We start from the raw sequence: 72,089 nt of genomic DNA on the forward strand, positions 1-72,089 counted from the left end.
ATAGATAGATAGATAGATAGATAGATAGATAGATAGATAGATAGATAGATAGATAGATAGATAGATAGATAGATAGATAGAACGCTATCCTAATGTATTGGTTTGAACTAAACTATTGGGGTTGCAAATTGTTCAGGGCATTGATAGATATGTCAAACATTTCTTTCTGTCATACTTAAATTACTGTAGATCTGGAATATTAGATGATAGATAGATAGATAGATAGATAGATAGATAGATAGATAGATAGATAGATAGATAGATAGATAGATAGATAGATAGATAGATAGATAGAAGGGGAAAGGAAAGATATATGGTAGATACGGTATGACTGGCACTTTGGTATAAATGAATAGTGCAGTATAGTAATACATGGTGCAATAGACTAATGAATATAATCAGCTTTCCTGATGTATTTGTGCTTGCATTTTCATATTCCAATAATATAGATTAAGAGTAAGATAGATAGTTCGATGCTTTACATCAGTGCACAGTTTAGCTCTTTTGATGGTAAGTGCAGCCCTGAAAGGAAACAAAGAGTTAAATCCTGTTGCTACAGAAGAAAAGCACTTGGGCTGGAGCACAATGCTGGAGCTCCACTTGGGAGAAGCCTTTCTCGCCATTATTAGGTCTCATTAAAAGAGACTGCTGTGACTTGCAACTATTCTCTCTCCAACTTGTTCAGATCAGTTGCATGCACCGTAGTCTCTTGACCAAAATGTCAAGGGTAAGAGGTCAATGGAGTCATTTCTATAGGTGCTGAGTAAAGTGGCTTCTTTATCCTGCGGAGTAACTTGATTCATTCTACCAGGCTTCTCCCAGGCACCGCCAATTCCTCCCGGACTGATGCAAAGATCATTTCATTAAAGGGAAAATCCTCCCTACAATATTTATGTGTTTTAAAGAAAACCCAATCGTAATAAACCATATGTAATTGAGCAAACGAATCTAATCACTCAGTTTATTGCTTCCAATCAAAGCCACAATACCTTATCCGTGCGGGACCAACCGAGAAGACGATTATCGTGCAGGAGTCTCGGGAAAAGTTCCTTAAATCCATTCACTGTTTAAGGGCGCCAGATCTCATTATTACTTTGTGCCATTTTAAAAAAAATATATCGAAAATGTATCAAAATATCTACTGGATTCCAATAATAACAGTCAAAATTCCCGATGAGACATTTGCACGAATAAACTATTGGAAGCGAGAATAGAATGCGACGCCCCTGTATCATCTGTAAAAACTAGTCATTTTACGAGTCTTTGAAGTAATTCAACGAAATACATGTTTGCAAGCTGTATTGCTACATCCAGAGTTATTTGGAAAGGTGTTTGCCGTCTATGTGTAGCATTATGCAGAAGTAGGACCGGACTTTATGCTGTTTATAAATAGTTTCCGTTTTGCTCGCCCTAGCAGCCGAGTATTAATACAAGTACATGCAAGTATTTTCAGATGTGTTATTAATAATATTATGGCTTAAATGTTAATACTGTTAGTACTAAGTGCTGAGCCAGACAACGGCCAAGGCAGTTATTATCATTAACCATCATCATCATCAGTTCCATTAGTTTTGAACAAAAGACATTTCGTTTACCTTTTCTGTCAATGTCTCCTATAATTATTGACCATTCAACTAGTTTTAACGAAATTTTGCATATAGGTCAAAATAATGCAAATATATGTGTATATATGCAAACATCTAGATGTGGAGATTACACCGAAACTACAATACTGAGAACTGAGATTCAAATTAGCAAATTACACCACATATTACAGAACTAACACAATACTACTATACTAATTTAAACTAATCATACCTATTATACTAATCTACTATTTGTAGTATTATCTCAACACGTTCCAGTCGCAAATACTATATATAGTATTTATATATTGTGACCCCATTCATGCACATATATTTCTTTATATATGTATGGCTATTAACTTTCCTTCCGTCCATATGTCTGTCTCTCTATCTATCTTTTCATCTTTCCATCATCAATAGTTTGCAAAGCCTACTTTCAACTTCCCCCAATCTAGAACTGTCATTTGCCAATTATGTCCCCGACACTGATCTGAATCCCCTTCTTCCTTGGTGCTTTCTCTTCGTAATTCTTCATTTACATTTGATTTTATTTTCATTTCCTGATAATACGACTCTCATTTTCCATTTTCCCACCGATGCCACTATATGACGGCGAAATCAAGCACAATAGCGACACCTACCCGTAAAAGAGAGTAGTGACCGACATTTAATTAACGCCGGTGCAATAAGCAAATAGACTCAAACTATAGGCAGTTTTTCAAGATGCAATAGTTTGCAATTATTCAATGATGAATTCGATGACAAGGAGGACTCCTATTGTGTGTGTATATATATATATATATATATATATATATATATATATATATATATATATATATATATATATATATATATATATACAGAGTTGTGCAAAAATTGCATTATGTGTTCCATTCAGTGTTTGGTACTGAAAACAAGAAAACAATAAGTAAGCTGCATAAAACCGCCATGAAATGTTGTAAATAATTGAATTTTTTTTACACTTAATTGGATATATGTACATGCCACGGAGGTTTTATGCTGCTTACTTGTTTTCTGTACCAAAATGCTGAATGGAGCATGTGATGTGATTTATTGTACACACACATAATATATATATATATATATATATATATATATATATATATATATATATATATATATATATATATATATAAAATGAAATTTCCAGCAGACTCTTGTATTAACGAGAAGATTCCTGCATAAAATCGAATTCATTAGTAAAGGTCACTGTTTGATTGCTTAGCACAGATCAGGGCACTGGTTGAAATTAATTAGGTTAACACATTCGCAGCCAATGACAAGCAGCAGATGATCACTGCATTGAACAGAATCTTCATTTATACCTTAATAGCAGAGGCAGCTTTAGCTTGATATTAAAAATATTCAACTATCCTTTGAAAAAGTTCGAAAAATAGTTTGAAAAAAATATGTGTATATACATATATATAAAATATTAGCATGATTTAATACTAATATATTTTCCCTCCTCAAGTGAGCAACTTTGTACAACCAATAACTACTATCATAGATGAACTTTATGTATCAACCCTTTAGTAATTTATTAGGTTTTACCTGAAGTCCCGTGTAAAATAATACATGGCTATCACCTGGCGATATCACAATGAACTGTCGCAAATGGCAATGAACTGGGTGTGCAGAGAAATAACAAGAGGCGTTTAAAAAATTAAATTAAATTTGTATTATTAACTATGAAACAGTTCAGGGTAAAACAATGCGCTTTATATATTTATATTACAAAACCAGCATCAATCACTATACAAGGGAGTCGATTCCATAATTTACTTGCAAAGATAGTGATGATCCATTTAAATACAAAAAATGCGACATTAAATATACAGGTTCAGATTGATACAAAGGATGAATTGATCTCCTTGCAGGGGGATGGAAGTTTCTCCTGCTCTGGCCTCCTAGATTTTGTATTCTTTGAATTATTAATATTCTCGATGGGAATCTGGTAAAATGACAAGGCATTAATAAATAAAAGGAAGTCCCGATGCTTTTGCAGAGAGGCCACAATTAAAGGCTAGACATACCTTTCTTCATTTCATAAGCAGAGTCTTTGCTAAGGTCTACTTGAGATTGATTTCTAAGTTTGCACTCTTTGGCCAAAGCCTCAGCTCTGTTTAAGACAGTCTGGGTTAATCCATTGAAATGAGGATTGCTGTTAGCTGATGGGGTCGTGCTGGGTCCATGGTGGCTGTGGAGATGCCCAAAGGAGCCATAGTTCGTATAACCAGGATAAAATGGGGTGCTGTAGTAAAGGGGTCTGGATAAAACTGCATTATTAGGGAAATGACAAGCAGCGGAGGGGGATCTGGATGGTGGTGAAGAAGTAGTAGCAGACATAGGCTGGGTCGGGGTTGACCCTGGCCCTATTGTAACTTCGCTGCTGTCTTTAGTCTTGTCTGAGGAGGTGGCAATTTCTGCCAAGGACCACAGTTTAGGCTTGGAGGTGGATGCTGGTGGGGAGTGAATGACAGAGGTGGCATTGCTGGTAGCTGGGCCATGATGGACTGGGGTATTCCTATGCACCAGGTCTATTGGGTGATGATGAAGATGTTGGGTTGCCTGCTGCTGGTGTTGATGGTGGTGGTGGTGATGATGATGAAGATGATTGGGTACAGTCTGCTCTTCTTGTGCCTGTTGGGCTTGTCCTGCTGCTTGACATATTGTTGGAGGTGAGCTTGGAGTAGAACTTTTGGAAATTAAGTCATTACTGTCTTCCACCTCAGAATCACTCCGGACCAGCTCCTTCCCCTGGATGTTCTCACGATCTAGAAGATCTGGCTCATCCACCAGTGGACTCCTCTTTACTGCATACATAAATTAAAACAAATATTTAGGATAATTCTAAAAAAACTAGACATACCAAAAATTACACATATTATTAGCTAAATGCAGAAACATTGCTAAAAACGTCACAAGTGTCGCAAAGGCATAATACGTCTACATACATAGCCAAAAAAATTAACCAACCTGTTTCATCTGTATCCCCTTTCTCTTCTAGTTTCTGAGGCTCATCTTCATCATTTTTCTCTAGATCAATATTCTCCTCATCCTCCTCATCTTCACTTCTGTTCCTGGGCGTCCAGGTCATCTTATTCTCCTTTTTAAGCCTCCTCCTTGCATTGGCAAACCAGGTGGACACTTGGGTGAGGGTCATCTTAGTGATAATGGCCAGCATAATCTTCTCCCCCTTGGTGGGGTAAGGGTTCTTCCTGTGCTCATTGAGCCAGGCCTTTAAAGTGGCGGTGGCGTCCCTGGTAGCATTTTTCCTGTAAGCTGGATCACCATAAGGATAAGATCCCAGAGGGGCAGCATATGGATGGTAACCTAAAGAACCCGCCATGCCTGTACTGTGGTCATATGGAGAACCCTAGAGCAAGAAAACAATACAGATATATTTAAGCACAGGGATATATATATATATATATATATATATATATATATATATATATATATATATATATATATATATATATATATATATACGCAAGGTAATAATAATATAAAAGGGCAAGAAAACTACATGTATATATATATATATATATATATATATATATATACATAACTACTGTTATGTATATATCAGCACATATCAAATATATTTGCTGCATTAAAAGTCAACAGAGCTATAAAAAAAAACCCTCATATGATTATGTACAATTAAATGCGCTTATTATTGCATGCACATGACATTTCATACACACGATGACTGATTGATTGCTTTTTCAAATGATTGACAGTCCTTTATAGGTACATGTTCTTTCAGGTTAACTATCTTGTCAAACCTATATACAATACAATTCATATTAATTAATTTTGGCCGAACTTTTCCTACGACATTTCCTACCGAATAACCAACAGATACTACAGACAGGGCAGAGAACCGAGTACAGTACAGCTGGCATACGACAGGAGGAATCCGATGTACCCTTTCATTTGCCAGCTTAACCACATTAAAGAATGGTCAGTGAGAGGGAACCACAAAAGGTAGAAATTCGCATATTTACCGTCATTATTAGATCAGTATTCGCAAGAGGTTTATGGGGCTAATTAAATCAGCGCGAAGTTAATAAATTCTACATTGCCACGAGTAGCTATATAACATTCACTATTATATATTGGTATATACTGGATACGTGCAAGAGAATAGGCAAATTAAATAAGCACTATTGCTGCACATCAAAAATCATGTTAGCTGAAGTGTGAAATTACTCGCCAGGAGCTAACCGTATTGGATTTATTGATTGTATCGATCAGGTCAAAGAAGGTGTAGAATTGTTCTGGAATAACATTTACTTTTCGATACAGTTCAATGAAATGATAGGTGCTTTAATGGAGGAATATACCGTAACTAGGAATATAATAATAATCCAGGTTATACCTCAACCCTTCGTGGTTAGGAATTGACAGCACTTAACTGGTTAATTGAAAACTTTTAATGAATCTATCTATCTATCTATCTATCTATCTATCTAGAAAGACAATATACATTTATTGTATAAACTTGACGTTGGATTTAATAGATTATTCTCGGAGAACATTACATGTACGCAGCTTAGAATTTCCTATTACGATAGTGTTTACAGTCCTGTAGCTAATTCAGATCGGACATGAACTCTGCAACTTTGCAGTTACTGTAGGTGAAGACGATGGGAGTAGTTGTCTCCTCTCTCTATATCCCCCTTCTCCCTTCCTTTATGAGAAGCATAATTGCAGCTCTTACCACGTAAGAAGTGAAGGCAGCAGCTGGGTCTCCGCTGTACTGTAGGGGAGAGTTGAAGCCAGCAGAAGTAGCTGTAAAGGCTGTAGATCCAGCATAAGGTGAGAAGGCTGACCCAGAAGAAGACCTTCCCAACTCATCTGTCCTGGGTCCAGAGATGACACTGGTGCTGTATGCAGGGCAGGAGTACAGAGCCAATGAAGCAGATGGTTGATACAAGTAGCCCTGAGGATAGGACATGGCCAGACACATGCATACACTCTTATCTTGGGGGAGACACTCTCTGCAAGAAAAAAGGGGGCCCCCAGGTCTCTTCAAGGTAAACAAGCCCACCAGTTGCAGACCTGGAGATCAATGGGGATTGTTGCTGCCTCTTGCTGCTGGTATCTCTCTGTCTCTGTTCTTCTTACTGCCTTTCTCCCTGGTAAGATTTTTTTTGTGCTCTCCCTCTGTACAAGGAGGGAGGGGAGAGGTTGGGTGGGAGTGTGGGTTGGTGTAGACTTTAGCTTTGGAAGCAGGAAAAAAAAGGTCCTGCCAAGATGCTAAGTTGGAAATTGAGGAATCTGACGCCTGATGCTCCTCCTTGTGGGTGTTGTCAGTGCAGAGGGATGGAGGGATGGTGATGGGGCTGTCCAATTATCAGCATGCTTTCTCCCTTTCTCTTTTGACTCTCTCTTTCTTCCAAAGCAAAGTCTGCCCCTTGATGGCCATCACACACAATGCAAGCTAAGAGAGCAGCTAGAACTTCCCTGGTCACCTCTTGACCTGTAGGGTTAAATTAGGGAGGAACACTGGAAACCCCTTTATCAATGAGGCAGCAGCCCAAAATGTAGCTTTATATTGTATGCAGGACTACAGGCTACGTGCGTATGAGGGGAATAAACTCCTGGGTTACATCCATCGATTAATCGATTGACACATTACATCGATAAAACTTAATGCTGAGCCTAATGATGAACTGGGGCCATAATATTTACAATTATTATTACCATCTTGCAGTCCTGGCTTCTCCTTTCTAGGAATGTGTGATCAAACTTCGGAGCAGGAGATGAGCTTTAAAGCGAGAGATTTAGCCGAGGATCTAAAAGAATAAAGGTATTTTACTCTCCTATCTAAAACACAGAAAATGTTTGGAGAGAAAGCAGATTAAAACCATATGAAGTATAGTAAATCCCCAGAGATCAGAGGATGTAATCTCTTCTGATTCCACCGGATATATTTCCCTGTGGAATATATATATATATATATATATATATATATATATATATATATATATATATATATATATGTTTAGCTATCTATTGCTCTCTCCATTACTCATATCTATCTATCTCCTATCTATCTATCTATCTATCTATCTATCTATCTATCTATCTATCTATCTATCTATTCTTCCGTGCATACATCCTATTGGGATTGGGTTAATGAATGACATTATAGAAGTAGTCACTAATTAATTCAGCACTGTAATGAGTCTTGAAGGTGACACAAGACTTGTGTACAGTGTCTGACACCCGAGGAGCTCTGTACTGGAAGTGATACAGATGTGATCTACTTTATCTTGCCTGCAAACATTGGATCTGGATCACAGTCACATAAATACTGAGTTTACATAATTTCTTTGGAGCACATTTTTATTTCCTGGGGGAAAGACCTATAATTGGCGGTAGGAACATTATCTGGAGACTTCTATGCTTCCTGATTATTGATTCAATTCCCAGGCTTTTTACTAATTCATTGAGTGTATTTATAGCGCTCATCACTAATAATCCCTGCTGTGTGCAGTTTAGAATTTATTTACAGGATTAACCGCGGCTTTAGATACATTAGCTACATGGATGATGCAACTGATTGCAGGTACTGTATCTAAATTTCTTGTTTTTTGTCTGTCGGAATAAAAAAAAATGTGTGCATCCGCAGGCTGGGAAGGGTTAATCATTGCACACCTCCTGAATTCTCTTTAGCATAAATCCACACCTGCAATTGCTGATTGGCTGGGGTTGTGCAGACCTCTGCTTTTTCATTGGCTCAGGGGAGGTGCTAATCCCTGGGACTGAAAGGGTGTGCTTTTTAAAGTGACGTCATGGCTCATTGATGCCCTGCTATGTGCCAATAATGACCTGCTCAGCTCCCATACAGTTTATAAGCAGACAGTTAATAATTACAGGGATCCAGGGCAGAGGAGAGAGAAGCAGGCTCCTAGATGGTATGTGCTTCCAGGAGGAAGGTAAGAGGGATGTGAGGGGGGATTAGCTGGGGCTGCACAGTTCTGCACACTGAGTGCTCCTCTCTGTGCTGCTCATCATGACAACACAAAGTGGCCCTGAGAGTTTGTTGGCCAACTTTTGTTTCCATTGTGGGAGGCTCTGAGACTTCTCATTTTCCTTGTTCTATCAAGTGGAAAGGATCTGACTGTGCCTGTCTACACTGGGGATCAGGAGAGGGTCACAGTATCCAGCAGCAGCAGCTACAGCCACTAATATTTACAGGTCCCTAAGTAGGGACAGGCTGAGTTCTCATTGTACAAACTGCCACACACTTTTCATTACCTCTTATTCACCTATACCTCATTGGTATTTGCTCATACTTCCTTCTCCGATTGTTTTCTGTAGGAGAATATTTGCTTTGTTATTGTACACTTATTCATTGTGCTATTCATATAACATTTAATTTGCATCATTGTTGAGATTATTATAGTTTTTTTTTCTCTATGTAATAGCAACTTCAGATCTATCTATCTATCTATCTATCTATCTATCTATCTATCTATCTATCTATCTATCTATCTCTCTATCTATCTCATATCCATCTGATATATATATATATATACAAATATGTATATTTATATATATATATATATATATATATATATATATTACTATAATGTTTCTTTTTATCACAGTTAGGTTTTATTTACTGATTAAAAAAAGAAGAAAGATCCCCATATTTTCATTTTTAAAACTATGCATTGCTTAACCCATAAGTAACCATGTGGGAATATCAATATTAATTTATATTATCCCAATAAAATGACACCTGATGCATGCACATGATTTATTAATTAACCCTGCATTGTGCTGAAGTCCCTTTGGGCACTTAAAGTGCAAGTCTTTTGTTAAGGTTAATGGGCCCAAACCATCTTTCAACAATTAGTTAAAATAGTCTTTACTTCTGGTTTTGCTGTTTGACATGTAATTTAAAACCCAACATGAAATATAGAGAAGACCTTTTTATATCGATGATGGACTGCTTATACATTACTAATTTATAGCTATCTGATATTAAATGGAAATGTGGAAACACATCTGTTAACAGTAAAATGTAATTTATGTCCTTGTTTTTACAAGCATATCCCTCATATTTAAGCCTATTAGGATTTGCAGAATGACTTAATATAAACAATGATTCATTGCATTAACATTACATCTATCTATCTATCTATCTATCTATCTATCTATCTATCTATCTATCTATCTATCTATCTATCTCTCTCTATGTATCTATCTAATATCCGTCTATCTATTTATCCATCTACTATCTAGCTACTGTATCAATCATCTATCTTTTTGCCTATATATTCATAGCAAAGTCTACAGTTGCTGTGGAAGTTTGAGGCTGAGCCATGGGCTGTTGTACTTTGTAAAATCATGCAATGAAGTATAACTGAGCTGTATGGTATTATACACAGCATATAACAGGGTCAGTTCACAATAGTTTCTGTGTTTTATAGCATATTGTGTATTAAAATATAAAGAAACAAATCCTCTAATGGATCTCTACTGGATACAAACTGATGGCAAAAGGTACCAGTTTGGAATCCAATAAGTTAGTTTTTTTAATTCCCTTGCTATGCCTTTGGGTTGTATAATTATAACCAGATCCAGTAAATTGATTAAAAACTGATGCAAACTGATATCATTTTACGCTCAGTTGCTCAAAACAGTTTGATCCATTATACCAGAAGATTCCAAAAGAAAACACACAGCAAAATACCCTAGAATACCGTATGAGTAACTATAAACAGTAACTGTAGCAAGTAGAAGCGTTTGCCAAATTATAAGCAGACATCTAAAGGCAAGGCAACGTTCTGTAATGGGGGTTTGTAAAAGAAAATGGCGCGCGTTACTAAGTCAGATGGAACTGATAAAATACATTGGCTAGATATAAAAATCTGTAGGTGGAGCATTTTACCTGGAGTATGGGTTTAGTGAGAGCCTCAATGTGGAGCACGGTCAATATGGCTAATATCAAGAATATTACAATATGATTCCTATTCAGGCACAAGATATTTACAGCACACGGTTTGATGCACTAGGCCTGTTTCTATGGATGCCTTACATTTTAAGCGTATTCCAGTCACAGGTTATTATGTATATTACACATCATTGTATGTTTTTTATACTTTATTTATTTATCTAAGACCCTGCTTCTACAATATTTAAGAAAGGACTGATATATTAGCAAATGAATAATAATAACTACTGCAACATTGTATATTACATCATAATATTTTGCTATTAAGTAAGTGGCAGCAACTGAAATACATTATAATGAGAAATGTACAATATAAGTGTATCACATTTTAGGCAGATGTTTAATATTGTCCCAGTAGTATCTCATCTATCTATCTCCTATCTATCTATCTATCTATCTATCTATCTATCTATCTATCTATCTATCTATCTATCTATCTATCTATCTCCTATCTATCTATCTATCTATCTATCTATCTATCTATCTATCTATCTATCTATCTATCTATCTATCTATCTCATATCTATCTATCTATCTATCTAATTTGTAAGAAGAAGTAGTTTGGTCTGCAGTGGTGATATTAGATCTCTGCACAAGTCAGTTTTCTGTGTGCTAAGCAATAATTGAAACACAGTCTTCCAGCAGACTGTTTTCGAGGTGCCCAGGGGGCAGATTGCAGTGAATTATAAAGCAGTTTGGTAGGCACTGTTTATAAACATTATTTAAAGCTGGCATTAACAAGAGATCTTCCTAGCCTGACGTGAAAAGCCGCTGTTTCAAGGCATCTGTCTTTCCTAATACATTTGTTTGGCACACTGACTTCTAACTATCTAAATGCTGGAAAATAATTTTTTTCCTGTGATCTCCAGATAGTTGGTAGATCATCTTTAGTGTCTAGGGACTGCTTAGGAGCAAAGGCATCTGTGCCATGAGTGAAAAAAATCTCACAGAAAAAACATTGTGCTATTATGTTCATTCAATGAGCTGGAATTTAAGCCTAATTGTTCTTATGCTATTCCCCAAAAAGGGTCATTATGATAAATTGTTTCTAGTTCTGTCCAGACATTTATAAGACAAAGGAAAGTTCTTGTAGCGGTTAAGATTGTTTTAGGCGATAGCTTACCATTTCTGTAAGTGAACTCTGTCATCCGATCATGTGCAGCCTTTACAATATATTTATATGTATAGAATAATTATAATATTATAGTATCATTATAATTTGATAATATGGCATTATAATAACATTCATTTTTTTGATATGTGCAAAAATAGGAAAAAAGTTTTTCTGAGTGAATGCTTTCTTAAAAGTATTCAGATTAGATAGGTTAGGATTAGGTTTCAGTTCTAAATTTTCATAGACAGTCTTCAAATCCCTTCGGGTCAACACCAGGCAGTCATAGGAGTTGAAGTTGCGTGTGCGTAGGGGGGGCACTAACTGACTAAGTCAAGTCAGTGTTCATTTATAGGCTATGTCTTGCCTTGTATGCTAAGTTCTAAGTATCGGCTTGTGTTCTAATAAAAAAAGAGTTTTAATTGTAGTAACAAGCTCTGGATAGAATGCAGCTCCAAGTTCAGTATAGCATCCAAACCTGCAAAGAGTTTTACTTTATCATTTGCTGATTTGGTTGGTATCGAAAAGAAATTCCCAGAAAGCAGCCACCTATTAAAAATACTACAAACATAATTTTTATTAAATAGTAAGAAAAAGGGGAAACTGATACTGCCCCTATTAATGACCTAGGACAACCCTCACTTGAATAGGAACACCCGCCATGACAAGAGCAACCCCTTACTGGGACCTACCCCCCGAAAACCCTAATAAACCCTAAAATAAGGTTGGATAGAGGATAGGTAATCTAAAGTCAACCAAAACCATATAGGTAAATATTACGGAAGTAGAAAAGTAGTTGGTATCTAGTAGCCAAGTAGGCATCTAACCCTACAACGTGAAATCGTTAATGAATACCTAGAATAGATGCATAATTTCAGCTGATTGTCTGGGTTGTCTTGATTTTAAAACTCTTTGACAGCAGAGGTGGGAAAGGCCAACCGAGTGAAGATATTAAAAAATGTGAGATTTACATAACACTAATGAGATAACAAAAAATAGAATGTGCTGACATTTTGCAGAAAATAATGCGGCCTACTGTATTTTCTGGTAAAGTCTGCTGATTACACAATGGGAAATAAAGAAAATCCAGAACAAGAGGAACACTGGCGCATGTCAGAGATTCTTTGAAGTAGTTTGCTAAAGTAAAGACACACAGGGATCGCAATGAAATTATTGTTCCACAGAGACCCTTCCCGGCTTCCCTCATTTGCATTTTATTTATTTACTGCATAAATTGTCACAGGCGTAGTAATTTATGCACTAGCCAGCACAACATCTGCTGGGAGCAAAACAGGTAATGTGGCATTTAATAATTTTACTTAAGAAAGTAATTCAGCGTTTAATAATTAGATCAGCAAACATTACATTTTTTCTGAACGCACTGACTTTCTGTATGTGTTATGTCCTTTCACTGAATGGGTACAGTTACAAACAATTCTTTAGTTTTGATTTCTTTTTGCTTGAATCATTAACTGTTTACATGTATGCCTTTAAGAGTTTCTAATTTTCTTAAAGGGGATACCTAAAAATGGCAACGATATGATTACTTTATTGGCATGCAGTACTACTTTTCACCACTGGTGGTGACAAATAGTTCTAAAATAGGCCCGCCAGTTCTAACCTCTAATTTGGGTATAGCAAATCTTTTTGAAATGCAAATATCTTTGTGCTGAAAAGTCTCCCAGATACTATATTATTATTTTAAAGAATGAATTCATGTTTTTTGAAATTAAATGCACCGTATTCAGCATCATTTAGATATTTTTAGAATTTTTTTAGTTGAGCAGTGGCCTAAAAGGGAGTAAATGTAGAACTATTTCTCACTATTTTATTTTGTTCTCAAAAGTAAGTTCTTAGCATTAAGGGCAAATGAGAACGGGGGTAAATACATCGAAGGAGTAGCATTGCATACAAATATAATGCATGCAGAACAAATAGCTCCTGTACGTTGAATGAGGTGAAAATTTTTTTCAAAGGGTGCAATATGGCGAACATAGTCAAGAAAAAAAAGAGAACAGAAAACCGCTAATGATGAAATGAGTCACAGCGAGAGTTCCCCATGTCCACTAGATATGTAACTAGCAGAGTAGATACTCACTACAGAATACGGGTTAGGTGGTTTATTGAAGCATACAACGAATGATAGAAAGAATGATGTAAAAAAAGTTGGAATTTCCAAAATAAATTTTTGCATTGAGACTTTTGAAAATGGGATTCCATTACTATTATGAATACCATTATGTATTCAACACATAGACTAATTATGTATCAAATGTTGTAAGATACCAAAAATAGATTAAATCCATCAGAAAATATGGCGGACACCATATTCACTAACATATGACTCAGTTTTTGACAAACAGCCCAATACTTTCCAATGGGAATTTGGCTAATTGGGCACTAAGTATTGACATATTTATGTACATATACATGGAAGCGATAAAGAGAGACGTATGGCCCAAGGCAGCACTAATTGTCATATGGGGCTATGCTGCTGAGGATTTGTGCCAAATATGCGATCCCAGGGCACAAAGTTAAAGTGCATCTGTCAGGTCTGCCATCTTATGGCAATATATGATAGAAGGGGCCTCTGAGCTCATGGATATGTTGTTTTCAATGCAATGGTATTTCTATGCCAACTTAGCCAAAGGAAATCCCTGAGGATACATATATATATATATATATATTATTTTTTTAATAGTTTTTTTTTTATTTCGTGGTTGTACTATATAGTTATTTTATTCTATTTTCTTAACATGACCATGGGGGTTGGCCATCTTACCTGAGCTGCAGTTAACAATATATATATATATATATATATATATATATATATATATATATATATATATATGTTTTACATCAGCCACACGGGCCCTAGACCCAGTGGGCAGGAGGGGACATATTAATCTCTATGGTGGAGTGTTGTGGACAACCTCTGTGTCCTCCGTGTCCTTTGCAGAGGTCATTGTGTAAGGAGGCGGAGGAGGTGAGCTGTGACCATCACCTATTGTGAGTGGTGTATCCTGTGGTATCTATGTATAGATGTTACCTTTCATTGTAATCCTGCCTGTGATGATAATGATACAAGTGCTGAAAAGTTTTCTCTACAGAACAGGAAGTATGAGATTATTATTAGGCTTATTGGTCAGTGTAAACACTTTGTGATTTTCAGATTTTTTTGAAATATGAATTGTGTAATTAAAAATAAAAAATAAAATCACCAAAAAGGCTAAAAATATGTTTAATGTAAAAACTGGATTTATACAATAGGTCATTTACCGATGACACATTCTTTTTTAAGTGGTTTTCTTACATTTGGAGCCAATCTATTTAGTTGATTATCCACCAAATTTTTGTCTCTCAGAGCATTTACTCATTTTTCTTTGAAGACTTAAAGCACATAAATATTCATCGTTATAATGTAGATTAATTCCATGCAAGAATATGGGGAGGCTTAACTCGCAGCACCTTGACCTCAATTCCAATTCTGTAAAACAACCCATACATAATAATGTATATGTCATTCATAACACTTAGGTCTTCTTATGTATTAGAGGTGCTGTTGGCTTCCTTTAGGCAATGGAACCCAAGGGCCACTATTACCTCTGCACCTCCTATATCCATGCACTGTTGGCAACATTTATGTATAGCCCTCTTAAGTTTTTCCTTTGGCAATGTTGACTATTACCATGGGACAGTGAGGATATATTGGGAGAAAGGATCCCAAAGTAGACAAATACTTGATGAATTTACATACCAGGAAGTGCCCAAACATCGTGCTTGTAAGGTGGCTAAATAAAACTGCTAAACAGTTGCCTTGTAGTACTCCCAGTCGATAAGCTATGGAATGTAGCTGTGCCGCTGCCTTTCCATAGGCCCAGGCACCATGTTTAGCATCACCTCTCAATCAACGGGTGCCTTGTCCATGCGAACCAGTAGTGTTGAGGTTGCACATCGCTATCTCTCTTCTATATTAGGCCTATTTTTAGTTGATTTAATTGAAGTTTTTCTTTTGTTGTCCTTCCCTGACAAAAATGTGACAAATGTATCAAACATTGTGCACCAGTTTACTAAATTTCTTGCAAAGGAAAAAAGAGCATGGCAGAAAAGGACTTCCATTATGTTGATCATGATAAACCCTCCCACAAGAGATATGTCAACCCAGCAATGTAGTAGCCTTGTACAAAAAGTTGCGTCTTTTTAGAAAGTTGCACATGATAAATGTGTCTTAAGCAATAACTCCATCTAAGCCAACCATTCCTCAGCAAAAAAAAAGAAACAGCATAAAAGCACCAGAATAAGGCGTCCCCCAAAAAATGATGAATAAGTCAGACATAAAAAGAATAAAAATAAGCAATTAGTGCCAATAAAACGGCGTGCAGGCAATAATATAATACATTTCCTCCTTAGTCTTTCAATAAGTGACATTGCTAAAATGATTCTAAAATTTGCAACAAATGATCAGACGTGCAAATCTTTGACATGTGACTCTAGGCGAGAGAGGCATTTTCCTATGTACCGCAGAGTTCGTGTCTGTAAAGCTCACCTCATTGCACTGCCGTCATGTCTAAAATAGCTTACAAGTCAGAGTATTAGTTTACACTCCACTCAGTTGAATACATAATTATGAGACTTTTGCAAATATGGCCATGTCCTGGCTTTATAGCCTGCATGGTCATTTTAATACAATACCTGCCTATTACTATGTTATCAAAGCATGATGTTTATTACTATCGACAAGGCAAATGGTCTATGCAAAGTCATTGTGGCCGGTGTAAAGGATATCACATTCTGTAGCCATCTGTAAAACTTTGCATAGAGATTCAGTAGTAGGAAATTAAACAAAACGATTTATCCGCTCTGTACAGTATAGAGCCAATGCCTTGTGATCCAAGAGCACAGGAAATGATGCCATGACTCAGGAAGGCGAGCGAAGATATTTCCAGCGGAGGGAGTATTTATTTATACAGGGTTAGGCCTGGTTAAGACAACAAGATCCTAAATAAGGTGCTAGTAGATTCAGTTGGGGACCAGCGTACAGCCGGAGGAAAACATATCTCTCAAAAGTTTTTATTAATATGCTGTCTGCATAAAACACCAAACCAAACAGAACTTTCTAGATGTATCCAATCGGTGCATCCAATGTTTCTACTGTCAAACCTGGTCCGTGATACAACACCCCGTGCAGAACTATGTGCTTCGCAAAACAGTACACAATATGGTGCATAATATAGTTTCATATTGTGCAATGTATTATGGGCCGGTATATACCCAGCCATCCGAATGAGGCCTTAGGCTCCCTTCATGCATAGGTTTTTTTTTAACTTGTATTATTTTTTTCTACGCGTTATTTTTTTCTTGCGGGATTATTTTCTTCATCCTTTGATTCATTTGTACATTTTTTGTATATGTTTTTTTCTTGAGTTTTTCAATTCCTTTAGAGAAGCCTTTTAGGAAACATGAAAATCGACCCAGCTTGAGCATTCTATGTTTAAAAAACTATACAGCACTGACCCAAAAACACCAAAAGTGAGAAAAATGTCACCAAATCACAATGAAGTGCACTTTGTATTTCAATAATGGCTTTATGTTACCATCTGAAAAAAAGGCTGAATAAAACAATGCAAAAAATGCAGCCTAAAATGTTGTCAGATCTGAAAAAAAAAATCACTGATGACTAGAGGAAAGAAGGTTTCATCACCGACACAGAAGGGGGTTCTTTACTGTAAGAGCAGTGAGACCATGGAACTCTCTGCCTGAGTATGTAGGGATGGCGAACTCGATAAAAGAGTTTCAGAGGGGCCTGGACGCCTTCCTTGAGTGTTACAATATTATGTGTTACAGTCACTGATTACTACAGAAGGGTCGCTGATTCGGGGATTATTCCGATTGCCAGATTGGAGTTGGGAGGGAATTTTTTTCCTTAAAATGAGAAAAATCGGCTTCTACCTCATGTTTTTTTTGCCTTCCTCTGGATCAACATTGCAGGACTATAATAGGCTGAACTAGACAGGCATGTGTCTTTTTTTCAGCCTTACATATTATGTTACTATGCCTATGTCTCCATTGTAGAACACCGCAGACACCTTGTGAGCTGATGTATAGTGCCTCCATACAGTGCTGTATTACGGAGATTGTATTCACCAGGAGCATTGCGGTAGGTAGGAATACCCATGTAATATGATAATATTGATCTTTATTTATACAGCACAAGCACTTTACAAATCAGAGGGTACATGAACAGACACAATCAGACATTACACACAGTATTAAACTAATACACATTTTGAACAATAGCAGTAAGGGTCCTGTTTGCAAAATCTTACAATCTATGAGGAACTAGGGGTGACACAAGAGGAACAAGTATTTGTTCTTTACAATGGTCTTGCCATCTTTTATATAACTAGGGTACTATATATAAAGTTTCATGAGGCCATCACTGGCTAGAATCTGTGGCTGTACTGATATGAAGTGTCTGAATGTGCGTGAAGTGTGGCATTTATTGTGGAGAATGTGTGAGAGAGAATGAAGAAGCGGGGTGAATGGAGAAGAGTTAGATTAGGGAATGTGATAGACCTCCCTAAAGAGATAAGGGTATTGGGAATTAACTTCATTTGGGTAGTGCATTCCAAAGAACTGGTGCAGCTCAGGAAACAATCTTGGAGATGGTTTAGACTATGGAGAAACGTAGTCTAAGATCATTAGTAGAATGGAGAGGTAGAGTGGTAGACTGAGATGAGAGAGGAGATATAAGGAGGTGCAGCACTGTGGAGAGCTTTATGGATGAGAGTGATGAGTTTAAATTGTATTTTATAGTGGATGGGTAACCAGTGCAGTAACTGGCACAGGATAGAGAGATTGGTGTAACAGTTGGATCGAAACTGCAAAGACCAAATTGTAATGAGTTACAGTAGTCAAGAATGGATTAGGGCAAGCATAGCTGGTGGAGCTAATGCAAAAATCTCGGAGATGGGCGTGGGAGGTTCGGATTATGTAGGAATTTCAGGGTGGTATTAGAAAGAGTGACTGTTCGGCATTTAAGCACCCAATAGCTGTCCTAATAACAATGAATGGAGTCAGAGTGTGCTGGAGATCTCTTCTGCCCCCCTTCATTCATTGCAAACAGGCAGTCATTCAAATACGAACGACTGCCTGTTTATACTGAACAAGACATCACTCATTAGTCATTGTGTTTCAGTGAGCTGAGATGGAATGACTAGTGACTATTGAGTGACTTCTCAATTAGTACCTTGTCAAGTGTTGTGTTTACGTGGCCTGATGGTTGCCCATAATCACTCTTTGAATGATTATTTGGGTGACTATTGGCCTGTGTAAAAGTACCCTTAGACTAAGATTATTAGCAGAGGGGAGAGAACAAGTAGGGTGGTAGATAGAGCTGAGGGAGGAGACATAAGAAGTGTAGCACTGTGGAGGGAGTGAAAAGTGTAAATTGTCTTATGACATCCAATGGGACGTGGCATAATGGCCCTTATTTGTAAATGTGTTTTCGACAGATTTGTGTCTAAAAGTGTGCCAGAGTTAAGGAGCACAGAGATTTAGACAAATGTACAAATAGTTTGCACCAAAAAGAAGAAAAAGATCCAACAAGCTCATTTATGAAGAATCTATCAATAAAACTTAATAAAAGTTGGTGTAAATAAAGAGGCATTTTGTCCACACTCATTTGGGAGCATTTTATGGTGCAAATCCAACTACATGGAGAGGGTTTTCTTTCCTTGATTTTGCCCTATTTTTTGTTTTTTTTAATCATTATTTAGACTGTTGACTAATTATTTTATATTAGTAAATGATGCAGAATAAAATGGTTGTACTGAAACATATTTCTGAATGCAAACTGGCACAATTTGGCACACGTAGTAGGGTTATGCGGAAATTGGCATATTTTGTGGTGCAAAATAAACTACATGGTTCGGGCTCAGCGTTTTTTTCACGCATGTATAGGCGCGTTTTAAAAACGGCTCCATTAGAGCCAATGCTTTTCAATGAAAGCAGTCACATGATCCGATTTTTAGAATTAAAAATCGCACCTGCAAAATCTCTTAAAATTCGCACCTGCAAAATATAGGACATGTGAGTGCCAATGCACCCGGTCACAATATTTTTTGTGGTGCCAACCATATTTCAGAATACAAATTGGCGCCTACAGAATTGCTATATGAAACTTCGTGCATTTTTTGTGCATCGTTCCTATTCCTGGCACAGCGTAAATTGTGCCAAATTTATAAGTCATTGTGTCACTTTTGTAAATTTGACTCAATTCAAGGCAGTCGAGTTCTAAAAAGAATTGGCACAATATATGCCAATATACATAAAAAAGGGTCATATTGGTTTTCTATAAAATACATATAAAATCTGACCGAAGAAGTCTCCTTGTGTTGGAGCTGTAATACAGTAGTGGACATACGGTCTTACACAAAATGAATTTCTTATAGACAATACTTTCAGTAGTTTCATAGAAATTTGGCTCGTTTATTCATATTCTTTTTTCTGTGTTATAGACTGGCATGGAAGATATAATCATGTACTAATATAATTATACAATAGCGAGCAATATTCTACTGCAAGCAGGTAACAATGGGAAATTTCTTTCAAATTCTACAGTCATGTCAACGCACACAAAATGAAATTATACAAAGGTAGCAGTTGCCCCTGACCCGATGCTTGAGGGGCCCAGAGGCCCTTCCCAGCTTCATGCATGCCACACACAGTTGAGGCATATGTTGGCGCTATAAGAATTTTGTTTAGTCTAATATCGCTATTCTTTTAATTGAAAAGTGATATTTTTCTAACATGTTGATACATTTCTAATGAATGTTTTCAGTATTAATCATATAGTATAAAGCTTCTCTAAAGCTAATAATACCGCATATAATTAGACAAAGGAATGATTTACGGCGTCTTTAGAATCTGCAGAGCAATGAATGAAATTCTCATATAAGGTCCAGAATTTACACATATTTTGCAGGTTATTTAAAGATTAGGAAAAATGTATAAATAGATGTCCAATTTTGGATTTATAGTTAACCCCTTAGGCTTGTTCACATAATGCAGCTTGGGATTCATTTTTTAATCTTATATTTTAAGCACAAACCATAATTGGATTAAAATTAGGAATAATATTAAAGTCTTTCCTTTAGGCTAGAATCACATTTGTGGTTGTGGTATTTTGGTGTAGTTTTTACTGCTTTTATTTTTAAATGGTCATTGTAATTTAAGGCAATTTGTGTTAGTATAATGGCCGATGTGATAACTAGCAAAAAATGCAAATCCCTTTTCTTACAGAAAATTATGGGGGGTTTTTTGCTGAAGAATCAGTCTGAAGTACTGGCCACTTGGGGGTCTTCCTTCCTTCGAATTTCCTGTCCACTATATGTTGTAAAGTGAAGTCTGTCTCTAGTAACAGAGGCACCAATATAAAACATAGGAAGTGGGGGTAGGGGGATGACTCATGGTACCCATAGATTGTTTGGAGAGAGGAGGGGTGAAGAGAGATGAAAAGAGACTCCCACAGACATGGCTACTGCTAATAGCAAGCGATTTACTGTGTTGCAGTCACTAAAATCACATCTACACTGCTCAGTACTGCTGTATAGTATCCTGCATGATACTGTTATTTATGTGTGCATGCTACAGACAGTTAGGGAGCAGAATCTGCAGTATTCTCTATGGCAGTGTACAGAAGATAGCATAACAGTTGCCTACACCCAGAAAGTGCTGACACAAGTCATATAATGGTCGAAAACAGTGTTACTATTCATGTACACATGTGGTAGCTTATTCTTAAAAGTCACCTGAAAGTGCAAGTATGCTTTAAGGCAACAATGGGATTGATTTAAAAGAAGGAAAATTATAATTAACTCTTGCTTCCTTTACAAGACATTTTAGCTTTGGCTCCTTAATGCTAAAGGATGTACATGTACGTTTTCTGACAGTGAGGTTTGTATGGAGCAAGCCCAGGAGCTGATCCCACTCCATACACTGCAGGTGTTGGCTGTCACAGACAGAGATCAGGTCTCTGTGGAGGCCAAATCACCACTTCCAGGACTCCTTGTTCTTCTTTATGCTTAATATAGTTCTTAATGGCATTGGCTGAATGTTTGGGGTTGTTGTTCTGCTGTAGAATAAATTTTGAGCCAATCAGATGCCTCCCTGATGATATTACATGATGGATAAGTATCTGCCTGTGTTTCTCAGCATTGAGGACACTATTGATCTTAACCGAATCCCCATCTCCATTTGCTGAATTGCACCCCAAACTTGTAAGGAACGTCCACCAGGCTTCACTCTCGCCAGCAGACATTCCGTATTGTCCCCAGCCCATCTGCAAAAAAAATGCCTTCTGTTACAGCCAAATATTTCACATTTTGACTCATCAGTCGAGAGTCTTTTATGCAGTAAATATAATGACATTTTTGAATTATAGTCATATATATTATATATATAATATGTGGAACTTTGCTTCCAGTTGACCTTCTGCACGCTATTCATATAAAGGGCAAGCTCACACAAGCGTGTGGTAAAATGCTGCATATATGACGCAGCGTTTTACCGCAGTGCGGACCCCCATATCGCCCCGCATGACGGCGCTGTCATGCCCCGGCTCCTGGTTTCATTTCTTTTTTTAAATTTCCCGCTCTGCTGCTTAGGGACGCTGCTTATAAAAGCTGCACGACGTTTTACATTCACCCATAGAGAACAGTAGGGTTCTATCGTGTGTAATATGTGGTGAGATAGAACATGCTGTGTTCTTTTTTACTTGCATATTATATGTAATGGAAAAACGCTATTGGGAGTGTAACAGCGGAATTCAATGTATTTGAATTGCCACAATGCACCATGTATTGTACGCGTAGTACGCAATTCAAATACGCTCATGTGAGCCCGGCCAGAAAGTAACATTTTAAGCCTTGCAAAATAAAAAGAATATAACATTTTTAGCTGCTGTTTGTACTTTTGTTTCCACAATTTTTTTTGATAAAAGCTTTAATTTTTCACTTTAGCGCATATATTTTTTATGTCAATAGGGTTTCCGTAAAGATGTCTGAGCGGCAAAACTCCCTTGCTTTTTTTTTGCTAATCTTTCAATGTCTTTAAAAACTTGTAGAAAGCTCCATTCAAGCATTTTTAACGGTGTCTTTTGAAAAGCAGTTGTATATGTCAAAGATGCCTAATAGGGTATGTCGAAAGTACTTGTCTTATTAATTTTAGCACAGCGGTATTTTGCCTCAGCGCCATCAGTGTTGCTATGTGCAATAGTCATGCTTGCGTTCTTAATTTGATAATGCTGCTTTAGTAGGCTAGAGATACTTCTAATATAGTAGATGAATACATGAATAAGACATAAGAAACAACTGATATAACATGAGAAGATCTTACATCATATGCAATCCACTTTTGACTTGTTGCCAGACTATATAAAGCTTGTATATTAGTTTGGGACTTGCTGGTGTATCGGGTTGCGGGTCTATTAGATTGGCTATTACTGGTGTAGGATATAAAGTAGTATGAGCTATATATTACAGGAAACTGTAAATACACAATATGAAGCATGGTTACGATAATATACCATAGTAAATGTACCTTATTAGATGATCATTCATCTACCATTGGTTTATGGATATCTCATGGTAGAGCTTTGAAAGCGAAGGTTCTAGGCTTTAATATACGAGGGTGAGTCAAAAGTTATCCACACTCCAGTTATATTAAAACTTCTGTTGGCCGCACTGTCTTATCAACGCTCGTAATACCAAGATCTATAGTCTTGCTGCAGCTTATGGTCTAGTCCACACGAGAGGTTAACCCCTTTCCGATGTGCACCTTACATCTACAGCTGTCATCAGGTGTCTGTATGCATGGAGCAAGCTCGGGAGCCAATCCCACTTCATACACAGGGGATGATGGCCATCATTGACAGTCAACACCAGCCTGCAACAGCCATAATTGGAGATTACACAGAATGTAGCTGTTAACCATTTAAATGCCTTTGTCAATTCTGGAAGCATCATTTTTAATGCCCCGATCAGCTTTTGGGAGTCCCAAATGGCTTTCCCACAATCGGGAGCCGTCCAGGTGTCATGGCAGCCGGAGGCCTCTTGAAGACATCAGTGCTACCATAAATGATTGATAGAGTATCAGTCAGAATGCAGTATAATGCAATATTAAAATCTTGCTTTCTACTGTATATAGGATCAAACAATCGCAAGTCCCCTGTGAGGACTAAGAAAATATGTAAACAAAAGTAAAATACAATTTTTAAATATTACTATAAAAAATAAAATATATTAAAAGTGAAATAAAACTTTTCCTGGTTGTTGCATCAAAAGATTAAAAAATACATAAAAAAATAAAATTGCATCAATGCATCCTTAAAAGTCCAAATTATTAAAACATCACAATATTAATCAAGCATGAATAATAATAATAATATTTATTTGTCTATACAACTTATTCCGCAGCGCATGATGAGCATCATCTAAAAAAAAATACACAATGCCATAATTATGTTTTTTGGTCACCCCGTTTCCAAGAAAAAATTGAATTAAAAATGGTCATAAAGTTGTATGCTACTCCAATTGATATGAATAAAAACTACAGGTCGTCTCGCAAAAACAAGCTGTCACACAATCCAATCAACAGAAAAATAAAAAGTTATGCAGGGTCAAAAATGGGTCAGAAAGACATATTTTTTAAGCAGCAGTACATTAAAAAAAAACAAAATAAATTTGGTATCACTTTACTCATACTGACCCACAGAATAAAGACTGCCCTTAAATACCATTAAAATGGTGCAATTGTGCTTTTTTTCCATTTTGCCCCTCTTAGAAATCTGTTAATGTTTTTCAATACATTATATTGATGTACTTTAAATGGTACCATTGAAAATTACTATTTGTCCCACAAAAAACAAGCCCTCATGTAGCTATGTTAATGAAAAAATAAATGAGTTTTTGACAGTGGGGAGGAAAAAGTGGAGACAAGAAAGCAAAAAGAGCTACAGTGGGAAGGGGTTAAAGTCATGACATATTATATATATTACTGGCAGTAAAAGGGATAGAAGCTAAACACTTTCAGAACAGTTTTTTAAAAATGTTCCATTGTATCTAACTTGAAAAATTAAGTAACTTATAGTCTTTATTAAAAACATCTATCATTTTTTTAGTTGTGTCTACAGCTCCTATGCAGACCTATGTATTTTATCGGTAATATAACACAAATTCTATAGTCTAACCCTGCAGCCATATTAAAAGCATATCTAAAACAAAGGAAAGTGCTTCATAGCGCAACCCAGTTTATATAGGTAATGTTCAGTACTGATGGAGATTCCCCTCTGGGAGGGGGATCCCTAGTTGAAAGTACTGACCTTGGGGTGTCTTGTTTAGAACACAACACTTCTATGGGAACATTTGATATAGGCTCGCTGCTGTTCTCCTCTAGTCATCAAGGACCATAGGTAAGTATATCAAAGGATGGGATGTTAAAATGAAGGTTACAATGGGATGGCGCTGCTTCCTAAGAAGATCTCAAAAGTGGTTCAAGTGTTATTTAATTAGGACTTCATTGGTGACAACAACACATTTCAAGACCGGACTGGTCTTCCCTCAGTTTTGAGACTGGTGGGTAATCCTGAGGAAAAGACCACTTCAGTCTTGAAATACATTGTTGTCACCAATAAAGTCCTTATTGAACAATACTTAAACCACCTTCTAGACATCCTTGTTAAGCAGCACTGTCCCATTGCAGCCTTTATTTTTCCACGTCATCATTTTATTTACCTGCACCCATATTGTAATCCTTCTGTTTCCTTCTTCTTGGTACCATATGAAATAAATATTAGTAAGAAATAGAAGACAGATGGTATGAGAGAGTTCAATTGCAGGACTAGAGTACACAGAATAGTCTACTTTTATGTTTTGTTTTTTTTAGTAAAAGTCTATGTATAGCTTCACACTCTTTTTTAATCAATATGTTTTTGGAGATTAAAAATTTTTATACTTGATTTTCATTAAAAATTTCTGATTGTTTGATTTCTATGCTTGTATTGGTTTCCAAGGCACTGCAGACTGGGTGATTGCAATCTTAGCAAATTCTGTCAGTTACAGTAAACTGATGGGTTGTTTCTCAGCTCCTTCTCTAGCCTGCTGTCCTATTACATATGTTATCCTATTCCACTATGTATCACAGTGCAAGAGGGTGGTGGAGGAGATCAGGAGGACAGAAAGTAGAACAGAGAAAGCTACTATTACAGAGGGCTTTAGTTCACTATGGGTGGTATCAGCAGTGAGAGGGGATGGAGCAGCAGCTACTCAGGGAGAGGATGAGATAGATGGAGAGATAGCTGTGTAGTATTTAGGGGGTGTGGTTATGCTACATGATCTCTAAAGGAGGAGAGGGCAGAAGAGTAGAGATGAGCGAGCATACTCGCTAAGGACAATTACTCGATCGAGCATTGTCCTTAGCGAGTACCTGCCCGCTCGGAAGAAAATAATCGGCTGCCGGCAGTGGGCAGAGAGCAGTGAGGGAGAGCGGGGAGGAACAGGGGGGAGATCTCTCTCTCCCTCTCTTCCCCCCGCTCACCCCTGCTCACTGCCGCAACTCACCGCTCACCTGCGCCGGCAGCCGAACCTTTTCTTCCGAGCTGGCAGGTACTCACTAAGGACAATGCTCGATCGAGTAATTGTCCTTAGCGAGTATGCTCGCTCATCTTTAGAGAAGAGCTGATCTGGTGCACTTTCATGAGAGAGATCAGCTAATCAGTGCTGGGATTGTGCAAAGACAGAAACTTGAATGTAGGAGAGCTGGTAAACTAAGTATGAGGCTTTCTAAATGTATGAGAAGGAAACCGCAATGCAAAAAAAAACTTAAGTGCATCATTTTTTATGCAGGGATGTAGTAAGAATTGTGTTTATTGATTTTTTAAGCACAACGTTTTCCATAACCTTTAAGACTATTTCCAAAGTTGTTTCATTTTTCATTGCTGATACATAAAAATGCTAAAAAAATATTTATGAAGATGGACCTTCCATTTTATTACGATTTATATATGAAAAATGATAGGGTTACTTATGTTATTGTGAAAGTATATACAATAGACTGCAGTGGCAGACATAGAGCACATCTGGATACAATGTTTAGTCTATAAAGAACAAGACTTTAGTAATGAAAGGAGGAAAACTATAGTGTCATACTAAAACAATGCTAGAAGTCACCTCGAAAGTTTCACAGCCTGTATAGAAGCTCTTGGGTTGTGCACTGTGCTTTTATGGGGTCACAGAAAGCCTTCAGTGGTTTCTAATATTACTAGTTATCATTATGTCTGCATATTTACATTTCATGCTCCATTCATGCGCCATTCATAGAATGTATCAACATTCCTATCACTGCCTTAAAGTTATCAAAGCTGTATCTTACTGTATATATACTTGAATTCATTTTTTTTTCTTTTTTTTCAGGACCAGTGTGAAGCACTCACATTTGATTGTAGCAATTCTAGAACAATTCACCCCCTGCAGTTGTATTCGCGGATTACAGCATAGAGATTGCATAGATTAATTTATCATTGGAGAAGATGATTTTCACCTGAATGACAAGGCCTGTGGTTCTGTCACTGTGCTTGTCGTTGTAGTTTTGCATCAGCTTTAGAATATGTTTTGGGAAATCTTTATTTCTTGCACCTTATGACATGCCTCTCAGAATGCTTTCCCATTGTCAAAAGTGATATGAGCATGACAAATAGCGTAAGTCTACAAATGGTTAACGTAAGAATATTTACAAATTGATTTCACCCACTTAGTTGATAGTATTAGACACCAGGTTAAAATGATCGAATTGTTTCATATATGAAGTAGAATGTAGGAACTATGGGGCAGATTTATTAAGACTTGTGTTTCATATGCCAGTCCCAGAGAATGAAATCTATACCTGGTATGGGCTTTCAATTTGAACTTTTTCTATTCTTAGAACTGGTAAATTGGGTTGGATGTTTCTGGCCACGTTTCATTTTTCTTGCCAATTTTGAAAAGTGATGTGAAGGATAAAATCTTGCAAAGTTTAGTGCCAAATTTTGCAGAAAACGAGTGCAAAGCTTTTCATAAATTCCCCCAATAACTTTATTACTTTCAATTAATTTATTTATCTACTATTCTTTATATTGCATTAACATATTCTGCAGCACTTTACAAAAATCGTCAATCATCCCAATGGGGCTCACAATTCAATTTGCCTGTCTCTGATACACACTTTAGACAATTTCATAGAAAGCTATCAATATGTTTTTGAAGTGTGAAAGAAAATTTAGGGAGTCTTGAAGAACCCCAGACAAACACTAGGAGAAGATACAAACTCCATGATAAATGTTGTCCCTAGGGCTCAAATTTAGGATCGAAGTACCAACCACTTACCTACTGGGCTTCACAAGGGTTTCATGGATTTCTTATTGACTTTAGCAATGAATACTGCTGAAAGTGAGTCCAATATATAGTATTTTAGATTAAATTTGAAATGAAATAACCAGGATTTCGTTTTGGTGAATATTTCTATATACAGAAAAGCATTTTGAGACGACCACCGAAACATGCATTGGTCTTCTAGTGAGGTGGGATTCTCAAGGAAGTTGGCCAGTGTTCTTAATATATAGTGAAGCGAAAAATCTGCTACTGGAAATCTGGTCTGGATAAGAAGGTGGTCTTTTGGAGAGCTTCCACTATAATAGTTTTTGTAGGCGAACCAAGGAAAAATACCATTGGCATAAAGGCACACTAATGCACTAAACAATTAAATGATGATTATGTAAGACCAGGCTAAACCCTCCCAGCAATTCATCCATTAAGCTTCTTCTTTACTTTGATCCTATTTTGTGTCATACCGCAATCAAAACTGAGAACTATATAAAGAAATTTTCTATTTCTGACCCAAGAGATTGCCCATTTCCCCTTCCTCCTCATAATCGTATGTCTGGCTGTAAGCCCCAGGTTTTAGCCATCTGAAAATGGAAAAGATGGACGGATGTTTTCTTAGATTTCTACAAAACTGTTTATTTCATAAATAAGCAGAGAATCCTGCAGAGTGACCAGCCTTGTGGCCAAGTGTTTATATTATTTAATTTGATGATTTAATTTCTATGCTTAGTGCTTCCTTCAAGAGGACCTGTCATGTCCTCATGTTAGAGGGTCAACTGAATGGCTTTGCAACCATGGTCCCACTGCATTTATCACTGGTCTACAATACTACTTACTAACTCCATTCCCCCATATGTGTTACCCTTAAAGCGACCCACAAGTTTTGGGACAAAATTCCATGCAGGGACAGGAGGATAGAAAAAAGAAAATCATATATATGCAAGCTCTCAAAGGTATAGGAGGCATAAACATGAAACTGAAGTGAATGAGATGATTAAAATCCAAACTTACTTCATAGGGAGTTGGTGAAACTCATTCAACCCCCCAACATCCGGGATGGCTTATCAGCAATTGATATCCATTCATTCAAAGCAGAATCTGTAGGTACCAGTCAGGAAAACCCAAATTTATTCCATAAGGTAGGTACAGAAACAGGTGCAATGTGTTTTGGTACAAGCCTGCATCTTCTTCAAAATGTATGGACTATCATTAAAGCAACCCTCCAGTCTCGAAACAAAATTCCATCCAGGGATAGTAGGAGGCAGGGAGAATATTATCTGCAATTGTTCTTCTCTGCCATCCCTCCAATCCACCTTTTCTGGGTTATGTTTTTGGCTGTCCGAAGAGTCTGCCGCAATTGTCTACCTACTTAATACTCACTGTACACTGCTCTTTGTTTAACCAGTGCTGATCAGTCATGTGAGCAGCTCTGGCCAGTCAGAGAGCTGGTATAGTGCACTGGTAGTCTAGCACTACCAATACTCTTTAAGATTTCGTTGGCCATTTTGGATGGCTGAAAATGCAACTAGGAACTGATGCAGTGAAGGGATGACAGAGAAACACAAGTGCAAGTATACCACCATCCCTCTCCGATCCCAAGACAGAATTTTGTCCTGAAACTGGTGGGTCATTTTAAATGTAACTGAAAGTGCTTTGAATGTATCAAGAGAATAGTCCCCACTGCTCACTGTCAATGGGTGACATCAGATTTGATTGATAGTTGGCAGTTTCCACCACTCACTGTCAATCAAATCTGGCATCGCCCATTAACAGTGAGTCTTGAAGACCACACACTTGACATATTCAAAGTGCCTGAAGCCGAAGCTAAAGATAGGATGAACAAGGGTGAGTTGGAAGAAAAAAAAGAATGGTGATAGTGACATAATGATGTGACAGTTCCTCTTTAAAGGTTGGCTTCTGTCTGTAGTATAGCAATCTTTTAGCATTTAAATTATCACTGCAACACACCAACTTACAGAGGTCCTTCTGAATCATACATAGAGATCCATGCGGGTTTATGTTGTTGCAACCATAATATGAATACTTGATTGAGTCTATTGTGCTGTGTAAAGCTGACCCTAAGACCATTTAAGTAATGAAATCTAATATGTTATCCCAGCAATTATGAGATAACTTTGTCTAATAGTTGAAAACAGCCACAGACATGCTCTTTCAGCTCATCAAGCTCAAAAATGCTAGGCATTCTCTATTTTGCAATAGGTATTGCCCAATTGTCATCATAAGAATATGGATAGAGTCATAGTCCCAATCTATTATTAGACATAGAGAATAACCAAAAAATCCATAAAATATCAGGTTTATGACATAAGGTCACCTCATGAAAAAGGAAGACGTAAAGGCCATCCACAAGTTTATTCAAACAGAAGTATTCTCAGTATATCAGTATGAAGACCATGCCAACTCATGCCCCTATCCTTGTCTAATATATATAATGTTTCCAACGAGGACCACCACTGATTGCAGACAATCCGTTTCTTAGATGTCGTAACAGTACAAAGCTACTATGGTCAATAGTATGCTCTGAATACACCTCTCTCAACTGCTGATTAGGAAGGTAGTAAATTAGTACATAGAATGTGAAAAATACTACATGTCTCTTGGTTGACCACCTGATCACTGCACTTGCTCAGAGGGAGCTCAGGTTAGAGCAGAACTGGGTCAAAGGTTGAGTAGTTGGCCTCCTGGAATACCATTATCTGAAATGGTTACAATTATGGAGTAGAAAATAAAAATATAAAACTATGCCTTTAAATATCTATATTCAATCAAGAGAACATGTCCAAGTGCCTGATACTACTTTTAAGGTCTAATGAGTACTTCTATTTCGTGCAATTAAACAAATGATCATTTGTTCAGATTGTCCTCTGATAGCTATCATACGGAATCTTGGCCCTCATTCAAAAAGGGACAGCATCATTGTACCACCAACTATTCTTTATATACTGTTTTGAAGCTCAACCAGCAATCTGTATATGTGGGACATCATACCGATATCTGGGATTTTGGACACTGGAAACCATCTGCTGGTAAGAAGGCAACAACCCACAGTCATGAAAACCTTCTACGTAATGATTGCATTTGAAGTTTGTTGGTTCTTGGAAAGTACCAATTCTTTTTTTGAAAATCCATCTATAGGTTTAGGGCAATGTTCCCAGGAAAAAGTATGCAGTATAGCTGTCATCCAGAAGGAAGAAAACTGTTCCACTAGTGACACCTGTAGGTGACTACCCTGTAAGACAATGACTAACACTAATGTTTAGAAAATCTTGCACTACTCGTTCGTTAAAGATAATCTGTCATGCCATCTGATCAGCAGGGCTAGCTGCATAGCTTCACAGCTGCAGCCCCACTGACCCTATTGAATTTTACCCCCCCTTCCCCTAATTACTCTGCAATCACCTTTATTACAACAGAAAGAGATCCAACTGATATAGTTGCTACTCCTCAATTACTGATAAAGTGGAGACTTGTTTTTAATTAAAACTCATTTTTATTAACAAAAGCAAAAAACATAAAACTATGCAACCCCGGAATGGGGGTCTTCCTCAAGTCTCCTCCCTTTTCTCCCCCTTCCCTTTTCTTTTGTTCTATCACCTCCATTATTTATAGCTCCTGGTGCTTGTGATAATTTAAGTAGCCTATTGGACATAAATAGACTGAACCTTTTTGCCATTTCAGGCTGTTTTTATGTGTTCCTTACATTGTGTTTCCTATGTGTTTCTGTATTATATGGAGATGTAAACATATTGAATCCTGCACTGAGCAGGGAGTTGGACCAGATGACCCTGGAGGTCCCTTCCAACTCTACCATTCTATGATTCTATTGCAACCTGTTCAATTCTGTAGATTCACATATCATTTACTCATGTGGCGCAGAGTGCTAAGGCAGCAGAAATGCAGTCCTAAGCTCTCACTCACGACCTAAAGGTTACAAGTTCCATCCCTGCATGGTTCAGGTAGCTGGATCAAGGTTGACTCAGCTTTCAGAGGTCGATAAAATAAGTACCCAGTTTGGTGGGGGTAATAAATTACTCGAAATCACTGAGGAATAAGTTGGTGCTATACAAATAACAAGATTTATTTTATTGGGAGTCCATTCTGGCCTTCTCACAAGCCTCCCATAATTACACAGACACTGTATGAACCTCATCAGCTTCTCAAGAGCCTCTTTGATTGGGTAATGTCTGAGTGCCTGAACAGTCTACACCTACATCCTAGATTGTGGTCTATAAAGACAGAGCCCGAAAGCAAAGAAGATACTGAGCCTAGCATTACGCTAATGATTTTTCTCACCTAAGGCATAAAAAGACACCGTTGTTTTTTTCCCATTTACCTCTTTCCTTTGGGTCACCACCTTCTCTGGAGTACCTCTACAGAGATATTCTGTGTAGACTCTTACAAGTCAGTAGCAAGGGGGTTTGGACCAATTAACGCCGAGTCTCCTCTCTCCAAGCAGTTGTATAGTCAACCTCTATGATATGCATCTCTTTAATCCTGTGATAGAAGAGCACGGGGAAGGAAGAAGAGAAAAAGATGACTATTGTGTTCACATGTTAAACAGGTCATCTGCTTTGTGGGTGCCATATCATAGGCACCTTGGCATTGCGGCAATTTTCTCAGACACATTCCATATTCTTTACAGCCATATATCATATTCTTCCAATAGGAGAAGATTTAAGTTATGGGTATCACAGTGGAAGGACCCAGCACATAGTAGTCCATGGAAAATGGTATTAGCCATGAATAAAATGTGAGTGAGAAGTGACAGCAGAACCTGCTTCTACTGTATTGTTTGAGGTTGTAAATATCTCCAGATGAAGCAGCTTCATGAATAGACATACGGTCAATAAAAGTTTAAGGCTACAATAATATACTTTCATCTTTGAAGGTAAGAGCAGTGAAGATTTCTTTCCTTTTTTATATATTCAAACCTGAAATGTGACATACATCCAAATCTCCCGCTATAATAAAGCTGCCATCATATTATTTTTATTGTACCTCTTGTACTTTATTTTTTCTGACACTTCTTCTGAAATACCCACACTGCAGGAAATGTAATTATTCAATAACCCGTGAAATTCGACGGCTAAAAAAAATCCTTAATAGACCCCATTTGAATGGTAAGGCACATGGCGCCAAACAACACGTACGTAAACACATCCTTCTCCTTCCCGGTAACTAGACATTAAGTCTTTCCATGTCTATTGCAGGATCACCATGAGAAATTCAAAGCTTTACTTAAGTTTGCCGATGTCAACACAAGGAGTAAATTAAAAAGTATTTTTTACTCTGCAAATATTAGTTGTGCCTACACCAAGTAAATCTGACGGTCGGGACCGTGTGAATTGAATATATTAACATTAAAGTGTATTTGCAAATATACGCACACTCAAATCCATCTGGAGCCCTGGAGATCTCTCATATATTGTTAACTCCTACAGTGCTGAGCGAAGGATAATTGATCTTTATGTTCATCTGTTTATATATAAAATGTATGCCGGAATTTGGGGATATCAGGTTAGTGCCTAGAAAATAGGATTTTATGGAAATCAGTCAATTTAACTAAGTTTAAAAAAACGAAAAAAAAAAAATGCTTTTGCATGATTCGCTTTTGTCGGACTATATCTCTATTATGTCTGTACTGAAAAGAAAGCCTTGCAATGCATGTGAATCCAGTCAAAAAAATTGAGAAAAAGGCCCCTTTTAGAGATGAGCGAGTGTACTTGTTAAGGCAAATTACTCGAGCAAGTATTGCCATTTTCGAGTACATGCCTGCTTGCCCGAAAAGATTCGGGGCCGGCGGGGGAGAGCGGGGGGGGGGGGGGGGGGGGTGTGATCTCTCTCTTCCCCCTGCTCCCTCCTGCTCACTCCGGATGAGTAGGCATGTACACGCTCGAGTAATTTGCCTTTATGAGTACGCTCGCTCATCTCTAGTCTCTTTACAAAACCAGCAATACTCTTGCCCATGGACTGAGCTGCATGGAGATGAGCTGTAATACCAGACTTAGCCCATGGACAAGAGTGGTGATGTTTCTGCAAGAAAGACAAAAACTCTTTTTTTCCCCTAAACCTGTACAACTCCTATTGGCTGGATTTACGCATGATATTTTTGATCCAGCGGTATCAGGCTGTCAACATAATACATGGTTGCCTATTTGCATCAGCCCCATAGAAATAAATGGAGCAATGGCTGCACATGTGTGGCTTCTGCTTCATTTATTCTAACTTTATTGCCGGTTGGAGAAAAGGGGGACACAAGGTGCCCATTCTTGGGATCAGTAGGGTCCTCCATGGTGGGACCCTCACCTATCAGACTTTTATCATCTATCCTGTGGATAGGTGATAATAGTGTATCTTGGTACAATCCCTTCAATGTATTCCATAGTATAGCAAGCATGACAGAGAAGTCATGAAGAAGGCCACCAAAATGCATTAGCAACACTAAAAGGGTATTGCTTTACTTTAAAATTGATGACCTATCCTCAGAATAGGTTATCCATATCACATCAGTGGTTGTCCAACTCCCAGCATTTGTACCAATCAGCTGTTTACAGGTGCCATGGAGCACCAGTGCTAGAACAGCTCCATACATTGTGTAGTGGCCTGGTATGGTACTGCAAGCTCATTTCCTTTCTCTTGGGCTCCCTCTGTATCAACAGGATGGGCTAACATTTATTAAATGCATATGGCAAGTTTAAAGCTTCTGGCCGCTGGTTTCTACAGATCTACAGATTTTTCTCATGTCTGAGCATGCTCTAACAATTACTAACATTGTCACATCAAACCTATAAATATGTGATCTGAGACAATTCTGGTTTACTGACATAAAGCCCCTTTTTATACTTGCCGTAGCAATTAGTTAGTCATTGGGGGACATACTATCTTGTAAGTGGATATTCTTGTAAGTGGCCAACGTTTTATCAAGAAACAGTTTTTTTTTTTCAAATTTTTGTCTTAAGTCAAAAGTGCCTGCTGGTACCAGGCCTCTTCAAACCATTTAGACCATTTGCTGTAAGGTTATTCAGAGTGCTTATGAATTGCTCTTCCCAATCATAGAAAGAGCTGGGCAGCTGTTAAACAGTGGTTAAGCAGTATTTTTTGTTACTAGTTGAACTGATGTTGATGATTGGTGACAGAAAGAAAGGCAGGCTGGATAGCATGATCAGAGACAAAAAACATTACTGGCCACCTCCACTACCCTAGACCTTCAAGGAAACAGCCATTCACCCTTCCAATACCTTAGATCACCAGGGAAGCTGGCGTTCACCCCTCCCCTCCCCTTGACTACCAAGGATACTGAGTTTAAACCTTTCACTGTCATAAATCACTAGAGAAATGGGAATGAATCCCTTCACTAGTCTAGACCACTAGGAAAGCTGTCATTAACCTCTCCACTACCCCGAACCAGCAAGGAAGCTTACACTAAACTCAATTTTTCCCTAGATCACCAAGGAAGCAAGCATTAACTCTTTCACTGCCATAGACAATAAAAAAAAGTAATTAATCTGTACACTAATTTAGACAACAAACAAACTTGGCATTAACACCTTTACTACCTTGGACCACCAAGGAATCCCCTCCATTACGCAAGGCATCCAGGGAAGATGACATTAAACCTTCCATTGTTCTAGACCACTAAAAATCCAAAGTAAAAAAATATCCAAAATAGCGCTTCACGGGATGAAGAAAAAATAATGTATATATATATTCTTTCACCAAAAAGGTGAAATTTTATTGCAAGGCGTTTCTGCCCACTGTGGGGCCTTTTTCAAGCATAATTCCATTTAATACTGAAGGGGCGCTATTCTGATCCCGGCATTACTGTCATTTTCTAGACCACTAGTGAGGTGGGAATCAATCCTTCCATAAATGTGGACCCCCGGGGAAGTTGGAATTAAGCTCTAAACTATCCTGAACCTTCTAGGTAGTTCGCACTAACCCCAACTTTACCGTAAACCACCAAGGAAGCTAGTATTTAATGTTTCATTGTCCTAGGAAGCGGAAATGTACCCTTTAACTAAAGGTGCTTTTAGAAGGAAATATTATCATTCAAAAACTGTTTAAACGGGTGAAAGTGAACGATAATCATTTGGTCTAAATGCGAGCCAATGACCAAATGACGAACGAGAATCGTTCACTTTTCATTCGTTGTTCATTTTATGCAGACATAAAAATCATCATTGGTTTGTTCACTTATCATTCCGTTTAAACAGCACTCATTCAGTGCTTCTCATTCACTTATACAGCAAATGTAAAAGACTGAACGATTCCGAACAATTTCTTGTTTAAACAAACCAACGATGCATCTGTCTGTCTAAACAGGTTGCATGAGAGCAAACGAGTTAGCAATGACTTCACTCCCTCATTTACTTGTTCAAATGATAATTGGCTCATCTAAAAGGACCTTTAGGTAGATAATCTAGGAAGTTGACATTAATCCCTGACTTTCCCTAGCCAACCAAGGAAGTTGGCATTAACTTCACCATTGTCCTAGACCAGTGAGGTAACTAGCATTAATTTAACAACTACCTTAAACCATAATAGAAGCTAGCTTTACTCTTTCCACTTTTGTAGAGCCCCAGAGAAGTTAGTATTATTCCCTCTACTACTCAGGGTATCCAGGAACTCTGACATAAACACTCTGCTACCCTAGACCACCAGGGATAAAACTGATTATTGTTATATCCAACCCAGACATTTGTGACTAATACATACAATAATATAATATTATAATAAATGTGGACAACACAAAAATAGAAAGAGAAAACAAAAAACGAGGAAGATGAGAAATCCAACCCTAAACTATACTTTAAGCGGGACGCTCGCTGTGATGAGGACAACTCCACATCAGGAACTTGGAATGACCCTAACTTTTCTTAGATGTTGACAGGGAATAGTGGCAAAGGTTAGCTGGCACTCAATGTATGTTAAACCACTAGAGTACAGGAAAACAGTACAAACACCTCACAAAAATAAGTAGATCAAAAGCTGATTTATCTTAACTGAGATGCAATCCCAAGCCAGGAGCCGCAGGCAAAACCTTTGCCTTTATACAGAAAGTATAACCAGCACCTTCTGTTCAGAAGAGCTCATTTAAATACCCAAACAATTGCTGACTGACTGGCTAAGCAGCCAACTACCTCAGCCAGTCAATTAACCACTTAACAGCAATGAGTAGTTAATTCCTTACTGACCAGTGCTGACATAAATGAACATGGGCCAACATAGGGCATCACGTGAGCCGGGTCCAACACCGTGATGTCACCCCAATCAACTGCCAGCCTCTCCGTTACAATTATCCTCTTTAACCCTTTCCAATCCACTGTCTGACCTCTAAAGACATTATGATTTAAGGCTGTACAGCTCTGATGTTGGAAGACGTCCGTCGGGATTCTCTTACTGTATATTGCCAGCCTCTATGCTGTTGGAGCCTATCCATGTCTCTTCTCATGCAGTACTGGCTTTAGCCTGCATATAGCGCCATTGTATAACAGCAGAAAAAGAGTAAGCCCCCTAGGAAAACCAGGATACAAATTGGATTGGAAAGGGTTACAGATGTCTTCCCTGCAACATATAGCCATATCATTCTTAAAATGTCATACCACAGTGGTCTGACCAGTGAGAATGGCTGTCCTGCTCATCTGTTGTACTTTATTGGCTGCCTGCAGGGCTTGAAGAGGTTTTCTGGGCAAAAACTATTGATGACCTTTCTGTCAATGCAGCAGGCCAGACGTGCATGATAGGAGATGGGAGCGGAAGTGGCCTAGTTAGCTTCACTTCACTGAAATAAATCACAGTTGAAGCGGCTATTACACTTTTGGTAATTCAACCTCTGGTATGTATGGGATGGCAGCGGAAGTGTTATAGCCCTTCAGCTCCCATTGATTTCATTGGGAATAAAGCCAGCTAGGCCACTTCCACTCCCGTCTCCTATGCTGCACATCCAGACCACTGCACTGACAGCTGGCCGGATGATCAGGTGATTGCCGGAGATCCTGTGTGGTCAGCCCCTGGGAATTAACTGTTGATAACCTGTCCTGATAATTGTTTTTTTAGGAAGGGAGATATAGTAGGGTCTGGGGAGAAATTAAATAACTGTTTGTGGGTTTTAATCCCTGCAATAGTATTCTGATAATAGTCCTATATGAGATTAGCATCTGTATGTCTTACATTTGTATAAAATCACTGCTATGGCCAATTGTTGGATTCCACAATTCAAAGTTTCCGTCTTTAGTTATATTTCTTATATTATATTATACTTTTAACAGCTAAAATAGTGCAGCTCATCATCAAAATGAGGACAACTTAACAGACCCCATTATATTCCAATGGATCCAACTGATCTGGCACAGTATCATAGCTTCTGTAATGCATGGAACCCATGATATTAATATGGACGTAGCCTAAGAATTGGTGATTGGATGCAATAACACCTTATTTATGACTGAGATAAGTGTTTACTGTCTCATCAGGTGCAATGGAACAAGCAAAGTGCAAACTGGTATCAATAGCGTTGCCCATAATCCAAAATGGTCATGCATCCTTGCTGGTCAACTGCAAAATCAAAGTGCACACCTGAAAGCAGATACATTAATCTCAGTGAATTTCAAACGTGTCCAACAAGTATGTTCTTTTTGTAGCACTCGGTTTGTGGATTCTAAAGAGTTGCATGTATTTCTGAGATTAGCCAATTAGGTTGTCTTCTAAGGTAGAGATAGGAACTGATGTGAGAAGAGTCTATGTACAGGAATATGGGATTTCTTGCTACTAAATACACCAAAAAGAATAGATAAATACATAAATGGATCAGAAGTCTACAACAAAATGGCCACTACAAAAAAAACTATCAATCTCTATATAGTCAAAGCAATTTTCCCCAGTCCGGGGTATAAACACACTTCCCCCAATCTGTGAACACTATAACTGGTTACATGTTTTCCTTTAAGTACATTGTGTTTATATTTATTACATTGTACTGTTACTATGGCTTTAAGAGGGGGCAGAAATGAGGAGCGGTTTTGAGTGGGAAAGATACTATAAGGGGCAGATTGTGTATGCAGCAATGCTGGCGGGAGGAGCAAGAGATAGTCTCCTGTGTAGTACTGGGGACATGAAGTGACTGCCCTATGGACACATACTTTTCAATGAAAGGAGAGGCTCAGCCAGAGCAAGTTGAAGAATTTTCTGCATTCTCGTTCTCCTCTGTCCAGCCTGACCATGTAGCTTCATTGTGGAAGACAGAGGAACTCTAACCCCGGTAACGGGGTAAGGACTTGATTGATCCTAAAATACGGGCAGTGACTTTACACATAAGTACTGCTAATGTGGATTTACAAGCACATTTTACCCAGGAATAGTAAAGTTCAGATGTCAACATTGTTAGGAAAGTTTCTTATTGCAAGAAACTATGTCAGCTTCCAAGTTGTATCGCAATTATTCAGGGACTCCCCACGCCATGGCCACCAACAGTGCTTACTTCACGATTCAGCCCTTTCCTCAACTTGTGTGGCCGGAGCTAGGAAATGAGTCTTTACTAGGACCCTTTCTTACTCATGAAGGCAAGAGCTCAATGGTGTGCCTAAAGGCAGTGCCGTTTTAACAGCATTATGGGCCCCTGGGTAAAGCAGTGTACTGGGGCCCATACGACAACTAATATGGGACAAAATTAAATTAAAAAAAGGTTTGGTACGATACTTTTAGTATTGTAACTTTTTCATATGTTCTATGTTGTGTCCGTGACTAGAAAAATGCTCCGCCATGGGTAATTCTATCTTTCTCTTTTTAATTGTGTGACGGTGAGATCTCATCCTCGCTCTAAGTTTTCGTCCTGTTTCTCCAACATAAAGACCCCCAACAGGACATTTACTGCACAGGATCAGGCACACAACATTGGACGTGGAACATGTGACTGTCCCTGGGATCTTATAGTCCTGCTGTCTGTTGGGGATTTGTATCCTGTCCGCGGTCCATACATGTGAGCATGTATTACAGCTCCTTACATTAAAGTATTCACATATGGCAAAGACAGATTAGAGCTAAATTCAAATCCCGCCACACAACATTATCATATATGATACAAGGTGCATTGAAATGTAAACAAACATAGATTAGTATGGGGCCCCTATTCTTGTGGGGTCCCCGGATATGTGCCCATAAGGCCCATGCGTTAAGATGGCACTGCCTGAGGGAGCTGGGCTTAGAACCCCCTGTGTTGGAGCCGAATCTGCTTATGGCACCTCAGGTTGACTCAACATTATTCCCATAAAACTGTGGAAGTCCTGAGCTCAATACCCGTGCCCTCTCACATATCCTGGAACTGCTGCAAGGGACGGATTACATTATTGTATATGAATGATGATTTCGCTTCTAATGTCAGCTGTGTAACTTTAAGCCCCCGAGTCCTAATGCAATATCTATTACTGTTAATAGGACACTTTGGGGCACTTTTATTATTAAGGGGGCCCTAGTACTATTAATAGAGCACACAGGGGCACAGTTACTATTGAGAGGACACAATTATTACTACGCGGGCACTTAGGGCAGTTTTAAGGAGTTAAGGGGTACTAGGGAACATTATTACCATTAAGAGGGCACTCAAGGTCACTATTTCTAAGTGGACATTTGGGGGAACTATTACTTTGTAAGGGGCACAACAGTGGAAGCAATTATAACAAGTTATTTCTGAAGCACGGCATTTGCAGGCACCATGCTACATAATCGGTATAGTAATGGGACAGGATATTGGGTTTGTGTAAGTCAGGAAAGGAGTAATGGGGTCTTGGAATAGTGAGAAGCCAAAGATGTCTGTGTTACAAACTTTGCAAAAACAAGTTGTGGCTGGAAGAAATTTTTATGGCAGTCTGTGCCAGATGATAAAACTGGGAAAAGTACTGTAGTCATTTACATGGTCTGCAGAGCACCTGTGTAGAATGGGTTTTTACCACTATATGGTCACTGTGTGGTAGTAATATTGAGCTTTGTATACCCACTAGGGTTAGGATGCAAATGCTATAGTGCCATGTGTTTGGCTCATTAGATCCACGTTTGGATCAGGACACTCATCTGTATTACAAGCACAAAAATGTGCCATGATACATTTGTCTGAAACTGGCTTTATAAAGAAGGAATTTAGTTCTTGGTTCTGATGCCGTATTTATATTATGAGCTTGGTTCTGTGGTTGTACTAATGCTATGAGCCTGGTTCTGGGGCTGTACTTATATTATGAATTTGGTTTTGGGACTGCATTTATATTATGAGCTTGCTTCTGCTGCTATATTCATGTACTGAGCTTTATTTTGCTACGGTAAAGTATGAGGTTTGTTTGGTGTGTATTTATGTTATGAGTTTGGTTCTGATGTTGTATTTTTAGTATGAAGTTGTTTCTGGGGCTGTATTTATGTACCAAGCTTGGTTCTGCAGCTGCATTTATATTATGAGCTTGCTTCTGGTGCTGCATTTATGTACTGAGCTTTATTTTGCTACTGTAAGGTATGAGGTTTGTTTGGTATGTATTTATGTTATGAGCTTGGTTCTGGTGCTGTATTTATAATATAAGCTGGGTTCTGGTGCTGTATTTATAATATAAGCTTGGTTCTGGTGCTGTATTTATAGTATAAGGTTGGTTGTGGGACTGTATTTATGTACCAAGCTTGGTTCTGTGGCTGTATGTATATACTGAGGTTAATTTTTGTTCCCTATACATGTTAAATAGATAAACAAGTTACGGGTCAAAATACAAGGAACGATCGGCTGTTCATGCTAAACTATGCCACAGTATGGATGGTCACACAATTACGGCAGCAATTTGTGGGGCCTTTGGCCCAGCATTGGCTATGTTTGGCCATCTGTACCATATATTTACATCTATAATGTGTGTCTCTACTCTTGGACCAGTGGTGTGTACTTGCCAAAAATTTGCCAAACAGCCCTTTGTTTTGGGCAAAATAACTGATAGCTATCTAAAACTCCTTAGTGTCACTGTAAGTAAAGATTAAAAGAATCCAGGCATACCTCTGGGATGTCCGTATGCCGTTGTATGGCTCATTGGATATACAAGCCAGTTTAGAAGCTGCCGGCTTGTATTTTAATGTGAAGTGTTCTAAGTCAAGTCCGCATTGATAAGATACATTGGTTATGATGACACTATAATACTGAGAGATTCACAAGAAGGGAAAACCCAGCCAAGAATTACATGTACTCCCAGTGACTCCTAACCCTGCAGCCCAAGATGTTCTGATTGATTTGTTTGTGACAGTCCGCAGGAAGCGGTTATTGATTTTCCAATATTTTCTCTTAAAATTATTTACAGTTGTAACCATGAGGAGGGGATCTTTAAAAGCTGACAGGCCGTGACAGGACTGGCATAATATTCACTGCTCACTGACAAGACAAATTACCTGTAATGAGAGCAGTTGCTGAAGGGTAGACTTTTATTTTAAAATATGTCAATAACCCTTCTGACTAAACGAATATTGATTCAGCATAATGAAGCTGGATGGATGTGGAGAAGAGCAGAACAGCCTAAGAGGCGCTGCTGCTGGTCGGAGAATAGTCCTCCTAACCAGTGCTGTGAAGATGATAAATATCTAGGACTGGCGCTGTATTTTTATGGCATGTGAGTTTATTAACTAATGAAGTGACCAGATCTTCAACGATCTAAATGATGTGAACATCTACATCATACGTCTGTGTCAGGGGCGTAACTAAAGGCTCAGGGGCCCTGATGCAAAACGTGAGCTGGGGCCCCCCTCTATCTGTATGTGTACCCGTACCCATACCTAAACCATGCTGCACAGAGACATAACTTGAAGCTTCTGGGCCCCAATGCAAAACCTGTAACAAGGCCCCCAACTATAATGCTTTATTCATAGTACTCGGCTCCCTATATGGAGAAGAGAGGCCTTATGGGCTCCTGGGCCCGGGTGCAACTGCATCCCCTGCACCCTCTATAGTTACGCCACTGGTCTGTGTACTGGAATCAAAGATGGAATATATTGATCAAGCTGCTAAGAACAGAATCCACGTTCACCTCTCAAGCATGCAGTGTGTTTTCGGCCTTTGGGACGCAGCAATTGTTATTTTCATTCATCACTGCATTTCGACATTGTTGCCTTTAGCATGACCTATAGAAAACTATTGACAACCTGTGATACAGTTGCTGGGGCACCGATTGTAGCAGTCAACTGCTCCTTTCATAAGAGACTTTCAGTTTGCCAAAAACCTGAGTTTTACTGTTAATTTGTTGCTGCCATTAAAAAAATAACAAGAAAAACCCTATACTATAAAGATGCAATTGTCACTTTAAGGGCTCAGTCACATGGCGCCCGTGTTCCTGCATGATAAGACGGCTGCACTGCAGGTGCGGACGGATCTCCGAACCGCAGGAAGAAAGAACACATGATGGGTCTGGATGTGCCCGTGTGACTGAGCCCTAAGGAGCACAACAGCACTTTCAGGCCTGATATCTATCTATTGGTATGTGAGTCTTAAAACCGCCATTATGTGGGCTATCCTCCAGCCTAAATGATGAAGATGTCCATTGCATCACAATGCATTTTACTGCTGGCGTTATGTCAATAAAGACCTTTTCACTTCACATATCTGCTGCCTGGCTTTTTTTTTGTAGGGTGCGCCATGTACCAGACTATTTGCCAAGTATTATACATTGCTCCCCATGACCTCCCTACATTGTCAGGTGTCTACCTGATTGGCAGCAACTCTTCCTCGTCTCTACTTACAACTTTTACCTCAGGCATCAAGTCAGGATTTGCTGCACCTATCCCTCCACCTGGTTCTCTTGTGTTATGTGGTCACAGTCCATCACAAGTCCTCTATATGTCACCTACGTGGGGAAAGTGTGACCAGCCCCTTGCCAGGACCCATCCACTACTTTATTATGTAGGCCCTGTGGAACCCCACAATCCTGGTTGCCGCTTGTGTGCTGTTCCACCCAGTCTGCCCATCCCGGAACTGGCTTTCACTAATAGGCAGACTGAAGGAACATCCATCTTCTGGTAAACATTAATCTGCCCCATAATTTCTTATAGTTATAAGCCCAATGTGGCCATGAAGGAAACCCTGCCCCATCTTTCCATGCTCCTTAGGATGGTGATTGACACGCTGCTGTGTATACATGCATACGCAGCAGCCTGCCAGTCACCTTGGGGAGGAGTGGGGGAGAGGCGATAAGAGTGCTTTACTCATTAGTAGTGTTGAGGGAACTGAAGCAGTTGAACTCTGTTTAGGGTTTAATTTTGCTAAAAGTTTGGTTTGGCTAGAATTTGAACTTGGGTGGATCACCTCGGCCAACCTGTTAAGAGAAGAAGAAAAAAAAAGGACAAAGTAGTGGAAGAAGAATGAAAAAGAAGAAACAAATAATCTTTTTCCTTCTTCTTTCCTTTTTTGACTTTCTTCTCTCTTTTTTCTTGGTTCTTTTTCGTCTTTAACTTTACCTTAAAAAACAGTTCAACAGTACTTAGATATACTTCTATGTGACCTAAGACTGTTTTCAGGGCTTTTATAGCTCTTAGACATTATTATACACCAGTTTTAGGGGGATTGGTTTGGTTCATACTAATTCGGACTGAACCAATTTTTTTTACCAAAATATGGTAAACCGTCCAAACCCAATTTTTCAAAAGCTCACTTATCACTACTCATGAATAAAACAGACTCATAACTAAAATGAGCTATTGGGAGGACTTTATCAAGCCAAAAGTGGCATATACAAAGGCACCCATTTTGGCACAAACTTTTTATATTTATGCCTGCTTAATGCACTAAAAATGTAATCATGTTTAGGCAGGTGGCTTAACACATATAAGTGTAATTTAATCTGGAAAGTGATGTAAATTATGCCAGAAAGGTTGTAGATTTCTTTTTAGGTGTGCATCTTACTTCAGTGGGGCTAATATTAAGACTGGCTTTTGAAATGCTGATATTGACCCACTGAGTCAACCTACCAGTTTTGGTGTCAGGGATATTAGGTGCAACTCTGCCTAGACGCAGGGTAGGTGCCCTGATAAGAACTGCCCCACGGTCTTCCTCCTGGCCCTGACTAACCCTAATGGGGGCACTGAGCACACCACTGTATACACCAAAAACAAGAACAGGATCCGGAATACTGCAGGGATGGGAAGGCAAAAGGAGAAGCGTAAACGGACAAGGCTGAGGAACACACAATGGGATACAAGACAGGAGGTGTACAAACACTGGAGAGCAGCAAACAAACAAATACTGATAAAGTACAGGATAGTAGCACAGATAAGAAGACAGAGACGAGACCTATGCTGGGTGTCAGAGGCATACACACAACAACACTGAAGCAAAGAGGGAGAGTTCCCAGCTCAGCTAAATAGGGAGGTAATTACCAATGCCCTACAGCTGAGCTAGGAGCACTGGAGCAGGTGACCATTGAAGTGCTGGTGAGAAGTATGCAGCAGTTCAAGTAACAGGGAGAGCAGGACAATGACCACGTCTCCCAGAAACAACAGGAAACAGATAAGCCTGAGCTGCAGAACTAATACTCCTTGTTGTATTCTTTCAATAACTGTAATATGCTGCCCTAACATAGAGCAGCGTATTTGGCTGATAGATATGCTTTAATATTTAAATACAGGATAGTGCTCTAATTTGAAATCTGTTCACTATATGAAAAAGTATGTTAAAAAAGAGGACTCACCTTGTGTAACCAGAGTGTCCATAAGGACAAACTGCCCCACCTACAGTCCTAGATGACCTTGAGTACAAAATACGACTCCAAACTGGACACTTCATCCATCCAAGCGACATCCACATGGTTCATTCCAAAAATCCAATCGACCTAGGTCATACTAGACATGTAATATAAAAAAGAACTATATACACCAGTTGTGTAATTGTGTAGTAGATTGGAATAAGAACTTAGACCAAACGTACTCCATCGGGAGTGGTAGTGCTCCTTTATGCAATGCTGATACTCTAATGCCGGCTTTATGAAGCAATATTGATTTTGCTTAATAAAGGAAGCACTAAGGTATTGAGTCCTCCGAAACACATTGCATTATGCCTATGGAATAAAACTGGGCTCTTTGAACTTGGAAGTGACTGCATGTCCCTTCATGAACCGGGGGGTCATATTTGATAAGTGATTCTGGAGCAAAAAGGGGGATTAGTGTAGTCCACTACCCCCTCATGCACTAGGCTTGGTCTAAGCTATTCTTCCAATCTACTACATGAGTACCTTTCACCTCTGAGCAGTGGTGTATATGGTTCTTTTGTCCTTTTTTTCTAACACACCACTTTAATATTTGGAGTTAGTAATTCCGAACAATAGCATTATTGTCTCTTAACAAACTGCAGCCGTAGCAATTTATTAAATAACGCGACCACAGAATCCACCAACTTGACTTCCGTAAGTCAGGGAATATCATAAATACTTAATCTGCGCTAAATGTTCCTTTGGAACTTCCTATAAGATTGGTAGATCCGTCTCAAATTCAATCTTTCTGTGTTCCTAAAGAGAAGTCAGCAAATCATTTATCTCACTGAAGAGCCCATAAAATAAACTGACTTTCCTTGGCTGAAGCAACTATACTGACAATATCATGGAAATATGGATTTGATTTTCCAATCACACTTTAGCCCTGTAGGCTTTTGTTTCTGACACTAACGCAAAGTTATGACATTATCATTGATTCTTGTATTATTTTTTATTGCCCTATAATAGCGAGTGACTGCCCAGATTCTTTTAAAATTCTATTGCTTTATAACAATTTATTATAGAGGAGTCTGTGTGCTATGCAGTATATTTTTTTTTGTTTTGCAGAGAGTCCCAAGAGACCAATTAAATACCCATACACATAAATACACATTCTAAATAGAAAAACATCATTAAGAATCAACCAAACACAAAAAAACATTGTGCTAGTAATTGTCAGTTTCTTTGTAGCTTTGCTGAGTTACAAGTTTAGGCAGTTTCCTATGATAAAACGATAATTATGGGATTTGCATTTGTCATTATTCATTTGAGTTATGCAGCTAAACTAGATCAAGTTCATGAGGATTGTTCACTCATCACTATTTAATTTCTACATCTCAGAAACACAGCGGGCCAATTTTTATAGTCAAGTCAATCAGTATGTTTTTGGAATGAAGTGTGGGACTGCTGGAGCACATGACAGGGTCGAATTCTACATACGGGATCCAGCAGCGGAATCCAACCCTGTGTCTGGCCGGTGACCCCGCGTACCTGTCCGGATTCTTCTTTATTCTGTACTGCGGATGTGCTGGCCGGCGCACATGCGCAGTACAGATTATGCCACGCTGTCGCTAAGTGATAACGGGGATCCCGCTGCCTTTCCGCAATGATGATTGTGGAAGGGTCGCGGGTCGGATGGCTTCCATTGACTTCAATGGAAGACGTCCGCATGGTCTCTGCCTAGAAATAGAACATGCTGCGATTTTTCCTCTGTGAGTGGAAAATTGCAATTGATTTCCGCTCGTGGGCAGGAAAAAACGCTTTTCCATAGCATGCTATGCCTTGGAATCCAGAGGCGGGCGCTTGCTCCTGATTCCGCAATGCAAATCCAGCTGTGTGCAGGCAGCCATAGGAACTTAGTTCTACAAGACAGTAATGCTAATTACTGAGCCAATATGATGAGATAAAAGCCCCAGTATTAAGCAATGGGCTCAGCAGCATCTAAAAGAGACATATTACATATAGAAAATACTCAAAAACAATTTTTTAAATGCAGCAATTACTGTCTTAATCTTGTTCTCTTTTTCTTATCATATTCTGTTGCAAATTTCCGTCAAAACAATGAGCAATGCATGAAGAGTTCAGTGTAGCATGCACACTTGCTATCGCAAGACGTATATGTGCTATGCAGGGAGCACTATTGCCGGCAATAAGGCCCGTATTGGCACTTTTCACTGTACTTCTTTGCGCTGCTAGGACCACTCCCATCGGCAGGGTCCCTGAAGCACCATTTTTGAGTAGGCGGGTGAGCTGACTCAGCAAGCAAGTCAACTGACTCGGTAGGTGGATCGGCTGATTCGGTAGCCCAGGTTTTCTCATTTAAGCCCATTAAATTGCACAGTTCACTGCATGATTTCAGGCAGACAGGGCCTTTTGTACGAAATTGAGCACCAAAATAGAGCAAGTCGCGTTTTGTTTTGCCCATGCTTGAAATGTGCGTGGGGAAAAAAACACGTGTGAAGGAATTCATTGAAATCAGTGGGTTCTATTTGCTGTGGATTCAGCATGCAGATTTTGTGGCTGCAAATGCATACGCAAATACATATATGTGCGGCTGCCCTAAGGCTATGTAAACGTGGGGTGGAATGTGCTGCTGAGATATTCTACAGCAGATTCTCAGAGCATAAGAATAGTTTTTGACATGAATTTTGGCACAGAATTCAGTCTCTTATATAAAAAAGTGGAAACCACATCGAAAATCTGTTGCTAAAGTTGACATGTTTTAAATTCCGCATGGCAGGTCCACTTCCGCAGTGGATTTTTTTCTGCAACATGTGCAGGAGATTTTGAAAATCTCAACCACATTGCTAATACTGTAAATGCTGCAGATCTTCCATGTGCCGAGTCCAGACAGAAAATTTATGGCAAATCCACGTGTGAACATAGCCTAAGGGAAATCACATCCGGACAGACAACAAAGATGCCCAACAGACGCCATTCACTTACAATAGTGTCCAACAGGTTCTACCAAGGTATCCATCATTTTGTCCCCCTCATACAGCACTATTTTTCTCGTCAAATATGATAGAACCTGTAGTGGAGGCTCTGAATGGAAATTTGAACATAGACAAGTCCTACTTGTTTATTAGGCCCCACCTCTTTGCCAGATAAAAAAAGTGGATCAGGAGGAAATGAACATCTGAGAGATTCCTAAGAAGCTGTCAGAAGCAAGCAGAAAATCCTCTAGATTGTCCATCTCTGTTTATTTTATCATTCATCGCTAGGGTTGGTGTTCCTATACAATATTTCAGGGTCATAGGATGTGGATCTGCTGTGTTACACACTGGCTTGGGGCCAAATCCAGAGGTGACACCTTCACCCTTTAACACCACCAGTCAGGATTTGAGCTTCGATGCAGGGTCCCGATAAGTGGAAGTGGTCCCAGTTATGTGGCAGCTGATGCTACAATATACTAAGGAATGGTACCTGAGCATCTGAATAGAGGTGTAGTCAGATGAATCCAGATCAGAGCAGGCAGCATAACATCAGTTCCAGAAAAAAGCCAGAGGTCAGGACACATAATGAGTTCAACAAGGTAGAAAATGTCAAAAGGGAAGACAGGAAAGTGGTCAATATTACAAGCCAAGGTCAGGAGTGGAGAATGCAGCAAACTAAGGAATAGACAAAGTCAGAAATGAAGGAGGTAGAATACATGACATAGCACCTTAAACTGGACCAAAAGACCAAAAACGCAGACACCTTCTGTAGGGATAGTTCATAATTGACAGGGGATGATTTGCCAAGGTGCTCAATGGCTCTTTAAAAGCGTGGAAAATTGTGTTTGTGTATATATGTAGTGGCCCAGTACATGTTTTTCTGGCCCCCTTCATAATGCCATAAATGTCATGTCTTTTGTTGGTGCGCTGTGCAAAAGTGTCTAGTGTATTTGCAAGAGCCTGCAGATTGCCTGTAAATGTATCAAATTATGTCCTGTCACGTGGTATGAGTGAGAGTATAAACAGGAGTGTCTAAGAGCAGGAAGAGGTCTATGTCTTCTGGGTTCCTGATAAAGAGTGCCAGCTACATGGGGGTACCTTTAACCCTCATGTAGTGAAGAATGGAAGAGGAGGAGAGGTTCCCTGGATTGCCTGATCTAGAATGAGAGAGGGGTGAGCCCCAATAGGAGAGAGAGCATGAAAGAGAAGTAAGTGGAGTTTTCCCTAAGGCCCAGTGCAGAGGTACTCTTATCAATTGTTCACACTCAAGCGTCCTGAAGTTTGGGACCGCCGGGTGGAGGTACTCGTCTTCAAATTGTTCATGCCCAAGCATCCTAAAGTCTGGGACAACTGGGTGGAGGTACACGTCTTCAATTGTTCACACACAAGCATCCTGAAACCTGGGATCACTGTGTTGAGTTGCTCCTAATCAAGTCTTTCTCAATGCTTGCACGTAGAAGATTATCTATTTTGCCTTGTACTGCTGAATTTCGTTTAAGTAAAGTTGTTCCAGGCCCTGAGCATTCACAGGGACCCAAGGTACATTATATCTGTCTGCAGCTCATTTATTCTCCACCGTTGGTCATTCCGGTGTGTATCGGAACAGTGGCATCACCTGTGACAACTACTATCCCTGTTCTACCATTTATTGGGCATCCTTCCCCTAGGGGTGTCCGGAAGAGGCCCAGCGCTGCCCTGGTCGTGGCTGCATCCGTCCCTCCTGGAGGAAGCGTAGTAAGTGCCACTGTGACAAGCCAGAATCTTACCCTCCCTGCTCCTCAACGTATACTCTGTGTCCGGGGTCACCCTACGGGACGCTGCATACACACCCTATTGACAGAGATAGGGCAAGCGCCGGAGGTGGGCATATGCCGGAGCATGGAGAAGAGCATACACCACAACCACTAGTGGGCTAAGGAGAGGTTAGCTGGTGACTGTGAAGTGTAACATGATAATTGTGTCCCATTACAGTGCAGCACCCATTAGATCCTCATGTGCAGTGCTATTATGGTCCAATTTCCTTCAGCGCCTAGCCATTTGTGCTGCAGAACTTTTGCCTTCTCGTGAATACATGTAAAGGAATTTATAGACACTGCTTACGCACAAGTAATATATCGCAGCATGCTCTAATTCTCTGCGTACCCTATACATTGGTATAGGCAGCGTATGATACGCTGTCCATACAAAATACATTGTGTATGGGTGGCATTTCCATATGCATCCCCACTCTGAAACAGAGCGGGGAATTTAGAAAGAAAAAAGTCCCACTGTGTGTGTGTGTGAGACGCGGTCATGCGCAGTGCACTCGCAGCCATATGTGGTCTATGCCAGCGTTTCACTGCTACGTTCATGGGCACAAGCCCTTACTGAAGCACGACCGGATTCCTATTGCAGAATCCGCGATTGGCATCGGCACGGAGAATCCGCAGCAAATCGCATGCATTGGAATGCATGTACTGCTCCTTGAGCAGAGAAAAAAACGCAGCATGCTCTATTTTGCTGCAGACATGAAGTCAATGTAGGCTGTCTGACCCGCAGCCCATATGCAATTAACATTACAGATATTGAAAAAACAAATCTATACTGCGCATGACCAATGGCGAGCCACCGCAGTCATACGCAATGCAGAAACCAGGTACATGGGGGCACCGGCTGGGATAAACATATATCTAAGCTAAGAGAAAAAGGAAACAATATGAGACCAGACTTGATGGATCATGTGTTCTTTTTCTGTTGTCAGTCTTCTATGTTTATATCCTTAAGGGCTTAAACAGATGAGCGTGATTGTGTCCCGTTATGCGGCCGTGAAAATCATTTCAATCATTAATTTCAATAGTTTCGTTTTCACTATCGGGATTCTCGTGATAACATGCAAGATAATATAGGACCTCCCCTTTCTTTCTCGCATGTAGTTAGTACAAGAAAGATAAGGCCAGACCTATCTTCCCACTTTTTTTTCGAGCTTGTGCACTACAGCACAGAGTTTGAATAGTCCGAAAAAACCCCAAACCCCCTGATTCATGTGCTAATACGGCCCGTAGTGGCAAGTGTGTTAGCGCATGCGCCCATGTGTTTTTGGCCTGATACAGTGTAGGTAGAGGTGCTTGCAAAATCCTCAAGTTAAGGCTTCCATGGTACGGTGTGAACTAATCTGGAATCTCAAAGTAATGTTTTTGTGTATAGCACATATTAGCAGCTCTTCACACGATTCCCATCTTCTGAATGCTACTATTCCTTTAAGTGTATAATTAAGATGTATTAAGAAGGTCTCTATTATGGTATTATTTTCCTTTTTAAGACAAAGTATATTTAAATCCTTTCTCTTCACTAAAGGAAATAGTTTATAATATCTTAACCTAGGAAAGCCTAATGCATTAAAGTTCAACTTGACTTAAAAGCAAGATTTACCTAGGATTCCTTGCTGAGGTTTAAAACAAATTCCAAGATGATAGACTGATAATTATTTATGGAATAATTATACTGTTGGTAGTGAAGGTTTAAATGAGCATAGCAGTATAAATGACAGGAAGGCGGGCTCACACGATGGGAGCAAAATGTGCACTAAGAACCTCATATTAGAAGTATAGTAAATATAACAATAATGCAATTTAAGACCTTTGTGCCCCAGGACATATGTGTACATCCTGGGTTTACATGGCGCTGGCTTGTGTACAGAACCCGCTCCACACAGGGCTGGTGTATGCTGTCTTTGACAGTTGACACCTGGCCGCAACAGCTGCAATCAACGTTAAAACTGATTGAAGCTGTTAACCCTTAAAATGCCCCATTCAGTGTTTGAGGGTCCAAAATGATTTCGAGTTGCCACCCAGGTGTCATGGCAGCTTGGGGCCTTCTGAAGACCCCCAAGGATACCATGTATTTCTGCTTTTAAGGCAGGCCTGTCAATAAAATGCCTGCAGAAACAGCATATAGTGCAGTACTGAAGTATTGCAGTACATGGTATAGGCAATCAAATGATAGCAAGTTCAAGTTCCCTATGGGGACTAAAAAAAGTAGTAATTAAGGAAAAAAGGTTCTTTATTATTGTGAAAAAATGAAGAAGTGTAAAAATCCCCGTCTTCCCCTATTTATAATACAATAAAACAAACTAAGAGATATATTTGGTAGTGCCACATCCATAAAAGTTTGATCAAACAAAATAACACATTATTTATCCCTTAGGGCTCAGTCACACGAGCGCCGTTCCGCACGTGTTTCTGGATGATAAGACGGCCGCACCACGTGCGGACAAATTTCCGCATGACCGACTCCATTGCTAGCCATATGTTCTTTTTTCCGGCCGGTGCGGAGAGCCGTCCGGACCTGCAGTGTCCGTCTTATCATCCAGAAAAACGGGCGGATCGGTGCTCGTGTGACTGAGCCCTCACAGTGAATACAGTCAGAAAAAGATATTGGCAAAAATCAGGCCCTCAAACAACCCCATCGACAGAAAGATAAAAAGTTTTAATGGTCAGAAGATGGAGGCAGAAAATGAGATTTGCTTAACATATTGGACAGCAAAAAACACTAAATACGTTTGGTAAGGTCATAATCGTACTGACCCATACTAACCCACAGAATACAGCTAGTATGGCATTTTTAGCACAGTGTGCATGCTGTAAAAACAAGATCCTGGCTGTTATTCTTCTGGCATCTCCACCACTGATGCAGGGTTGGACATGAAAGTACAATATAGCCACTTCAGCTTCCACTGATTTTAATGGAAGTGAAGCCAGCTATGGCACTTCACCCATCCCTTGTGGCGATATCTGGCTCACTACATGGACAGCAGACCATACGATCAGCTCATTACAGGGGATCCCAAGTGGCAGGTACCCGACGATTAACTATTCATGACCTATTCTCAGTGCTGCATTGATTGTCTGAGGTGTGGCGCTTGAAGGACTAATCACAGCCATCACATCGTGAAGGCAAGATTTATGAATTGGCTGAGCCACAGCTCAGCCAATTCATAAATCCTGCCTCCACAATGTCGTAGGTGTGATAAGTTTTTTTAAATGCTGCATTGCTTGGCTGAGCATCACTCAAAGAACGAACCATAGCCATCACATTGGTTCATCGAGCACTGCATTGATTGGCTGAGCAGCGCTCGAAGAACCAATCACAGGCATCTCTTAGTAGAGGCAAGATTTATGAATCCCGTAACCAGGAAGTGATCCTTTGTGGGTGGCTGTGGACTGCGGGAACCATGCTGGGTCTCTGGAGAGCAGTGGGAGGGATGTGGACCGAGTCTACTAGTACCTCTTTTGGGGCAAAGATTAATATAAGACAGTGTCTTATTTTTGTGAAACACAGTATATCAGTGTTTCTCAAATCCAGTCTTTAAGCACCCTGAACAGGTCTGGATTTGAAAACATCCTATAAATAGAACACGTGTGGTAATTCCTGAGGCATTGACAAATATTATACCATGTGTGCAATTCTAAGGTTATCCTGAAGACACGATCTGTTGGTGGTACTTGAGAACTAGAGCTGAGAAACACTGAACTAGATGACAAATAACTTAAGTAGTTTGATATCACAATTGGAAAGAAGAAGGTAAGAGAGAGGTGGAACGTGAAAAATAACCTATGGATGGGTAAGTAACTAGGTGTCTATATTCCAGATAATGTTCAGTGAACCGAAGCAGTAGAACCCTGTTTTGGGTTGAACTTTGCCGAACGTTTGGTTTGGTGTGAACCCAAATCTTGGGTGGTTTGTCTCAGCCAAGCCCATTAGAAAATTAAGAAGAAGAGGAAGAAGACAAAGAGGAGGATGAGGAAGAAGAAGAGGAAGAGGAAAGGAAAAAAAGAGGTAGAAGAAAAGGAAGAAGAAGAAAACTCCTGCTTCTTTTTCTTCCTCTTTCTATTTCCTTTCCTTCTTCCTCTCTGTTTCTCTTCCTATTCGTTTTTCCTCTTCCTGTTCTTCCTCTTTTTCTTTCTTCTTCTTCTCCTTCTTCTGTTAGACAGGGCTTTTATAGGGCTTAGACAGTATCATACACATGTTTTAGGGGTATTGGTAAAGTTCTGGATCAGTTTGAAGTAATTGAACCACACTGAACTTTTTGCCAAAAAAGGCAACCCAGCCAAACCGGATTTTTCTAGAGTTCGCTCAACACTAATTCCAGAAAAGGTAATGGATACATTAATGGAGTTGTCCACCTTAAGAATCAATGTCCCTATCCTGTTCTCACCATAAAAGTAGTGCTATTAGTGATTATCAAAATGTATTAACATGTCTGGAGGTATTTCTACTAACAAGCTAGTTTAAGAGTACAGTATGACCATTGAATATGAGACCTACATCTTGGAAGATACTTCTTCCAACAAAACTCTTCCACATCTTTATTCCGCTCCTCACATTTATTTCATTATATAAAAATCTGATAATTTCACTGTATGCAGAATTGTGAGAGGCGGTGGCACTGCAGCTACAAGCGCGAACCGTCACGTACAGACTGTGCTTTACCGGATGAATACAACACTTCATTTCACAAACGTTCTACTCCACGCAAATTAGCCAAGGTCCTGGAGGGCAGACTGACAAAGGGGTTACTGGTATCCTATGTATCTAATTAATTGAAAAATGCTCAAATTGCCTTTACAGTTGTTATTAAGAAGCAGAACCCATGTTGCCAGTGCTCAACCATAATTAGAGCCCCCGGGAATTAAATATTTAGCATTAGTAATGTAACCGCTCGTAGGACACCAAATTCTATTTTCGTAATGAAAGCGCTGCAGTGTAAGTGCAAGTGGTTGAACCGACAGCTGTGACAAGCAGACAGGCCTGGGGTATATCAATAAGACACCCCATTGGACAGATAGTCTTACCACATTACTCGTTTGTAAAAAGATCTGCAAGCCTAATTCCCACTGGGCACACATTACCTCAACTATTTAGTTTTCTAATGCAAACAGGATGATCGCCTTGGTAAGATACAGGCAGTAAGTGCTGGGAGATGTATGGAGGTTGTTATTTTCCCTAAATTGTCCTCTGGAAGTTCATGGCATTGTCAAATGAGGAGAAGAAAAACAACACAAAAAGTGGATGTTGCTAAAGGTTGGAGATGTTTGTTTAAAGTTTAATTACTTTTTAAGTGCGACTGCTTCTGTGATACAACGTGTAAAGTCGGATATTGCATCTAATGAGCTGGTGTTTAGTATGGCAAGAGACATTGGGGAATTCCTGTGCTAAATTAACTGTGAATAGAATAGAATACTTAGTGTGGAAACAGAGTGACTCTTCTAAGAAACAGCAACATGGCTTGTTCTCATGGATGTTTTCATTCTAAACAAGACATGTGGAGGTATTAACAGCCGCCTGTTACAACTGCTCAGCTTGTCAAAAGGTATTAGGTTACCCTCTAATAAGAAGTAATAAAGGGGATTTGACTATATTTGCCTTCTTACCAGGGGAAAGCCAGATTTAGAAAGCAGTTAGGTGCAAGTGGTTTCACTTAGGAACAAATTAAAGTTTTGGTCACAGTGTGACAAAACAGTTTAAAGTTGAACTTGTCACGCAGATTAAAGTAATTTTTTAATTAAATAAAACTGGTCATCGTAATTTTTCTTTTTCTTTCTTTTTTTTTATTTTTTAACTTTCCATTATAGAGCTTTCATGTCGCCATTCATTCTGCTGCACAAAAATATGTCACATCATGTTTTTGAGGCTATTAACAACAGCAATAAATGTGGAGTTTGTGACAAAATAAAATGGCAGGGTCACACTCAGAATATATGTCTGTATTCCAAGGGGCCATTAGCATCTTGGTTAAATTACTTTTTTCTTCTAAACACCTAATAAAAACAGTGTCAAGTTGATATGGATCCTATGTACTTAACATTAAAGACCGACTTAGTTAATCTTATGGCCTTTTTACCTTATGCCCTGTTACACCATAATAGTGGCATCGCTGCATATCTTGCTGAATATCTAACCTTGTGAACTTTTTTTTTTTTGATTATCTAAAGCATATTTAGACAGATTCTGTTTTCTTGGAGCCACTCAGTGGAAACAGATGTGATCAAGTTGATTTTAGAGTGTATTGTGATGATCAAAAGCTTTGCTTTGGAGAAATAATGTTCCCTCTTAACTCATTTGAAACCAGAGGTGAAACAAAAAGGTATGACAGAAGTGGTCAGGGAAAGGTGAGTATTATATGTATACATATAATTAGACTTAGACCTCTTGAACACGGCCATATTAGGGCTCTGTTTTTGGATGGAGCTGTAATAGAGTACCATAAAAGTGGATAGTGCTTTGTAGTGTTGAGCAAACTGAACCAGTAGAACCTTGCTTTGGGTCTAACTTTGGAAAAAGTTCAATTCAGCACAAACCCAAACTGAGCTTTTAGCAAAGTACCGTACTAACCGAAACGGTGTTCTACTTGTTTCAATTTGTTCAACAGTAGTCCTGAACACTAGTGTATAATATTGTCTAAGAACCACACAAACTCTGTATAAAACTCCTAGAGTGTTATACAGGGCTTTTATGACTCTAAAACAGTGTTATACACTAGTTTCGGGGGTTTGGGTAAACTTTCAGTTCCGTTTGAACTAATTCAGACTTAACCAAACTTTTTGCTAAAGTTGGGCAAACTTTTTGAAATGAACTTTTCAAATGTTCCCTCATAGAGATGAGTGAACGTGCTTGTTTAGAGCAATTACTCGATCGAGCATCGCTTTTTTCGAGTAACTGCCTAATCGGGAGAAAAGATTCGGGGGGGGGGGGCGGGGGTGAGCGAGGGGTTGCGGTGGGGAGTGGAAGAAAGAGAGAGAGAGCTCCCCCTGTTCCACCCTGCCGCCTCCCACCCCCCCCCCGAATCTTTTTGCCCGTGTAGGCAGTTACTAGAACAAAGCGATGCTCGATAGAGTAATTGTCCTAAACGAGCACGTTCACTCATCTCTATTCCCTCATCATTAGTGCTTTGGTTGTACATCTAACATAGTAAGTATGTCTGAAAAAAAGACATATGTACATCCAGTTTGGCCTATGATCCTGCAATGCTGATCCAGGGGAAGGCAAAAAAACTGAATTGACTAGAAGTCAATTTTCCTTATTTTAGGGAAAACATTATTTCCCAATCTGGCAATCGGAATAATCCCGGATCAACAACCCTTCTGAAGTAGTCTGTGACTATAACATATAATATTGTTACACTCAAGGCCACTTTTGAACTTTTAAAGTGAGTTTACCATTACCACGTCTTTAGGCAGAGAGTTCCATAGTCTCATTGCTCTTACAGTAAAGAATCCCATTCTATGTTGGCATAGAAATGGAATCAAATAGAATTATATAGAAGTTGTTGTATGAAATCCAACAAAAAAATTTAATATCACATTCTGTATGTACAAAGTTATTCTTCGCTAGAAGCATAGAGGAGAATAGCTCCATACATAAGCTGTCTAATAGAACATTGTATGGTGACACACAGAATCCCTTTAGCTCCCTAATACAGAGCCATACATGACTCCATGTGCTACCCCACAGCCGAATGCCTCCTGCACCTGGCAGAGATGTGTGCATGTAGCCTGCATGGAGACACACAATGTAACAATTTATACTTACAGTAGCATGCATAACTCTTAATGTGAGCCCATTCCCTATAGAGAGATGCATAATATGTCAAGACATGGGCTATATAAAACAGATCATAAAAACAATCTGCTAGATCAAAAGTTTTTTATATTTCTTCTTATTAAAGGGGTTATGTCCCTTATAGAATGTAAGTCTTGGGGCGAGTCTGCTCTCAGCAAGCCCAGCAAACAGTTGATTCAGCATGAGCTGTGGCTAGATTAACATTTCCCCTACAGCGACCACTGCAGGGGAAATGTCGTATAACAGGATGGCAAAAAATGTGCCAAGACACAACATAGAACGGGGGCTACAGTAGTGAATCCCACCCTATGATGTTCATATGCCCAAACAAAGCATATGAACAGGAGATGTCGCCTTGGCACAACCCTTTCACTTGTATTCCCTATCAGTGCAAAATAACATAAATTTTGGGGTACATTACATAACCACTAATTGCAAATCCAAATCACTGACTATGGATCATAAATCTATTTAGATTATAACTTTAGTCTTCTTGTACCTTTTTCTTTGCAAACGGAAATGATTCACACAATAGAGAAGAGCGGCCACGAAGACTCAGATTCCTTACAGCTGGTCTGTCAAAGCTGTCAGCAGAATACTAACGCCATATCTGGGGGCTGTGCTCTGTTAATGGGGAGTTCGGAGGGGTTGTTATGATGTGTTGACAGTTATCACAACAGCCGTGTTTCCTCTCTCCCTTCACATGATACTCAGGAGTTGTGAATATTGCTTGAGTTCTACTCATGATGCACAAAGGGACACTTGCATGGATACAACTGCCTCACTGCTAGGCTTTACGTAAAAATGGTATATATTCGGTTCCTTTCATGACTAGAAGATGTGAAAAGGTTCTACAGAAGTGAAGCAGGAACTTGGCATCCCCACTAGTTTTTTGCAATCAGTTTGCCCAGCTTGGGAAACTTCTTCACTGTCTAATGATACTTGTTATTGGCAATAGTTTTTTTCTTCTTTTTGTGATTTTACGAACCATTGTGACATGCTATAATACTGTAAATTATAACTGTGGCAGTGGTCAATTGAACCATTCTTCACTGTTAGGCCTCGGTCACACGGGCGATTTTTGCGATCTGCGATTTTATAGAACCATTGCTTTGCAATAGTATCGGACACATGGGCGCTTTTCATGCGCTTGTCCGATAAATTATAGGACACAGGAAATTGCAGATCGCGCCTATCTGCGATCTGCGATTCCTTGTGTTCTCTATATGCGCTCAATGGGGCCGGCGACCCCATTGAGAACATATACTTCACAAATCATTCTCCTCTGCCACAACTGTAACAGCTGTGGCAGAGAAGAATGATGTTTGCCCATTGAATTCAATGGAGCCGGCAATACAGCCAACTCCATTGAAAGCAATGGGCTGCCGGCGAGCGCGGGATGAATTTTCGGGAAGGGCTTAAAAATATAAGACCTTCCCTGAAAATCATCCAAAAATGTGTAACAATAAAAAAATATACACTATCGTTCAAAAGTTTGGGGTCACATTGAAATGTCCTTATTTTTGAAGGAAAAGCACTGTACTTTTCAATGAAGATAACTTTAAACTAGTCCTAACTTTAAACAAATGCACTCTATACATTGCTAATGTGGTAAATGACTATTCTAGTTGCAAATGTCTGGTTTTTTGTGCAATATCTACAAAGGTGTATAGAGGCCCATTTCCAGCAACTATCACTCCAGTGTTCTAATGGTACAATGTGTTTGCTCATTGGCTCAGAAGGCTAATTGATGATTAGAAAACCCTTGTACAATCATGTTCACACATCTGAAAACAGTCTAGCTCGTTACAGAAGCTACAAAACTGACCTTCCTGTGAGCAGATTGAGTTTCTGGAGCATCACATTTGTGGGGTCAATTAAACGCTCAAAATGGCCAGAAAAAGAGAACTGTCATCTGAAACTCGACAGTCTATTCTTGTTCTTAGAAATGAAGGCTATTCCATGCGAGAAATTGCTAAGAAATTGAAGATTTCCTACAACGGTGTGTACTACTCCCTTCAGAGGACAGCACAAACAGGCTCTAACCAGAGTAGAAAAAGAAGTGGGAGGCCGCGTTGCACAACTAAGCAAGAAGATAAGCACATTAGAGTCTCTAGTTTGAGAAACAGACGCCTCACAGGTACCCAACTGGCATCTTCATTAAATAGTACCCGCAAAACACCAGTGTCAACATCTACAGTGAAGAGGCGGCTGCGGGATTTTGGGCTTCAGGGCAGAGTGGCAAAGAAAAAGCCATATCTGAGACTGGCCAATAAAAGAAAAAGATTAAGATGGGCAAAAGAACACAGACATTGGACAGAGGAAGACTGGAAAAAAGTGTTGTGGACGGACGAATCCAAGTTTGAGGTGTTTGGATCACAAAGAAGAACGTTTGTGAGACGCAGAACAAATGAAAAGATGCTGGAAGAATGCCTGACGCCATCTGTTAAGCATGGTGGAGGTAATGTGATGGTCTGGGGTTGCTTTGGTGCTGGTAAGGTGGGAGATTTGTACAGGGTAAAAGGGATTCTGAATAAGGAAGGCTATCACTCCATTTTGCAACGCCATGCCATACCCAGTGGACAGCGCTTGATTGGAACCAATTTCATCCTACAACAGGACAATGACCCTAAACACACCTCCAAATTGTGCAAGAACTATTTACAGCAGAAGCAGGCAGCTGGTATTCTATCGGTAATGGAGTGGCCAGCGCAGTCACCAGATCTGAACCCCATTGAGCTGTTGTGGGAGCAGCTTGACCATATGGTATGCCAGAAGTGCCCATCCAACCAATCCAACTTGTGGGAGATGCTTCTAGAAGCGTGGGGTGCAATTTCTCAAGCTTACCTCAACAAATTAACAGCTAGAATGTCAAAGGTGTGCAATGCTGTAATTGCTGCAAAAGGAGGATTCTTTGACGAAAGCAAAGTTTGATGTAAAAACAATGTTATTTCAAATACAAATCATTATTTCTAACCTTGTCAATGTCTTGACTCTATTTTCTATTCATTTCACAACGCATGGTGGTGAATAAGTGTGACTTTTCATGGAAAACACAAAATTGTTTGGGTGACCCCAAACTTTTGAACGGTAGTGTATATACTCACCTTGTCCGTGCAGCCGGAGTTCAGCCGCGGCTGGCCGGCAGTTCTCCTGCACTGCTCTGAGTAGTATTCAGCAGGCGGGGATTTAAAATCCCCCCTGCTGAATGGGCTGCTTCTGATTGGTCACAGCCCTCACCAATCAGAGGCAGCTCTCACTCACCCATTCATGAATTCATGAATGGGTGAGTGAGTGCTGCCTCTGATTGGCTCAGCGCAGGGACCAATCAGGGGTCGCTCTCAGCAGTCACTTAATAGCTGAGAGCTGCCCCTGATTGGATGATTTTCAGGGAAGGGCTTATATTTTTAAGCCCTTCCTGAAAATTCATCCTGCGCTCGCCGGCAGCCCATTGCTTTCAATGGAGCCGGCTGTATTGCCGGCTCCATTGAATTCGATGGGCTGGACAGCGCTCCTGTGATCGGGCCCATTTCAAAGGAAACGCGGCTAGGAGAAGATTTTTCCTGCGATTTTTCGGCCCCGGTCAAGCGATTTGCGGATGCGCATCCGTCATGCGATCCGCAAATTGCGGCAAAAAACGCCCGTCTGACCGAGGCCTAATAGTTTGGGTAACAGAGACTTTCTGTGAATGTGTAGAAACATCCTCAGCTTCCTAATATCTGCCTACAATTCAATAAATAATAGACGGAGGGCAAGAGATCATAGAGTTGGAAGGGACCTCCAGGGTCATTGGGTCCAACCCCCTGCTCAGTGCAGGATTTACTAAATCATCACAGGCAGATATTTGTCCAGCCTTTGTTTGAACACTTCCATTGAAGGAGATCTCCCCACCTCCTGTGGTAACCTGTTCCACTTATTGATCACCCTCACTGTCAGAAAGTTTCTTCTAATATGTAATTTGTGTTCTCCCTTTCAGTTTCATCCTATTGATTCTAGTCTTCCCTTGTACAGATGAGAATAGGGCTGATCCCTCTGCACTGTGACAGCACTTCAGATATTTGCAGGCAGCTATTAAGTCTCCTCTCAGCCTTCTTTTTTTGCAAGCTAAACATTCCCAGATCCTTTAACCGTTCTTCATAGGACATGATTTGCAGACCGCTCACCATCTTGGTAACTCTTCTCTGGACTTGCTCCAGTTTGTCTATGCCTTTTTTAAACTGGGGTGCCCAAAACTGGACACAGTGTTCCAGATGAGGTCTGACTAAGGAAGTGTAGAGGGGGATAATGGATTGGTGCAGCTACAGTTTCTCTCCCAAAGGCCTACAATCTACAAGGAGAAGGAAAAAGTAAATGAAGGTAGAAGCTGCTCATATAGTGACGTCAGCAGAGCTTCTGTGGGATGTAGGCTTTTCTTAAGAGGTAGGCTTTCTGGTCCCTCTTGAAGCTTTCCAAGGTGGTAAAGATTTGAATATGTTGGGGCACTGAGTTCCAGAGTATAGGAGACACATGGGCAGAGCAGGCAAGATGAAAAAAGAGAAGGTGATCCTATGAGAACTAGAGATTAATCGTGGTGAGGTATCAGAAGACTAGGTCAGAGATGTATGGAAGGGACAGGTTGCGGACAGCCTGGTATGCCATTGATAATATTTTGAACTGAATTTGCAGGACAATAGGTAGCCACTGAAGGGATTGACAGAGGGATTGCGCAGAGTTGTGGATGAATTGAAAGAGAACAAGATTATTAGATGGAAGACAACAGAGAAGGATGTTACAGTAGTCTAGTGGGAGAGGATAAGGGCATGGTATGATGACAATGGAATTTTTGTTGGCTCGAGGTTGAGGAAGAATTGTACCTGAGAGATGTTTTTGAGTTTGAGGTAGCAGAAGGTGACGAGAACTTGTGTGTACAGTTTGAACAACAGGGGAAGATTCAAATTAATCACCAAGAGGACAGAATTGTGGGACTCGTGATTGTTAGGCTGGTACAGGGGTGGGTGGAGGGCTTGATTGAGAAAGGGGAAAGATAATGAGTTCATTTTTCTCCATGTTGAGGTTTAGAAGGAAGATATAGCTGATTTTGGATAGTAGAGAGGTAACATTTTGACCAGAGAGGTAGATTTTAATGTCATCAGCTAAGTTAATACTAAAAGCCATGGGATTCTATGGGCTGTCCTAGGCCAAAGGTGTAGATAGAGAAGAGTAGGGGTACTAGGATAGAGGCTTGAGAGACTCTCAACAGTGAAACTGTGAGAAGCGGAGGTGGTGTGCAAGTTAGAGACACTGAATATTCAATCAGTGTCATCATATCAAGAGCTGGAAAATTAGGGGCACATACACTGTTCTTACACATGGGTCCTATGTTGTTTCAGTATTCCCCAACATGCATTGTGCCGTTCCACTGTTACTCTTCTTAGACATTTATGAATAAATATACAAGAGTCTATTACCATTCCTCTTGTCAAAGAAGTGTGTCCCTACACCCTCTCATACTGTCCAATCCCTGACTGACAGTGTGTAGGGGTACAATCTATTTTGAAGACCAACAGTTACACCTCTTGTCATTTTATTTAAACTTTTGCAAGAGAAGTAACAAAGGAACAGTACAATGTAGATTGCTAAGAAAAAGTGCTCTGTAATTGTTCTTTTAGGAAAAAATCTGTTAGCTCCCATTTAACCCTCGAAAGACCAGCAATATTACAAATTTTCCTGGTCTTTTTTCATCCCGGGCTTTCAGGACCTATGCTTTTTTTATTTCTTTCTATTGACATGGCCATATGAGGGCTTGTTTTTTGCAGAACAAGTTGGATTTTCTAATAGTAAAATTTAATGTTCCAGGAAATTTATTGAAAAACTTTTAAAAATGTAAGTGGGGTTTAATGGAAAAAAACCCAAACTGTACCATTTTATGGCATTATGGTGTGGTAAAAATGACATGTTAACCTGATTCTGCAGGTCAGTAGAAATTTGGTGATATCAAATTTATGTTTTATATCTTATTATGTCTGCAAAGTAGAACCTTTTAAAAATGTTCTTTCTGTCACCATCGTCTGACCACCATAACGTTTTTCTTTTTCTTGTGATAAAGCAGTTTGATGGCTTGTTTTTTGGGGTGACCATAGTTTTTATTGGTACTATTTTGGGGTCCATATGACTTATTGATAAATTTTATTCAAGCTTTTTAGAAGACAAAGTGCCCCAAAATGCGCAATACTTCTGTATAGCAATATATTGTGCTATTCAATGTCAGTCTGTTAAGACCCGCCACAGGCAAAACTTTAATATATGTCAGCCCTGCGAGCTTTCTTTAGGCTGTGGGCTGCATGTGCACCCATTAGCACCCCGATGAGGTGCTTCCAGCTAGCTGCTTGGGCCACGTTCATCATGTGACTTTAGATATTTTCAGACAGTTTTTCTGACTCGCACAAAAAGAGGGTGTGGCCAAAATTGTGCCAAAATGTGTGACAAATTGCTGTGAATTGCTCCAAAATTTTGGAGTAATATTTGGTGTAAAACAAGCCAGCTAATAGGTGGTCTAAACATATACTAGACAGTCTTAAAATTCTAAAGATTTATCATTCAGCGATAAACTGACACATTTTAAGACTGTCTAGTCTAAGTTTCCATTGTCTAACTTTTAGACAGTATTAGTGAATAGGCCCCTCTGAATCTATTTTACTCGTAGTAAATAATTAAATTCGTCATGAAGTCAAAATTCTGCATCTTTTATTAGAAATCTTCGATGTATCATTCCTTGTTTATTCCTATTAGAAATTTATGAATGATCGCCAGTGGGGTGTTACCATTTGGGGTTGTTCCTACACAGTCTGACACTAACCAATCGGTGCTGACAATGCCAGACTGTGTAGCAACTCCTGTCCACGGGCAAATTTTCATTGCGTTCGCGGTGGCGATAATCCGGCCGTGGGGAATGCAGTGAACTCTCTCCATAGCATTGCTATGATTGTGCATGAGTGGAGAATCATAGCGATTCTCCCCTCGCGGCCGGCAAATCGCAGCATGCTGCGAATTGCCTCGATCCTCCGTGGTGAACCTATCTGTCAGATAGGCTCACCTCGGAGATTCATCTGCCAGCTCCTGCTCCCGGGCAGCGGCTCCTGCAGCGGAAATTCGCTATGGGATTTCTCAACGCCTGTGGACAGGCAGCCTTAATAAGAAGAATGGTAACACACAAACCTCAATTTATTTATACCTTTCTAGGAGGAATGACAAGAAAGGGGCAACACAGAATTATGAGCAAAAATGCTCTTGAATTGAGATAAAAATGACTTTAAGCATTATTAGGCATTGCTTATGTCAGCTTAGTAGATCTGATATTCCCAGGGTATTATCACATATTTCTGATTTGCTGCAGAAATTGATCTGATGGGGTAATTTTGGTGGCAAGCACATGAATTCTAAGTAAAGTGAAGCTTTTTGAAAATTTCACCTCATATTTATAAAACAGGGAGGCAAAATTCTGGACACACCTGTTTAGCTGGTGTAATAATGTGAAATAATGAGAATATTGATTCCCAATATGCAAAAGGTATTAATTGGGAAGGAAGCTGCATTTCTTGGTGGAGGAGATTTTCTGGTGGCCATTTTGAGCTTTGCCATATTGATAGTCAGCTCAGGGTTTCAAATGGAAAGAGGTCATGTAACATATCAGTCTGGGCTAGAATTTATTTAGAAACACACAGGAAGTGTCAGGTTTTCCCTATCTTTACTTGTTTAGGAGGTTAGTGAAGACAACGTTTAACAAAGTGCTTTACATGACATGTTCAATGTATCCACCATTCTGCCAGATCAATATGGTTAAACGTTTGTTCCAGTCTTCATTTATTTGTTGAAGAACCGCAGGTGATATTTCTTTACTGCAGGATTTGCAGTTTCAGGTTAACCATCTTGTGTATTTTTTCCACATAACCCAGGTACTTCAAATGGCTCCAGAGATAAAAGTCCAAAGGCGTTAAGTCCGGCGACCTTGGCAGCCATTCTGCTGGAGCTCTATGCCCAAACTAGTGCCCAGGGAATCGTACATCCAGCCACCTGCATGCAGACACAGTAAAGTGCAGAGGTCAGCCATCCTGTTGAGAGTAATGTGAAAACTTTCTGTTCTCCTAAAACATAGATGGGAATATGGTATCCTGTAACATCTGGAGGTACTTCTCACCATTGTGATCCATCAATAAAGCACAACTCTCGATGTCAGACACAATCATCAACTTTTCCCAAAGTTAGCTCTGTAAACATAGGGCACAATTGACACATCCAATGTGTTTCTGAGGGAATTCTGCCCAAGATTGATACATCATAAGATTCCCTTACCATTTGAAAAGCCCAAGCTAAATTCACAATAGAGTTCAAAATGGCCTCCAAAAATGTCTCCTTCACCAAAAAAATGCAGCTTCCCTCCCAGTTAGTACTCTCAAACATTGTAAGTCAATTTATTCATTATTACACCAGTTAAAGGAGTGTATCTAGACTTTAGCCTTATCCAGTATAAGGATATGATAACATTTACGTGCACCAAAATATTAGTATGATGAAGATCAACCAGAAACAAATTTCCAATATTGAAATCTTATTAAACAATTCTTGGGTCATTTTTTAAAGGGTTAAACTTTGTAGTTCCAAATCCCGTCTTTCGTGTAATTGTGAGCAATCAAGGCAGCTGACTTTCAAATACACTGAAATATTTTTCATCACAAGCATTTAGCAAGCCTCAGGGATTGCCCTGTCAACATATCTTTCTGCTAATTTGCTGGGAAAGGAAAAACAAATTTTTTTTTTGCTTCCATAATTATAGTTCCAATGAAAGTTCATTCCAATCATCTTTTCGAATTTTGCATAACGGTGCTGACCCTGGAGGCCTGTGGGTCACTCTAGATTGCAAAAAGCACATTTTCAGGCCATCATCTACAATAATATCGGTTTAACTAAATTGCTCATGGTATAGCAACTAGAAAGCTAGAATCTTGGGCCTGCTCCGAAAAACGCTCCAATGCATACCAGAAATGAAAGCGAAGTTTGTAATAATAAATGACGTAATAGTGCATAAGATAATACTTTAAGAAATATCCAAATGATTATTGGATATGGATTGTATATTTTAATTAAGGGCGGTAACCTGCTTTTGTGGGTTAAAACTTTATACATAAATGTGCTCATCATGGCAAAATATATCACTTATCAGTATACCTTTTTATATATTGTGCCCCACTTTTTTCCCTTCCACCACAGAATTCTATGAGCACCTTAATTATCCTTTTACACTATGCAATTTGCTCAAGATGACAAACACTGATCAATGAGATCGGTGCTCGTCTACTGGGCCTTTACACAGGCCAATTCAGACTTTACAGGGAAGGAATGATTGTTCATATGATTGATCATTCACTCCCTATAGTGTCTCATCATCGTCATCAGCACGTCCCTATTTTAATTGCACAGATGTATTGCCATGATTATTTTTTTGTGCTGCATAAAATATGCAATCAGCAGATGAACAAGCATTTGCTCCTTCATTGGCGGATCGGCACCTTTACACAACCCTGGCAAACAAATGTTTGGGAGCGTTCTGGCCTAATTATTATCTAATTATGTCTATCGGCTTTTGTACTGTGGATAATGAAAATGAGTTCCCATGTAGCTTAGATACAACCATGAAGATTTCAGAACAGAATAAAATATACTGAAACAAAAACTGGCATATTAGGCTATGCTCATACAATGATTTTTTTCCCTATGGAAAAATATGATACAGAATTTTCACAGATTTGCAGTTTAAAGGGGGTTTCCTACTTCTAGCTATTTACCTGCAGGAGGCAGACAGCTCTGTACATTGTGTAGTGGCCTGAGTTGGTACTGCAAGCTAAGTTCCATTCACTTCAATAGGACTCAGCCTGCAGTACTAATCCGGGCCACTGTGTAATGTATAGAGCTGTCTGCTTCCTGCAGGAAAATAGCTAAGTGAGGCAATCCTTTTAATCTACTGAGGATCTATACATTGATTATCTCCATTTAATGGGGATAATCTGAGTGTTGCTACCCGTGGAAGTTTACACACTGCATCTCTGCAAAATTCACCAGTAAAATGACATGTCAGATTTTTTTCTAGATATGGATTTCAAATTCACACTTAAAAGATCTGCACTGAATGAAGTATAGGAAGGATTCCTATTGATATCAATGAGAGGTGAATTTCACATGGATTTCAAATAGATTTTGCCATTGGATACATAATAAAATCTGTATGAAAATTCCATTGTGTAACCATGAAGGCAGAGGCTAGGCATACACATTAGATACCATCGGCCGAATGCTTGTTCTGCCAGCAGCTACATTCTCCATACACACGCACAATTGGCATGGTTGAGCATGTATGTATTGAGTAGGGTTCACAGCATGATACCAGGAGGAAACCCACTCAAACACAGTAAAAACATACAAACTCCATGCAGATATTGCCCTTGGTCAGATTTGAGCCTATGACCCCTTGGTGGACATAACTTTTTAACCATAGTGAATGCCACCCAAAATGCATTGTCTTAAAGCATACCTGAGTTTTCTAAAATATAACAGGTTCTCCTTACCCACTCATTTGCTGCTATTTGCACCCTATTTGATGCCTGTAAATTCTAATTTTCAGGTGGTCTTCCTCATTTTTCTGCAGTCTTGTTAGAAATTCACTGTCAGGGAGGGGGCATGTAACAAGCCTAGCATTCTGCCAGTAGTTCGCTGTCCTGCACTTTCTCGTCCTGACTTCCAAGGCTGCATTGCACAATCTGTGGTCCAATTAGCAGGGTCAGTACCTGAGTACCAAATGTAATGGCGAGGCAGAGACTGTGAACATTGTTATACCAGATCCATCAGCCAAGCCTTTTGAATGTGTGGGAGACCTCTTGTTGTTAAGGAAACATTCCTGTGTACTTGTTATTAAGAAGCTCTGTACCTAACAACAGACAGTGGATTGCAGAGGAGCTGGAAGGGAGACCATATTGGCAGCCACTTCAAATATGATTTACAGTAGTAAAGCAACAACATTTTTTATGCAGCTATATTGCATAAATGAGACTACAACAAGCCAGTAGATGAGCATAATTTGTCCGAAAAGTTAGTGCCCCTTTACCCTGATTTCCTTTGCACCTCAAATTTTCCTGCACCCAGCAATGTTATCTGTAGCCTTCAACTGCATATTATCAATGAGGTGGTCAACTACGAGCATTTTAGATCTTTTGCCATTCATTCACCACATAGGGGGTTAAAAACCCTTAAATTCTGATTTCTCTCATATATGAACGTGAATGATCCTGCTTTACTGTCAGCTGTGTGATATGGAATAACTTTGTAACCATGCAAGCATGAAAAGGCAGCGGATACAAGTCTTCAGCCCTTGCAAGTTTGACATTACACAGCAGAAGCAGGAATTAAATTAGAGTGAGAGGTTAGAAATCTGACAGCAACCTGATCTGTAGCCGCTAATTATAAAGTCTCACTCTCACCAAGTTGACATGAATGTTAGGCCAAATTAAATGTTGGCTAATTAGCCATCATATACAAGACTTGAAAGCAGAAATGTCTACACATTATTTAGCATTGCTAGCAAAAAGTAAAAAACACTCAGGCCCGGTCCGGCCAATGCCGCTATTAGCTCCATCACATTTAAATTTGTCTGTCCTGTTGTTTGAAAGCTACACAATCATGGAGCGCAATAGATTGCGATAGTTTCCAGGTTGCCTGCTGTCTACTATGCACCCCTGGAGAGTTGGTACAGAAGATTGAGGACTTAAAGGCATTTAGAATGGAAAATATTTTTGATATATAAAGTCATTGCCAATTTATAGAAATTTTCAAGAGCTATTTTAAAATATGGCTGTACAGTCAGATTTAACCTGTTGCAGCACCTTGTTTACTCAAAAGTTGGAATTTGGATCCAAAAAGGGGGCCTTCTTCACACAAGTGTGTCCAATTTCAATGTATGAAAAACATACTAATTTTAATACGTGTATATCCATAGGCATGTGGTGCAATCTACTATACTGGGCAAGTAGAAAAGGGAAACATTTAATATCAATATGCAGGAAAGAAGGGCCATCTAAGCACTTAAGAGGAACAAGGAGATCCCTATTAAGCCTGCAGATAAGGGCGGTGCTATAGTCCTGATGAACACATCAGACTACACGAAAGAAGCAGACAGACAGCTGACGGACACCAGATACTACACCAAAATGGATCAGGACCTGACTAAAAAATATGTGAGCAAATTTAGAAGGGTCATCAGATGCATATCTGTGAGCTCCACAAAACGTTTGGACTTGATACTGGAGAACCCCAGGATTGGAACTTTCTAAATGCTTCCAAAACTACACAAAGCTGGCAACTCAGGGAGGCCAATTATCTCAGGCGTGGGAACCCTCACTGAAGGAATCTCAGGATGGGTAGAAAGTGTCCTCAAACCACAGGTGAGAAACACAACCAGCTACTTGCAGGACACCACGGACCTACTGAACAAACTATCAACCATAGGTCCCCTTCCCGATGGTGCCATCCTGGCCACCATGGATGCTTAATCCTTATATTTATGGACAGCACCATAAAAATTTCAAACAACTCAAAACAGACATCCCTATACCGGAAACTAATTGATAGGCCCACATACCTCAGATGGGACAGTTTCCACCCTAAACACATCAAAAAGTCGATCGTTTACAGCCAGGCCATCAGATACAACCAGATCTGCTCCAACCCAACAGACAGAGAGGAACAACTATACCATCTTAAAGAACATTTTTAAATCATGGCTACCATGCCACCTCAATTGATGACCAAATCACCAGAGCCACCAGGATACCTAGAAATCAACTACTCCAATACACAGAGTAGGAGGAAAATGATTGTGTACCTCTAGTAGTGACCTACAACTCACAGCTAGAGGTACTAAGGAAAAGTGGAAAGAAGTGCCATCATACCCTACACAAGAATGACCGTCTGAAAATCATAGAAAATCAGACGCCCGAACCCTCCACTTCTGTGTTACAGGCAACCTCCAAATTTTAGGAACTTTATAATCAGGAGTGCATTGCTCTCTGACATGCAAAAAGGAAGTTATCCTTGCAATGTAAGGAGCTGCAAGAGCTGCTTACATGTACTGATTGTGGAGAGGATACAAATCCCCAACATACGTCAGGACTATAAAATCCCTGGGACATTCACATGTTCCATGTTCGATGTTGTATACCTGATCCTGTACAGTAAATGTCTTGTTGGGGGCCTTTATGATGGAGAAACAGGACAAAAACTTAAAGCGAGAATGATGTCTCATCATCACACAATTAAACAGAGAAAGACAGAATTGCCTGTTGTGGAACACTTTTCTAGTCACGGACACGACAAAGAAGACATGAAAGTTACGATACTGAAAGGTAGTTTCAGATCACAAATCCATAGAAGAATTTGGGAGTATAAATTTATAACAACTTTTGATACTTTCATAGAGGGTTTAATGCTTCACGATGATTCATGCATGAATGGGAAGTATGAGAGATCTATAGCACAGATAACACTGCTGGCCTGGTGACCTCCCCCCCCCCCCCCGAAACTAATTCAGGGACCATAAAGACTTCACTCCCTTATCAGCGACTACTTAAAGATGTTTGTATTTCTGTGGTAGTATTATTTT

The 72,089-nt window shown here is 39.4% G+C and overlaps 1 protein-coding gene and 1 long non-coding RNA gene across 2 annotated transcripts; one reads left to right on the forward strand and one right to left on the reverse strand.

Moving 5' to 3' along the window:
* Window positions 1–3,253: 3,253 nt before the first annotated feature.
* IRX5 (iroquois homeobox 5) lies at window positions 3,254–6,837 on the reverse strand. The gene is made up of 3 exons (XM_066583903.1): window positions 6,340–6,837; window positions 4,587–4,986; window positions 3,254–4,423 (listed from the first exon to the last, which is right to left on the reverse strand). The coding sequence occupies exons 1-3, from the start codon at window positions 6,586–6,588 to the stop codon at window positions 3,627–3,629; spliced, it is 1,446 nt and encodes a 481-aa protein (XP_066440000.1). The 5' UTR covers window positions 6,589–6,837; the 3' UTR covers window positions 3,254–3,626.
* Window positions 6,838–8,448: 1,611 nt separating this feature from the next.
* Window positions 8,449–28,223, forward strand: LOC136582194 (uncharacterized). The gene is made up of 3 exons (XR_010787155.1): window positions 8,449–8,563; window positions 17,774–17,858; window positions 27,172–28,223. It is a non-coding gene; the product is annotated as an uncharacterized lncRNA (long non-coding RNA).
* Window positions 28,224–72,089: the final 43,866 nt, after the last annotated feature.

The sequence above is a fragment of the Eleutherodactylus coqui genome, chromosome 11 (assembly GCF_035609145.1).
Source record: "Eleutherodactylus coqui strain aEleCoq1 chromosome 11, aEleCoq1.hap1, whole genome shotgun sequence".
Taxonomy (NCBI): Eukaryota; Metazoa; Chordata; class Amphibia; order Anura; family Eleutherodactylidae; genus Eleutherodactylus; species Eleutherodactylus coqui.

Bases quoted from the DNA above. Each gene is read 5' to 3' on its own strand.
- IRX5 (XM_066583903.1), bottom strand. From the start codon at position 6,588: ATGTGTCTGGCCATGTCCTATCCTCAGGGCTACTTGTATCAACCATCT. The intron at 4,987-6,339 runs GTAAGAGCTGCA...TTCTTGCTCTAG, and splicing joins CTGCCTTCACTTCTTACGTG to GGTTCTCCATATGACCACAG. The intron at 4,424-4,586 runs GTTGGTTAATTT...TTATGTATGCAG, and splicing joins AGGGGATACAGATGAAACAG to TAAAGAGGAGTCCACTGGTG.